General features: G+C 34.0%; 1 protein-coding gene across 2 annotated transcripts; it reads right to left on the minus strand.

The window, feature by feature from the left end:
- Positions 1 to 23,247: 23,247 nt before the first annotated feature.
- Positions 23,248 to 36,252, minus strand: LOC145689880 (uncharacterized). 2 transcript variants are annotated; one of them, XM_081764177.1, is made up of 3 exons: positions 35,537 to 36,252; positions 27,177 to 27,227; positions 23,248 to 25,550 (listed from the first exon to the last, which is right to left on the minus strand). In XM_081764177.1, the coding sequence occupies exons 1-3, from the start codon at positions 35,896 to 35,898 to the stop codon at positions 24,617 to 24,619; spliced, it is 1,347 nt and encodes a 448-aa protein (XP_081620303.1). In that variant the 5' UTR covers positions 35,899 to 36,252; the 3' UTR covers positions 23,248 to 24,616. The 2 variants fall into 2 exon arrangements, with proteins under 2 accessions (XP_081620303.1, XP_081620304.1); XM_081764178.1 differs by lacking the exon at positions 27,177 to 27,227 and having other exon boundaries at positions 23,250 to 25,550; positions 35,537 to 36,251.
- Positions 36,253 to 72,089: the final 35,837 nt, after the last annotated feature.

The raw sequence follows: 72,089 nt of genomic DNA on the forward strand, positions 1-72,089 counted from the left end.
TTAACCGAAAAATTGTTAAAATTGAAAGTCGATACATCAATCCCAGAACTACATCTAAAAACAGATTATATCATATATGTAATATTTGGAATAATAATAGCATTAATTTCGACGACGATATTGTTATTAGTATTGTATTGTAAGCTTTATAGATCAATTCGGCAGTATAAAGTTCAAAATCAATAATAATAATAATAATAATAATAATAATCATAATAATAATCATCATCAACAAATAATAATGAAGTAAGCATAGTATGTAAATCAATATTGTATGTGCCTTGGGTTGTGAAAAAAAAAGTTTTACATTTTTGGATATGAAGAAGAATGGAGTTTATTTTAAAAAAGTCTAAGTTGCAATAAAAACCTGAAAAAAAATATTGGATTAGCATATGAAACAATTGGTAACATGTAGAAATACTTACCTATAGCATGAGGTAGTTGTGAGTCGAAAAGCCTTTGTTATGTCATCCTAGACAAAACTAGGATTGGTCTATTTGATTTGGTGGAACGAATAAATTGTGGAATAAGAATGGTTACGCAGTACTAATACGGCAAAACTCTTTGCTTTGGTAGAAAAGAAGCAATAGATAATAAGCATAGTTAATAGATCATCATAGATGAAAATAGATACAAGCATGTAAATAGATAATAGCTAGGTTAGATAACAACATAATATTAGTGAAATCAGTAGCTCAAAGCTATGGAAAACAAAAGCGAAAAGAGAAGAAGTAGAAAGAATTGTCTATGAGTAAAGCTAGACAAATAGATAAATAATAGATAATGTAGATGCTAGTGATATAAACTAGTACAGTAAGCTTACGAATCAAGAATAGAAGTCGTAAAAAATATGAAAAAGAAGGAAAAAGTCGTTAAAAGAAGTAAATAGTTTGAATAGAAAAGTAAGAAAAATCATAGATAATAGATGAAAATGGTCAGAATAGAATACAGTCATAATGCATCATGTCTATAATTATCAATCAGTTGTATGTAAACACGTTATTTTTAGTCAAAACTCATTTTCTAAATTCGAGTTTTTTAAAAAAAAATGAGAGTAAAATTATTGATTCATTATTGTTATAGAATGATCAATTGGCATATGGAATATTAGTATAATAATAAGTTAAAGTATTCAGTTCATGAATAAGTTCAATATTCATGTGGATAGAAGAATCAGCTTGTAGTATTTCGGTTCACTAAAAGTTACTACTTACGGTGACTGAGATGGCTGCTCTCGCGTAAGAGAGGAATCGGTTGTTAGGGGGCGGAGCTTCTAAGCAAAATGGCAGCCACTTAGCAACAGGCCACAAATACGCATGACGAGTTACTCTCATTCACGATGATTTTGATGCTTTATGAATGATTTCTAAGTACATAGAACGTTGTAATGTTGCACAATGATAGAATAAACATCAATAAAGATATTAGCACCTACATATAACAGTAAAACTAGCAGTAAAGTGTATTTAAGAACATAAATATGCATGAAAATGTAGGACTTTACGACTTTAAAAAAATGAGAAATACGGCGTCAAACGAATTAAAATGTAACGAGGATAAGCATTTTAGTATCCGAATAGGTTACATAACTATTAGAACACTAGTCATTATTTAGAATATGCATCGATTATGCATTTTATAGAGAATAATGAACGATTTTTGAACATTGATACTAGGCCTATGGGAAAAGTACGTAATATTTTTACAGAAGAGAATCATAGACCGAGATTTAGCAATATTAGTTTTTTAAAATAAATAAAAACGGGATTTCATAACTAGTTTTTTATATTTACAGGCAATATGGAGAAGAAGTCTATGGTACTTACTATTGCATTAACAACTTTAACAGTATTAGTACTAGCGACGTCTATAGTTATAATATATGTAGTTATTAAATTACGTCGATTTAGTAGAAAGAAAGAACAGAAAGGAAATGTAGAAAATAAAAACAAGGTATATGACGATATTAGTAACATAGAGAACTACGGATCATTTCCAATATATGCAGTAGTAGATAAAAACCACACTAAAAAGCACACTAGCAACACAGAAAATAATGCAGATCACTATCAAAAGCACAGAGAGGTATCACAAAATAACTCAGACACAGTTGGTACACACGAGAGATTCCACAGCACCAAAACTAAGAGGGATGCACTAAAAATCACGGAATTATCCAATTTCGAGACGGAAAACACGGATAGACATGTATCCACGAACTCAAATAGTGAAAAACTTTGCGTAAGACCGTGTGATATTGTAATCCTGTGAACAATTTTCCAAATTTTAACGAAAAGTGCGGACACGTCTTCATAGTTAACTGTAACTATCGAAGCGACGCGGCAAATAGAATGATACGTGGAACTTTTCTTAATGTCATTGCCAAAAACTTTGCTGAGACATCAATCTACGGAAGGAAGTGACGCAGAGTTGCTAACTCTACGGATAGGAAACTTACTAATTGTGAAGTGATTAATATTTTTCGAATTTTAATTGTGTTGTAAAAATCATGCAACGAGAATAGACGTTGTTTATGAGTATATTAGTGTACTATAACAAGATAAATAGTGTATAATAAAGTGTGTTATATTCATTGAAAGCATCAGTGATGTGGACACTGATACTAGTGAAACAAGTGCAGAGATAACAAACACTGTTTTGGACTTTGCTACTAAAAGCAACGGAAAGTTTTCGAGAACGAGAGAACAAAAAGTATATGTATGTGTGTTTCAGAGCACAGGAAGTGCTAGACAGTTACATGTAGTTATGTATATAATTCAACAGATGGCAGGAGCCGATACTTTTATAAGAACTCTCGACAAGTATTTTTTTTAAAAGAACAAAAATGGATGTAAATAAATGATGTTTTACAGATTTTTTTTAAAATATGATAAATAGTTAAATGAATATACATATATATACAGGGTGTTGGATAAATATAGTCAATTATTTTTATAGTCAATTTCTGGAAAGAAATTTATTCGAGAACGTAGTTCCCTCATTTTGAAGGAGGGGCATGTAGATACATACGATTGATATTATTTAGGAACATATTATTTTGGGAAAGGAAGCATCTTAATTATTAAATGTTATATCAGAATAAAGAAACGAAATGTTGTCATATAATGTAAACACGTGTTTGTGTTTATGTGTTTACATCAATGATTTGTATAGGTGTTGAATGTTATGTTTTGCTACGGCTAGACGCTGTCGTCAGTTTGTATGCGATTGTGATTTGTAATTTGTAATGTTTTGGTTAAGGAATGAATTGTCATCAGGTTGTAATGCTGTAACATTGACACACTTTGACTGTGGCATAATCGTCAAGTTTGCAGAAATTTGTTGGTCTGAGAATTTGATCACGATGTAATTCGGGTGAAACCAATGTTTTACCAATAGCTGAGATATACAAAAAGTCAACAACGTGAATTCCAGGATGTCTGGAAACCGAGTATAAAAACTCATGGTCCTAAAGGATTTGGGTCAGAAGTGGATCATCATAAGTTGAGTATCAACATAGAGAACCACTTATACTTCTATCACAGTAGTCATTCAGCTGTGATTCCAGTCTACGATTAGATCAAGGCGATCTACTAGTATCCAGTAAAACCATTAAAGTGGATTATGGTTTAACAATAGTCAGCGACTACAGACTATTGGCAGCACGAGATATTCATCATCCAGAACTTCAACATCAGTCCAGGCGTCATCTACTCGAAGGTATGTGTATCTCAGCTATGTTCGAGTTATTCATGGTTAACTTCTTAGATGCTTAAGATATGTGATCTGACGCTTATACACAGTCTACGTTAACATCAGTAATACACGATATTTATGAAAATACAAAGATCTTATTGAAAGTTAATTTAATGTGGTTTTCTTCTGTTCCACTTCGAACCTACTCATTACAGATGGTGAGTAGTAGCGATCTTCAACCGTCAATCATTGTTTTATCCCCATGCAATTTAGGCACGGCGGTTGGAGGTTGTTAATATCTAGAAGAAGGGCGAAACGAAATTCATTAATACTATCAGCTAACACATATTTATGCTCCATTTTTTGTTCTCATAAAATAATAATTCTATCTGTCAATCTATAAATGGAACTATATTATTACTTTCATGTGTAAACCTAAAAACAATCTGACATAAAATATATCTCTTCTCTTCCTATCAATGTGTCTTTTTCTTTCCTTGTTTTATCATTCTAATAATAATAATAATAATAATAACAATAGTAGTAGTAGTAGTAGTAGTAGTAGTAAATGGACACTGTTTTCTTCAGAAACTTGCGACTTTAAGGTCTACAGTGTAGAGCTCTGCCTACGACAACACACTGGACATTGTTTATAAAAAGTCCGCAAAACATTATTCGCTAACTTATTGTCTACGGTTTGAACTGCAAGAAATGATCATATTTCTTCGCGATAATGTGATTACAAAAGTGAAATGTTGTGTTTCTACATAATTTCCTTTTTTCAAATGACGGGATTGTTTAAAAAACCTTCTATTGTTGTAAAAAACTAATAAAATATATGTCTTCAAAGGGGATCGATCTGAACTTAAGCCCACGGTGTAACCGATTACACCATCAAGTCCTGCTTGCAAGGAAAGCGCTACATTGAGTGATATGTCGAAATAGTCCAAGCACTTTACATCGCATTGTATTTTTTCCTTGTTTTGTTTTTATTGTTTTCCCTCTGTTTTTTTCGTAGAATGCACGAAAAAGCAAATACATTTGTTGCCACGATGCCCAGGAATACTGTTTTAATTGATGAGCAAATAGAAGCTACTGGCGAAATGATATGGGGGCAATGTGTAGTATTATATTTTCATAGCAGCAAGGTGCAAGATACTATCCCATAGAAATATTCATAAACTTTCGTGACAGAGAATACTTGTAGTTCGGAGATCGAAATCGAACCGAATGAAGGTCAAGGAGCAATTGGAATTTGAAGGCTGAAATCGTAGTTTCCTGAAACTAGTGTTGTGAACGGCTCTAGTGGTTCCGCTCAAGGCTGTCACCACCGAGCCGATCCAACAGCTCAGCCCTCGACTCAGTTTGGCCGAAGAGAGCCAAGCCGATGGCTCACCTAAGTCAAGCCGAACCGAGCCCATAACTCACCTGAGCCAAGCCAAACTGAGCTAATGGATCAGGTAAACAAGCCAGCTCGAACCGAGCGGAGCCGAGCCGGCTGATATCACTAAACAGTACCGCTGTAGATGTATATTTTACCAGAAGATAAAAATGAAATTGAAGATCAAATGTATTCATTTAATACGCACAAACTTAAAGAACAAAATCTTGAATTTATAGCTGAGAAGCTAGCTTTCTAATTTAAAGTCAAATATCCACGGCTTTATGTCAAGGACCTGTTCAGGGACTACAGTGCAACTGGACAAAATTTATCATCTCAAAAGGAGGACTAACATTTTCATCAAAGGAACTTCTAGACATAATGAAAATAGCCAACGAATATTTTCTTGAATGTAATGGATAATTTATTCGCAAAGAAAAGGCCATCATTAAAAATTAACAGGCATAATAGAAAATGAATTTGTTGGCAACTGTGAACCGGGGGTTTTAATATTTTATCCCATTTAGAACATACATAAGAATAAATCAACTAAACAAGCAACTGAAAAGTTCTTCCTCCAAAAGAACATTTTACAAGAAAATGAAGAAAGTGGTGAAGGGAGAGAATTAGAAGTTCAGGAAGGAAATCTGATTGACAAACGCAAGTGGATTAGGCCAACTGGGAATACAATTTAAGGAAAAAAAGAAAATGAAATCTTTGAGTTTTACGTCCTACGTTTATGCCGGTTACGCTAAAGGAGACGGTGATGATGAGTAATAAATGAAATGAAGAAAGTGGGAAGAAACGGGAGAACTCCGAGGAAACCCACGCACACGGTGTTTGTCCACCACAAAATTCACTTGGCGGGGGTGGGATTGTACTCGGGACCCTAAACACCAGAGATGAACGCTCTACCACTGAGCCACCGCGGTCTTTAAGCAAAAGAAAATAAAAGCGCAAAAAGAAATACAATATATTTCCATGACGGAATAAAATTCCACTAATACAATATACATCTAAATTAGAAATAGCAAAGACAGCTGAAAGTGAGGAGAAAACAGTAATTTCACATCAGGTTCTAAAGAGAATACAGAGCAGCAAGCGAGTAAGCAGACAACAGCGTTACTCCTCCTGTCCCGAGCGTGTGTCAAAGGTGAAGTCATTGCACGAGTAGGACGGAAACGCGTTCAGCGATGAACATACCAAGGCAGTTACTACTGTATTTACGCCACGGAGTCCGAAACTCTATATTCCTTTTAACTATACAGGATTATGCGCGATCAACATTATAACTGTTACATTTTTCATTCTCTGTTGCAAGAAAACAATTGACATAAGGATAGGACCTGTACTTAAACGCAAAATTACATAAACGGTCTGTTAGTTTTAGTTAGAACGATCCGTCAAGTGAAGGTGGGGTAAGTTCTCAAACATTTTGATTGATTTGATTTTTAGTTTAGCGTCCCGTTCAGCAGCGAGACTATATGAGACGTGGACCTACTGATTAACGTGGAAATCGCTGAACTGTAACTTTCAAGTTAGAATAGAATAATATAGACATGTGAACTACTAAATATATTTTTGGTTCACTATACGTTTTCAGAAATATCCACTATTACAATGTCAGTAAATGTTAAGTAATTTATTGTAAATCTTTGTACTTTCATTTTTCCTCCTTCTTCCCAACTAAGGTTAAAAAATGTAATAATAAGAGGTTAAGAATTCGAAATATTACGTATATTTTAGCGTAATACGAAATTATATTTAATCGATTCCGGTAGGAACACAAATAGAAACGTCAAGAAGAGGTAAAACGAAAATTGTAGTCTGGTGAGATTCGAACTACCCTTGAGTGGTGCCTCGAAAATCTACAGTCGAATGTCTTAATCCACTTCTTTTTATCTACTTATTACTTAATTTTATTCACTTTTTACTTGTTTAATTTGCTTTACCAGTAACCTAAAACGACAGGGACATGAGCACAGAAACATCGAGGAAAGTTAAAATTTCAAAGGCTCTCCCACTGGGAATCGAACCCGGGAGCCTGTACACCAAAGTGGCAATTACAAGCCACTAGATCAGCGGGGAGGGCATTCACTCGACTATTGTAAGCAGTTACGATTGTAGTAAGCGTGTTTCATGTTACACCTTTCATTACAGTATGAAATTTACTTTGTATTACCTGAAGTTTAAGCCTATTTTGGCCTGGTGCAATATGTCTATTGAAATTGTTTTGTGTTAACTGTATTCTTTACTTTGACGAATGATATGTATTGTTTATGTAGGCTCTATTACGTATTAGTTCATAAATATTAAGCAATTATCAGGATTATTTATGAGCTTTCATAAAAATTCACTGGTGCATGTGCAATAGAAACGGAAAGATACACTTTACCGACATTATTCATACAAGTCAGAATTCAAATTTCTAACAGGTTGTCAAAATGCCTCGCTCTAAGGGCTGTGGAGAACTGTCTGTTGCTCTGCGAGGAGAAATCATAGACCGAGCAACAGTGGGACAAACTCTGCCTCACATCGCTAGGAATCTGGGCTGTGACAAGAAAACAGCCAAGAAATGGATTCAGAAACATAAAGAAGGTGGTGAATGGTTCAGGTCTCGGTCAAGAAGTGAAAGGCCTAAAGCGACAACTGCAGCTCAAGAGCAAACGTTATTTACAGAACCAATCAACAAACCTCTACGCCACGCGTCGATCCTTTTGGACAAAGCCACGGAATATAATTGTTCTCACGAAACAATAAGAAGATTATTGGGGGCTGATCTCCACTGTTCAAGACCCGCTAGGAAGACTCTTCTGACTGAAACGCAAAAGACCAGACGAATGGAATGGGCACAGGTGAACACAACCCAACCGCTGTCATATTGAGACTTAGTCATCTGGACCGACGAGAAAGTTTTCAAGTCTAACCAGCAAGGCAGAGTTATATTGTATAGACCACGCGGAACCAGGGATGCTGAACAAAATATCAGTACTTCTTGTTCAGAACGAATATTAACATACTTTTGTGGATACATGATGGCTGCTGGTCCTGTAGATTTGGTTGCAGTGAACGAGAGAATGAACAGCACTGTTTACGTTAATATCTTAGAAAATACATTGTTACCGTCCTTAGAAAGAAACTTCCCCGAAAAGGAAGAATATATATTTATACATGACAACATTGTTGTTTGCACTTCCCGGCAAACACGAGAGTGGCTAAGTGAACATCCGGAGTTAATTTGTATAGAGTGGACCCCTATATCCCCAGACTTGAACCCAATTGAACATTTGTGGGCCTAGATGGTGCAAGAATGGAGAGGGAGAAGTGACGACAGAGGCAAAACGTTTCTTCAAAATCAAGTTACGAAACTGTGGCAACACTTACCTGACACACCATAATATTGCCCGAGACTTGTATCTAGTATTCCCTCCAGACTTCAAGAAGTTATTGACTCTGGAGGTGACTACAAGAAATACTAATGTGTTATTTTTGTGTAAACATTTATTTGTTATATTTTTCTCGAGAGCAAGACATTCGTTCTTCATTCATTTCTTTTGTTTGTTTACTTATTAGTTCGTTAAAACGTAAAGGAAGAGTAGTATATCTTCAATAAGTATTTGTAAATGTACTTTGAACGTAAGGTCCCAAGAGTACAGATTAATTCATTCTTGATTTTAATCTACAGAACAAATGCTTTTTATGAAAGCAAGGGGACTGCTACCCATAGATGGCTAAGTGAGGTGAATAAAATGTAAACTTCAAATGGAACTGGGGTGGCTCACCGACAATGGCTGATTTAACGCGTCTGGTAACAGCGCGGGTAATACCTGATTTATAAACGCAGTGGATAGAGCCTGTATAGGTAAGTGGGTACCGCGTGAGACTGTCATTCTAAGGGTCTGGGGTTCGAGTTTCGGCCTAGACTGAGCTAAATTTTTTTCAAGGAATTAAACACTATAAATGATGTTCGCGTTTGATACTGAAAGAGATTTATCCTATGAAGGGAGAAACCCAAGATGGGGGCAGGGGGAAAGACGGACACTGTTTATCCTTAAGTGTCAAAATTTAATTTATTCCCATGTCTTTTGCTGTTTCCTTTCCCTCTTTCCTTCTTTTCTCATTTTGTTTAGCTTTCCCTACTTTTTCGGTTTCTGCATGAAGCGTATTTTTCTTTTGTTTTCTTTGCGTTAATTCCTATCTCTTTGAACTTAATGTGAATGGAATTTCTGCAGATTTATATCGTGGTTGTTTCTCTAAATGATGCTCTCAGATAGTAATACTTTTTCCTCCAAGTGGAGAAATATCCTGGCATGTTATGTTTTCGGGCACGTATTTGCTGTCATGTTGGTTGTCCAACTATCAGACATAGAGTGAAACTATTCTGCTACTGGAAAAAGCTATCATTTCTTATGTATCCAACCTCCAGTTATTACTGTCGCTGACTGTACGTGAGCAGCGCCCTAGACATTTAGGAAGAAAAAGTTAATGAAAAGTGGGATCTCCCAAGATCCATTACTGCACATCTATGTGGAGCGGGAGAACATGAATCTGGCCATAGTACGTTTTCGTGTTCTCACTGTTTATTCTATTACTAGGGATGATCTCCTGCTATATCTGAACATCCAGACTCCGGATTCGCAAAATGTAAAGTTTCTACATAAGATAGTCAATAGAAACTTAAGGTCTGAAGCCCTATTTCAAGAATTACTTCTTCACATTCCTACCCGTGTAGCACCAAACCCACCTCTTCTACTTTTCCCCCCTTGACTGTCGATTCTGCAAAGGTCCTTTTTTACAGAGCACTAAATTTATATAATCGGATAACAACTGACGTGGACATCTTTTAAGATACTCAGGTTTTCACAGAATAATTATACAAATTAAAAATAACTAAAAGTGAATTAAGAAATTTCAGCTTTTCTTTCTCTTAATCATGTTGTTTTATATACACGATGGACATCGACATGGTTTGCATTACAATAAAACTTTAATTTTCTGTTGCCTCGTGGTTAAATTCGTAAAATTTCATTCCAAATGCCACAGCAATACAAAAAGTATTTTTTTAAAAAAAACAATATTGGCTTACAGATTACTTATTTAGACTATATAGAGAAAGGCATTGGGAGTAAGTTTTATTTTATTTAATGCTTAAACACATTGTAACAATGTAATGATGCGAAAATGTTAGGGGTGACAAGGCTCCACCTTCGTTTGCGCTTGGAGAGAAGAAAATTATGAGGGCGTAAATACGCTTTTCGCATTGGATATAAAGTATTCTAAAGCCGCCTCTGAACTCATGGCTTTATGTCAGGGAACTGACCATATACTGTAAGCGTCGGTGGACCAGCGATGGGCAACTATCGATATCTCGCCAAAAATTGGCGGCCCCGCAGCGACGCCCCTTTTCGGTTTTGAAAATTATACCACCAGCGGCACACCAGTGGCAGAAATGCGACAAAACGCCAATGAACCACAAAATTATTCCCCCAAAATATGGTAAGTCGCCTATATGTATGATTTGTTTACATTAAAGTGAGTCTAAGAACTGTGAAAAAAGTACCCCGGAGGGGGCTTGAACCACCAACCTTATGATTAATGCGCGGGTGTTCTTTCGACTTGGTCACGGAGGCGATGAAGGAAACGTCGATTGTAAAGGGATAAATCGTTGAGATCTTTTTTTTTAATTTGGTGAATCAGAGTGCTCCTTTAACCATGTATATGAGACGATAACTGTTTGCAATAAGATAAAATGCGTTCGCCATGTAATTCTATAACAAAATCAGGCGTGTCTATTTACTTTATTTCATAGTTCTCCCATACTCACTTTTTTAGTGATCGACGGCAGTTGCCATCTGAATTCTTACAATTATCGCACTTGTCTCAAGATTTTTCACTTCATAATGTTGAGGCACAGATTATTCTTGACCCCCGGAGCTCACTTTAGGGACAATTCGTCAGGAAGAAATAATATATAATAATAACCGCATACACAGGGCTAGCGTTAGTTCGTGTTAGATCGTGGCGTTAGAAACGATCCCTTCGATTCGACGAATCGAAGTAGTGCGGACCAAAACGAAGTCCTCGCTGCTACGCGGTGGTAACTTCAAAACCCCGACTCGAGATATCTGTTTCGACTCGACGAAACCCTGCCGCCAGTAAGAAACTAGCGGCAATTCTTCGACGCGTAGCTATATTGACGATCGGGCCACTAGCTGTTGGCGACGTTTACGACATGGGGATGTTAGACCTTCTGAACTCACGTAAAAGCAAATTAGATGATATATATATATATATATATATATATATATATATATATATATATATATATATATATATATATATATATACAGGGTGTCTCACCTAACTTTGCGACCTGAAATATTTCTAAATGACAAATGTGGCAAATATAGTTACTGAAGAATGTACCCATGTCAAAGGCCTATACAATTCTTTAAACAACATGTGCCCCCAGGGGTCCCATCATATGGCCCCAGGGGCCAACTTGAAAATTTCAAAAGGAAACCCCCTATTTTAATGCAGATTCTGATTATGCGATCAAAACTAACCGAGCCTTCATATTCAGCCATTGCAGTGGCGCAACTCGGTGGGGCAACTGCTTGTGAAGCATTGCTTTAAATTGCTGCGTTCGTACGAGGTAACTGCAGTTGCTTCCACTAAAACGGTTAGCGCAACCGACCGCTCTCGGGCAACTGTCTCGAGCAACTCTCAGTTTCCGCCACTAGAGGAAAAACATTGCTTTAAATTGAAGCCTTCGTACGGGGACACTGCAGTGGCGGTCACCGCACAAAGTTGCCAGTGTATCTCGATGCCAATGTATGTAAGCGTTGTAAAAAAAAAAAAAAAAAGAAAGAAAAAAGATGCTGATCAGACGAAACATGCACACTTGATCTTTCCGTGCCTGCCCTAGTCGCGGGTTTACTACCCCTCCCCGATGGAAATTTTTAACACAATAGAAAATAATAATGAAAAACTTATTTTATGCATACCTTTATTTTCTTTTAGTATAAATTTTAATGAATTTTCATTTTACATATATGAATTGTTGTGAAAAAAGACTTTAATCACTATATATTCACGATATTTTCTTGTTGTTTGAAATAGTTACAGAGAATGATGAGTTTTACAATATGATTTTACAATGAAATAAATTCGTTTTGAATTTTCGCCAGTAATAATTTAAATATTCCAACACTAAGAATTTCATAAAGGGAATTAAATAATCGGATTGTTGAACTTTATCTAGATTTATATTTTGACAAGGTGTTGAGGAGCACATGCAAAGGGTTGCGAGGGAAGTGCAGTACACCATAATTACCCACCTCTTCGCTACTGTCTACTGCAAGTAGAACGTTAAAATTCTATTTAGCTTCGACGACCAATGATTAACGCAAGTAGACTTGCTAAATCAATTATTATTTGGAGACTGTTTGACTTCTGTTATTATTATTATTATTATTATTATTATTATTATTATTATTATTATTATTATTATTAACAATAATAATAATAATAATAATAATAATAATAATAATAATAATAATAATAATAATAATAATATAATACTTTTGAACTTTTCTTCGTCTTGCTAATTAAAATTTCATTCAAAGTGCTCCCCTGATAACTGTGCGCACCTACCTCGGGCTTAGTAGTAAATATATTATGTTTTGTTATTTGGGTATTAGTCATTATATTAATCACCAGATAAGCAGCCATCCCTTATGCCAAATGAATCATTTCCGGATACGTTTATAACTATTATTATTATCACGTAACGGGACTTACAATATTGTATTCTTAGTCCGTCCGTCCGTTACTCCTACGACAACTCTTGGACAAATGCCAAATTGCTATATTCTGTTTTTGCAATTAATATGTGGAGCGATTATGGTATCTCGTTCGAGGTCGTTAATGGAGACGATTAATCAACAGGACGTGGTAAGAATCAACCATTTCCGGTTTTAACCTTGCCATTATAGAGCGAAAGCCATAATAGATAGCGAGAAGAGGTTTTCTCAAATCGTTTAAGTGATCCAAGAATATCTTCCATGACCATCCTTAATACTGTATTAAAACCGGAAGTGGTAGAAATCCAGTATGACTTCCGGTTTCAATATTAACCTATATAAAGAAAACCGATAAGAGAGCAAGTTCGATTTCCTTAGAATCGACTTAGCGTTCTAAGAATAGTTCGCATTTTCTCTTTCAACACTTTATTCAAACCGGTAGTGGCAGAAATCAATTATTTCCGCTTTCAGTGTTGATCGCCATAGAATAAAAACGATAATAAATAGCGAAAAGTGTGTTTGTAATCAATTTAGCATTTCAAATATATGTACTATCTCCCCTCTTAACCCTGTATTTATACCAGAAATGGCATAAATCAACTACTTCCGGTTTAAACGTTGATTACTATAAGGTAAAAACGGTAATAGGTAGGGAGAAGCTGTTTTCTGTAATCAATTGTGTCCCAAGAATAATATTCCATCTCGACTCTAATCTGTTTACTAAAACCAAACCTGGTACACATGTACCATTTTTGGTTTCCAGACTAATTTGAAAAAAATATATTGGCACGCTCCACTTTATTGTCTTTACAGAATTATGTATTATGTATTATTATTATTATTATTATTATTATTATTATTATTATTATTATTATTATTACTATTATTATTATTATTATTATTATTACTAAATCATTAAGGAAAGAAGTAAAGGACGGAAATATGTTGTTGACAAAACCAAATATATATATATTCAGGGGCGGATCCAGGATATGATAAAGGGAGGGGCTAAACCATATTTTGCCGTTTTATCCAGTGTAAAGCAGGACTGAAGCTCATTTTATCTAATGTATACCTCAGCGTCAAGAGGGGGGATAAAGCACCTAGAGCCCCCTTGGATCCCCCACTGTATATATTGATGGGGTTCTTTGTGGCTTAGTGCTTAGAAATTTGCTGTCCTTGCAGGAGTGGGTTCAATTTCCGGTGGCAGGTACTGTGGCTTGTAGATCTACGTCCCATGTAGCCTAGTAGCGTAGGTGTTGAAATGAAGTTGAACTATAGGTAATAAAAATGAAAAATGAAATGAAATCTTTAAGTTTTACGTCCCACGCTTATGCCGGCTAGGCTAAATAAGACGGTGATGATGAGAATGAATAAAATGGTGGAATGAAGAAAGTGGGAGGAAACGGGAAAACCGCGAGAAAACCCACGAGCACGGTGTTTGTCCACCACAAGGTCCACACAGCGCGAGCTGGGATCGAACTAGGGACCACAAGCACCGGAGTAAGTCATAAAAATATTTATACAAAAATATTGGTAAGTGGAAGAGAATTATATGCGTCTAACAAAAGAATATAAATTGAGAAATTAATTACAAAGTTTATGTTGACTTTGGAGCTGCAACACCTCAAAAAAAATGGAAATAATATGCATATGTATATAGTCCTAATGACAGGATTGTGTTCATGCAAATCCTCCTCTAAGGCAAATCTCTTAGCAGAAAGAGAGCCGTCCTGTGAATCCTCAGGAACCTCATTCAAACTAGTTCAGGCCAACTGTCATTCGCGAAACCTAAAATATCCCCCTTCATGTCAGCCAGGGAACTCACTCAATTAAAAGGATTTAATTCTAAATATCTAAAAAAAAAAAATGTTCCAGTAGTCGGAACAATCTGGCTTAATTCCCTTTAAAATGATAATAAATTAATTTGTTTTTTCTCTCTACGTTTCTTCTTTTTGAGCAGCAAAATAAGAAGTGCTTGCTTACTATTAACAGCTATTTCTCAAAGTGGAATAATTTGAGACGGTGGAAATGCTTCTACGAACTATATGAACCGGACAGTTGCTGAATGGAGAGTGAAATCTCGAACCATGAACGGTTGTATGTATGTCCTGGCAACACCACTCATAACTTGGGCAATAAAAGGGCGGGAACAGAAAATAACAAGAAGCTTGGTACCTGCTGTCGGTTGCTTGTCTTTCCACAAGCAGTGGCGCAACTCAGTGTAACCACGCAGTGGCCGCGAACGAAGGGGATCTAAGCAACTTCTACTTGAGATACGTTTTCGTTATTCTAATAGTTGGCGCTGTAATCACTAAAAAAGAAGAAATATCATCGTAAGCAGTGGCGGCAGAAGGGCGGGGCGAGCGGTGCCCCCGCCCCGGGCACCACTTTGTGGGAGCCCCCGGTACGGTAGGTAAAAATATTTACTAAAGGAACTTGTTAGCATGAGCCTTACAAGGGCCGTCAAGGTCTATAATTCACACCTTCCCTAAAAGTAAACGCAATTAATTGTCAATCAATATTATACCAAATAACATAAGTATCTGCCGAATAAAACTAATCAGTGCCGGATTTCCGTATAAACTAAATAAGCTATAGCTTAGGGCTTCATTCTCTTGGGGACCCGCAAAGAAATTAAAAGAAAAACAATGTAGATTTAAAATAAATAAAATAAAAACTTTATTTTCTTGGGAGCCCAAAGAAATTTGAAGGAAAAGGCTGAATGTAGGTGAAAAAATAATAAACGTTTCAGTTTCTTGGGGCCCCTAAAAATTAAAGAAAAAAAGCTGAATGTAGGTGAAAAATAAATGAAATAAAAGTTTCACTCCCTTGGGGCCCCAAATAATTTTAAAGGAAAAAACGTGTGTAATACAATATGAATAAAATAAAAGTTTTAGTCTGTTCAACAACCTCAGAGAAATTTAAAGGGAAAAGCTGAGCATAGATTAAAATATAATAAAAGAAAAATCGAGGTATATTTTCCTCTTTTCATTCTAAGGTCTTATGATGCAAGTAATGGGCCCCGTTTGCTAGCTGCTTCTAAAATATTACTGTTTATATATTTATTTATTTATCAGTTCAAGGGAAGGGCACAAAGATGTGATGAATGTACATAATGCTTTATTAGGGTACTAGCATTGTGTTGCTAACTAAAAGCTCTTTGATACACACGTTATAGTCCTGATTCACTTGTTTTACTTCTGTCTTGTTTCTTTTCTCCTTCACAAGTCTAATTTCCAGCGAGCGAAATCCTTTTCCTTAGCTGGTTTCCCCTTATTTGCTTTCGTTCTTTGGCAGATGAATTTGCACTTCAGCGCACAAATTTAGAGTGAAGAAAATGTGCAATATGAAAACAAATGTTCAAACATTCAAAACAAACAATATTTTACGTTAATTGTATGTTATACTACTTCCTTCTATATTTAGATGAAAATAAAATAGAACTATTCTTTTACTTTGCCAACTTTGTGCAGCAGCTACGTGTTGAGAGCGAGGAAAGGCTAAAAGCATGTTGCTCTTATTTGGCTTTGTTCTACGCAAATGACCTGGATGCTGTAGAATTATTTCAGGATTGTAAAGATATAATCCGTTCATTAAGATGTGCTCAGAAAGCTAAAGAACAACTTAACTTTTCCCCACAAGGCATACTGAAATATGCCTTCAAATGTGCTTGAAGCTTACAAAAGTTTGGCAACCGCTCTTCAGATTTTGATCACAGCCCGTATCTGTCGCATCACGTGAAAGGTCTTCCAGCAAAATAAAGCTGATACAATTATACTTGCTCTTCAAAATGAATCAAGAAAGATTCATGAATCTGGCCACTTTTTATATCGAAAATGAAATAGCATCTACTTTGGATTTTTATAATATAGTTTAAACTTTCACAGCTACTAAAGCATGAAAGGTAGTATTCTGAATGCTGGTGGAATAGGCTAATAAGGTACTGAAACTATCGTCGAAAGTAGTTTCATGTTTCAACTTAAGACAATAAAATTACAAAAGTGACAAAAGAATAATAAAAAGCCGTCAAAATTTGTCAATTGACTGGTGATGGGTGGTAATGAAAAGTAGATTCTACCCGTAGTAGAATTCTGAGCTCACATATTTAATCTATGATATATTCACAATTATTCAATATATTCATGTTTTCTTTATATAATATTTTCTAATACTAAGTCTGTTAGTAAGTGGTAATGGAAACAGTTATAAGTGACAGAATATAAATATCATTGAATTATTAAATACAAAGTAATGTAATCATAAATCAATTGTGAAATCTGGAAACAACAGTACACAAGAATTTTAGGAATTATCCCAAAAAATGCATTAAAAGATTGAGATCTTGGCCAATAATTAGTTTTTTAATTATTATTATTATTATTATTATTATTTTTTTTTTTTTTTTACGGAACAAGAAGATTTTTGATTGAATTATATATCGAATCTTTTGATCCAAAAAGACAAGCAGGAGAGGAACATTCTAATGCTTAACTGTTCATTAATATTTCGGCTAAAGCAGTGGGACTAAATAGATCGTATATTATCACTGCAGAGAAAGCTAGTAAAAGATAAATGAAAAAGACACGCAAGAGAAATATATTCTAGCCACTATTTACTAATAGTTCGGGAGGCCCTCATAGTGTTTATATATGTGTTTAAGTATCGTGCATGATCATTAGAGGGAAACTGAATTTGAAAGTGAATGGGGTTAATTGTAGGATAAAAATCTAAACCCATCAAATCTAAATCAAATTAAACCCATTTGGCATAAATTCAGACAGATGAGAAACCATGAATAAAACTTAACCATATGAGAAATTGAACAGGAAAAACACCACAGGCGAGAACCGAGCAAGAAAATTCTAGAAATCTTAAGAGCTTTCATTTAGAAATCGCATCGGTTAAATTATTTGCAATTTTTTCAATATCAGCTCATTGTTACATTTTGAGCGTAAATTTGCCTCTAAAGGTATTATTAGGAGATTACTTCTACTATTCCATCTAATTACATTACACGTTTAAACTAGGATAGTACAGGATAGGTGTAGGATAAATTCTGGATTCTTTGTTGTTACGTTTTGTTTGTTCTTAAGATTATGTTATTTCTAGCGTGTGATTTTAGGCGTGATAGTTTCCTTTTCAATTGTATCTCTAATCTTTTTTCTACTGTGTTCTTTGTTTAAAAATTAGGTCCGGTTTTGTTTTTAGATACCAGCCTACAGGCGATTCTGAACATTATAAAAACATACAGGAATGCTGAATTTCACCCCCATTTATTTAATATATATCCCATATTAAGATGGTTTAAACACACACGCCAATGGGAAAGGGGAGAGGAGGAGTAAACAGGAAGAATGATTATGCAAAAGAATGTCAAAATCATGATCTACTTCGCTGGCCCCGGGCCCCAGTTTGCCTTACGCCGCCACTGATCGTAAGCTACCTGGGATTGATAATAAACAATATCTCGAGAAATACACTTGCAATTATAAAGCACGAAATATGTGTCCGATATTTCAAAAAGGCTTAGCACAAAATAAAATGCTTTCATTTGCATTTCAATGCAACCGTGGTAGACCCTTACGATATGGAAAGGAAAGCTTTTTGTGTTTTGCAACAAGAAACATCCTTCCTATAATTGTAAAGGTCTATTAGAAAAATATGTTTGTTAAATATCACTTGACAGGGACAGATTAAGTGAAATCATTATTTCACACTAGTACGAAAAAGCAAAAATGACAAAGGAGATTTATAGGAGAACAAATTAAGAAAACCGGATAAAGCACAAAGAACCTTAGTTGGTATACAGGGCTATTGTAAATGATCTTTCCGATTTAAAAGGTTAATAACTCACGTGTGTTTAGTCACAATTATATGATGCTTATGTTAAATGACAGAAAACTCAAAATTATTTTTTGTTTATAAATACGTGCGTGTTACGTTTCGTGTCAAAGTTGCTCAAGATGAGTGCCGTTTGTAATTCAACATACATCAGTTTGATAATCTAATTCTTGGTACACTCTTTTTTTTTTACATTCCAGTTAGGAGATCCATTTGCTTCTTAAATGCATTCTCAAAGTTCAGTTTCATTGTTAGGGATGGGTGACTGATACATTTGGATTTAACATAAGCCCAACTTCGTTGAAAATTCCGTTTCACATGGAAGTAGAGAATAAAAAAATATTGTGCTTTTTTCGTTTCCTGATATCTAGATGTACTGTTACCCTAGTTACGGAATGGGTTACTACACACCACCTTTACTAGCTACGTAGTGTCTTCCCGTTCTTCTTTTTTTCTGAAGAACTTTATTATCATGAGTATCCTTGCCCCTAACTACTTGGTTGTCTAAAATTGGCAGATGAACAAAGTGTAAGTGATGTTTCAAAGCATGTAATCAAAATGCGCACCTTTCTTGGTATGACAGTGAGCAATTCGGTGGTAAAACACAAATACTGCATTCCTGATAACGTCCAGTTCAAGAAGAGCAAAATCATCAATAACCCTTTGACAAAGATTATCCAAAGTGGTTGGCATTGTTTGATATACTCTGATTTTTAGATAAACCCAGAAAAAGTAGTTTAGTGGCGATAAATCAGGGGAACAGAGAACCAGCGGGCAACCCAATTTCACCTCCTGTGCCAATCCGTTATATAGGAAATTCCATGTTAAGTAGTTGTTGCATATTTACACGGTTGTGCGGTCCTGCACATCTTGCTGAAACCATCTGTGGACGGAATTGTACTCTATAGTGTCTCTTATTGCTGGAACTACTTGATTTCGAACCATCTCCTCACACAGTTCAGAAGTCAAATTGTTGTTAATAAAAAAGTAACTTATTATTGTACATTAACACTACCGGCTAGATATTCAACTTCTCAGAATATAGAACGTGTTTGAAAGGACCAATAAGATTGCTGTCAAACCAAAACCTGCAATGACTTCTGTTGAAGTAACCGGTTAGGTGGAACGTGACTTCATCAGAGAACACATTGCTGGTGGGAAAAGCGGGATCATCATTGATTTTTTTTCATCACATCTTCACAAAATTCTACACGCCGATCAAAGACATATTCATTCAGCTGGTGTACCAGATAAACTTTGTATTGGTGGAACTTCATTTTCTTCATTATTTCCGCACAAATGTGACTAACGTCATGTTGTTAAGCACCTTTATGAATGCTAAGTTGAGTATGTTCAACAAATGACTACAACATCAAGCTGTTTGTCACCTATTTCGGTCGACCAGGACTGTTACAATCATTTATTGTTTCCGTTTCCTCAAAGTGACTTACGATGCATTCAACAGTAGATCTCTGAGTATAATATGACTTTCATCCTAGGCCAATAGACTAATTCCTCGATAGAAAGTTAATAAATTCGTATATTAAAAGGTGTAAATTTGAATCTGTTCATTTAATTCGCCCAAATGTTAGTTTATCAGTGCATCCCCAATTCCTTATTACTCTCGCATAAGACTTGTTACGATCCCAATTAAGCATGATTTAGTTTATCGTCAGCCTAAACTGGGTAACGTGATATCCATTTTTTTTGTTAATACAGCTCCATCTAGTAGAATAACGAAAAAGTGTTTCAAGTAAAAGTTGTTTACTTTCGATCACAGAATCAGAATTTGCAATAACAGTACGATGTTTCCATTTAAGACTTTCAAGTTTTCTGCCGGTGCCCTATAATAGACCCCTGGGAGAACTTGTAGTTAACAGAATTTTATAGGCCCCTGACATCGGTACATTCTTAAGTAACTTGATTTGTCACATCTTTTGTCTTTTCGGAAATATTTTAGGTCGCAAAGTTAGGAGAAGTACATACGATAATATTCATTTATTTGCGATTATAGCGCCATCTATTGGAATAACGAAAAAGTACTTAGTTTTGATCGCATAATCAGAATCTGCATTAAATATAGGGGGTTTCTATTTGAAATTTTCAAGTTAAACGTTGGGGCCCTATTATGGGACCCCTGGGGGCACTTGCTATTTACAGAATTTTATAGGCCTCTGACATGGGTATATTCTTACGTAACTATATTTGTCACATTTTTTGTGATTTCGGATATATTTGAGGTCGCAAAGTTAGGAGACGTACGTACGGTGCTATTCTTTTTTTTTTTTTTTGCGATTACAGTGGTATCTATTAGAACAACGAAAATGTGCCTCAAGTAATAGTTGCTTAGTTTTGATGTCAGAATTAGAATCTGCGGTAGAAATAGAGTGTTTTCATTTGAAATTTTCAAGTTTGCCCCTGGGGCCCAATGATGGGACCTCTGTGGGAACTTATTGTTTACAGAATTTTATAGGCCCCTGAAATTAGTACATTCTTACGTAACTAGATTTGTCACACTTTTTGTCATTTTGTAAATATTTCAGTTTGCAATGATAGGCGAGATATCCTGTATATGTATGTATTAATTTTCTTTACGCAATTTCAGGCAAAGATTTTTTCTTGAACTTTCAAATGCAAAAGGAATCATTGATCAACTAAAATCACAACATAAGCTAAAACACATATCTTTTTCTTGCAAAAAGCTCTTGACCTTTTATTATATATTTATCCACAAAGACATAGAGCTAAAATGTTCACATATCATAAGATTAAAACATCTATCAATGCCCTTTAAAGCAAAACAGCTTTTGATGATAATGACCTTAATATAATTATTAAAATTAATACCTCAAACACTGTACGCGTGGCCACAATAATTTAACTTCGCAAGGCGAGAAAAATTAAATGATTTCAATAATTATTATTTACGTTCTTTTCATATTTTAATAATGGAATTTCTGTTTAAAAGACCCAAAAGTTATCGAAGAACAAGAAATTTTATTTCATGTATTTTCAAATTTTATTTTCTCGATTTTTTCCGGGTTTTAGGGTCAGATACTTCAATGTGCGCCGAGTCGTATGTTTTTTTTTTTGACTGTACGCCGGCTACTAATAACTTGTTCAGAAATATTTCATTAATAGCGCTATCATGTGGAATTTGTCACCACACCAGAATAGGGATTAACTATAAATAGGGGTATTTTCAGACAATATTCGTAGAAACTAGTCGTGTAATTTTCATCATATTTTATAAATACATAACCGTACAGAATTTTATAACATTTCTCATTACAACTCCAGAAGGAGTAGCATATTCTTCGTGGTAAGCATTGTTCAAAAACTCCTATTAAAATTTTGTTCTTATTAGAAGTATTATACAATAAGTCAAAAAGACTTTCTTACCAGAAGTTCACCTTCGACTCTGCATAAGGTTTCAGTAAATAAGATTTTCGTAATAATTTTCTTTCACCACATAAAGAGCGTCAAAATCTGAAGTTGCCTCTACAAATTTAAGTGCGAATACACAACATCAGTAAGGAGGTGCACATTGAACATTTTCAATATATATATATATATATATATATATATATATATATACTTAGCTTCAGCTAAGCCAAACTGTTAGCGTGGCAACTTCGGTAATAAAATTTTCCTCGTTTTCTCCGAGCATCAAGCGGCAATTGAGAATCTGACTGACATAGAAAGGTTTTGAACTTAAGTCCTGAAAAAATGTCGACTACAACATTGTTGGCAACTCATAACCCAGTTATACATCTGCCAGCTGGTAGCCTGTAGTAATTCGTGAGAGTGTACTGCTACCTTCTATTAGTTTCACTAGTATATTAATAACAAGAAACTAAAGAAAACCGAAAAGAATGATGGCAAAATGGCAAATGGCAAACCAAGGTATCACGTTACTATAGTTAGAAGTGTAATAAAATATTAACAGATATTCTTGTTTTCTAATTAGGCCTATTGTCCGTAAAAATCACGGTAAATATTATTTTCTTTTTTGGAATATGAGAAAAATCGTAATGAGTATCATGATTCTGGTTATCAGCCTTAATATTTTCAATTTTAAGGCTCGCCTATATATTTTTTTTTACTGTTTATTACATAATGCCAGGATCAGCCTATAAATCAATATGAGCAAATTGTTCGAAGAAGATCCAAATTATCTGAAGTCGAGATCTGACAATTTACGCAAATACTAAATATTTTATGATATGGTAAATAACTCGATCCTCAACCATTTTAGAATCTTTAATCACCATGATTCAAGGTTTTTGTTTGATTAGATTCTAATTTTACATCACTTTTAGCACCAACGTTATGTGAGATGCGAATCTACAGTCTCGAGTGAGATCTGAATCACATGAGTTTCTGCTTTGACTCGAATCCGCGAGTACCACTGTGAAGTCGTGTACGGGAACGTAGAACATCGCGGGGCTTATATTATCCAAACAAGATCTTTTCTAAAGGAGAGCTCGTCCCTAATTCTTTCAGGTTTATTTGTTGTTTAATGAGTCATAAAAGGTTTAATGAAAAAACTATGATCTGACACTTCTTAGGGTAATAAATAAATAAATAAATAAACAGGGAATGCATGGTATTCATAAAGAAAACGAACACATAATAAGAAATAATAAAATTTTTCTCTGTTGGGTGAACACTAGGAAATTAGATAATCGGCCCAACAGCGATCAATAATGTTCATAAGATACACTTTCGTGCTAAGTTAGTACCATATTTTTGGAAGTTTGATAAGTCATAGTAAGTAACGAATTACATAAACGTTAAGACAAGTTCATATTTCAACTTATATTTCCAGTGTACAATTTGTCCTCATGCAGGCCATTGAATAATAAGGTGCAAGCGATCAAATCGTAGGAAGAAGCAGTGACGAGAGAGTTTATGTTTAGTTTTAAGACACATTAGTTACATGTATTACAATCAAAAGAACTCTATATAGTGGGAATTGGACTAATGGAAACCTATGTACAGAATTACATCTTTAGGACTACTAATTATTTCTATAAGTAGTGTTTCCTTGTGCAGCTGATAATATCTGAAAGTCTGGTCTCCTATTGACACTTTTCGATTGACCCAGTCTTTGTTTCGTATATCACACTTTTGGTATATCCACTATCTTTCGCTTTATCAACTCTTCAGCAATATCATACGTCAACAAAATCGCTTAATATCAATAGTTCTCCGAGAGACTTATAAAAAACAATAAAATCAATTAGTTTAGTACTGCAATCTTCCCAAAAACACAGAAAGTACAAATAAAAGAACACATATTTTATAAGAACTTGCATTTGTTCAAAACATTAATACTTCAGATGAAAGAATGCAATAAAAGGTTTGAAATCTATTTAAATTTTTTAATGTTAACTTTTGAATAATTCAATTACAAAAACGTTAAAGAACAGATTAAAATTAACTTGTTAAAATTTTTGAAAGACAGATACTTCAAGTTTGTAAAAAAATGTGTGGTACGAACAATTCAGTTATAATAAGTTTAAATGATTTCTATTTAAGTTGGTTTGCTATTTGCAGTCTCGTTCATTAAAATGAATTCCCCAAAGTTTAACAGCAATCGAACCAATGAGCCTTTAACTCAACACAACCTCATTTTGTTTAAAAGTTTACAATTAAATTTCAGGTGATTTCGGTTGCCCTTTACTTCAAATAGTTATTTCATCCTCTACATTACATCAATGGAATAATCCTCAATTGCATTATTGGAGTTTTATTGAGTTCTACAAAAATAAGCAAGCTGTAGAAATTCCGCGAAAGCCAAATTCATTGTAGTGTGAGGTTTTTGTGCTCTGTGGATTAACTTGTGATCTGCCAAAGCTAAAGGTACCGTAAACCATCTTCCAAACTACTGACATTTGTGGCGTTGTCCTGTGTGGGTTAACATGTGTCTAGCCAGACTCGAACGTCGACTAAATCCCTTTCCACACTCTTTGCATGTGTGAGGTTTATCTCCTGTATGGATTAACGTGTGTTTAGCCAAAGTGGAACGGTGAATAAATCCCTTTCCACACTCTAGGCATGTGTGAGATCTTTCTCCTCCGTGAATTAACATGTGACTCGACAAGTTCGAACGTTGACTAAATCGCTTTCCACACTCTCTGCATGTATAAGGTTTTTCTCCTGTATGGATTAACATGTGTTTAGCCAAATCGGAACGGGAACTAAATCCCTTTTCACACTCTCTGCATGTGTGAGGTTTTTCTCCCGTATGGATTAACGTGTGTTTAGCCAAATTTGAACGGCAACTAAATCCCTTTCCACACTTGTGGCACGTAAAAGGTTTCTCTCCTGTGTGGATTAAGATGTGTGTAGCCAAATTTGAACGTCGACTAAATCCCTTTCCACACTCTTTGCATGTGTGAGCTTTTTCTCCTGAATGGATTAACATGTGTGTAGTCAAATTTGAACGGGATCTAAATCCCTTTCCACACTCTAGGCATGTGTGAGGCCTTTCTCCTTTGTGCATTAACACGTCTGTAGCCAAACTTGAACGTACGCTGTATCCCTCACCACACTGTTCGTAACGGTGTGATTTCTCAGCTGTATGTATGGACCTATGACTTGAAGAAGTTAAAATTTGAGTATTGTGTTTTTCACTTTTTCGGTACGTATATCGCTGTTGACTTTTATGTGTTACCATATTACTTGACAAACGTGAAGGAATAATTCCTTTGCCGAACTGCTTCGTAAGATCAGATTTCTTATCTGAAGGAGAAATTGCTTCTTTTAATATAATAAACGTATTGTCTTCTCTGCGAAGGTCATATTCATTGTAGCGCCTGCAACACGTTCAATAAACAAGGAAACGTGAATTGAGTTGTTAATTTAAAAAAACAAAAAATAAATCATTCATTATATTTCAAGATAAAATTACGATTATTTTTGTTCTCTTACGGGAAATATGGAACCGAGAACTATCAACGTTTTCCAGATCTCTGTATTCTCGAAACAAAAGTGTGTAATTTGCTTTAAATGGTGTACAATTATTTATATATACGATATCAGAGTTAAGTACAAGCCGAACGTATGTATATGTTCTGCTTGTTGTGCTATGGAATAAATATTTTATTCTTATCTGTGAAAATAGATATTTATTATCACTCAAATATTTATATATTATTAATTTTTGTCACAAAATTATACAATCGCAAGAACTTGTTGCAATTACAGCTACAAGAAAATGTTATGATGACAAAGAAACAAAGGAAAGGTATAAAAAAATTATAATATTGCACAAAATATGTCATTTGAATCAGTAAAGCAATCTCTTCGTGTGTTTCTAATATAGTCTGATACTTTCATATAGTAAACTTTAATACGTAATGCAATCTTTGCGTCTACTGATAAGAAGCTACGCGGTTACATCTGATACACACTTAAGACGTCTTATTAAATAAATATTTTGAGAGGCGGCGAGTATTTAATTTCTTGTAACTTTTATCTGTTTATATGAATACGTGACGTTATGATTCCATAAGTCCACGTTAATGTAATGTGGGCAAGCATTAGCACCTTCGTCACCCTTAGATTATTACTAATGCTATTGTACGTTTCTGCTCAAGACATTGAATTGAAATTTCTAATAACCTGGTGTAATTCTATTCGGAGAAATCAAAATTCTGTACTCGGTTTGGAAACCTGCTATTACTTTTTTTTCAAACAATGCCCACGTTGTTATAGGCATTGTGAAACACTTCAGTCATTATTGTTTATTATATTAAAAGTTAAAATGGCGTTTAAAGATAAATGATACACGGTGAATAGCAAGAAATGTGTTATGCATCACACTACAGTGTTATGCATCACATTACATAAGACAAGGAGCTAAAGTGCGTGAAATAAAATAATTAATATATTTGGGTGTCTATATTTAAGTGGCATTTTATCATGTAACGTTCATACAAATGGTTATCATAAGGACGGGAAGAGGATTAAATTTTTACGTGAAAAATTATATTATGTCGGAACTCTCTTTCCCATCAGTGTTTTGGGAAATACAATATTCAAAACGGAGAAGATGAACAATCTGCATATCGTCGCATAAGAACCACAGGAATATAACTCCATTTTCGTAGGTTTAAAAGTCAGAAAGCAAAAATATTATTTTCCTAGAAAGATGTGAATTTAATACGATGGTAACTGAGCTACATTACAACAGACAATCTCGACATGAACACATGGCGAGACGTTCCGTTTAGAGCAAGTGGGGATTTCAAAATTGTGTCCAAACATGAAAAATGAAAACCTCATTTTTGAAGTTATGTTCCTCTGCTTTTCAGTCGACGATATTATGTCTCAGTAAACAAACTCGACATCTAGCTAATTTGGCATTAGCTACGGAAATGACAAAATCGATTGAAATTAGATTATACACTGCAGTTAACCAGACATGTATCCCCCCTTACCTAGAAAACTTCTTCCTTTCTTTTATCGTTCCTCTCATTAGAATGAAGATCCTACGAGTAAGAGAAAAGATTTAAATCTTAGGTGAAAAGCAATGTATATGACGAGTGGATTATGGTAGGGAGGTGAAAGTTTTCATAAAATCTCTACTCAATACCAGTGAGAAAGTGATCAACGTCTTACGACATGAAAACGGGAAATTTCCGTAGATTTCCTTATATATAAATTTAACACATGATATAAAATTAATATGTAATGTATAGAACTTCATTATATATTCTCTGATGCAGTTAAGTAATCACAATATTGCTCGCATACCAGAAATTTTAAGAAACCTACGTTTTCAGGCGGATGTTGTGAAATTACCCTGTAAATCCATGTAATTTCAAATTAACTTATAGACTTGTATATGTGTTTTAACACATGCAACCTCAAAAAAGGTATTAGTATAGGACATAAAAATAAACTGATGGGAAGCAAACCATGTTTATCATTTGTTTTTTAAATAACTCCTTTATAGTTTTCGAACGTGCTTCTTTACTTATATAGAGCATTCTACTACATGGGAAAAACTTCGAGGAATCACTACTTCTTCCTCCGGAATTCACATTAATATTACATGTTTCATTCCCGCGTTACTACAAAACAATACTCAAAGCAGAAGACTATTGGCACTCTTCACTACATATCTCTACTAAGTTTTAAGGGTCTTATACATATCTTCTTTAAACACAAACTTGACGGAATAAAAATTCTATAATACTATATGCCTAATATTATCATAAACACTGGACATTTATAAACCATTACAACATAAAAACTACAAAAGTAATTTATACTTAACCCGAGAAAGCCCATGCTAATTTTAACATTAAAAGGCCCAAGAGGTGCCTCTAAGGCATCCTGCTGCATATACAAGCTACCTGAACTAACCGCGACCATTTTCCGTCATTAACATGAAAAACTAGTCACTACTATTCTATGAAATCATTTGTCAATGGTAATAAACATGAACAGTATCAAACAATTACAAAAGCGGATACTTTAACAGGAGCTCCAGAGGCACTCCTTGGCCTTTACGTTAGTATAAAATATAACGCTATTCTTTCTGAGGTAAAGTAAAAAAAATGCTTGGGAAACGCAATCGGGGGGCGTATTTCAAGGGATAAAAGAATTCTAGAGCAGAGTACACGGGACAAGTTATCTATTAAGAATAATGGCATTAAAATTGACCAGTGTGCCACTTAGGCACCCCTTGGGTATTGATGTGCAGTGGGATTAGATTTTCTTAAAGCAGTTTACATCTTTTCTCTCATAAAACCTTGGATTCAAAGCCATCGTTGTGCTTTTGTAATTAAACCTGCATTAAGGAATGAAATGCCGCTTAGAAGGTATATTTCTCCATGCTACTATGGAACTTTTCTCGAAACGTGGGATGTACGTATTAATTTTTTATTTATGATTATATTCTTAATCTCGACCGAAGAGAGCATATAACATAGAAGTAAATAAACAAATAAATAACGCTTTCCTGGCATTTTGTGAGTATAACAGTACACCGCAATGAAAACTGACTTAACATCGCTCTGAAATCAATCTAAATAATAATGATGATGTCGGCCTAAAGGAGTTCTAATGAGAAGCCGTTAATAAAATACCCTTTTCAAGTGTACTAGGAGGATATTTTCTGAGAAAATGCTGCTGCCCTTAATAAAATTTGAGACTAACCTTGGTTTGAAATCGATTTGTAGTCATAATGACAATCTCCTTTTAAAGATAATCCAAAGTGGGAGAGAAAAAAAACGTCGGGAACTCTTTTTAAGGTATTAAGAATCTATTTTGTAAAAAAAAATTACCTTATGTACTTATTTTGTACTGATAAAAAAATAAATAAATAAATAAACACACTGCTGAACAAGACTGCACTTGTTTAATATAAAAACACATTTACACGTGACGTTTCGATTTTCTAGCCAAGATCGTCATCAGACGTACACTACTGAGGATATTGGCTAGAAGATCGAAACGTCAAGCGTAAATGTGTTTTTATATTAAATAAGTGCAGTCTTGTTCAGCAGTATGTTTATTTTTTTTTTTTATTTTATTCGCAAGACGTTGACTATGAGTGTGTGTCAGTTTGATAAATCTTTTCTTATCTTTTATTCTAAAGCAATTTTTAAATGAAAAATAAACAGTTCTGCTGGACTTGTATCTAGGGCCATTCTCGAGTCTGCCTGAAATCTAAAAGCAAAGTAACAATTTTTTTTCACTCACTTAGTAACAAAGACCTGATCTCAGATTACATCCTCGGGAGAAAAAAGCAAAATAGCTGCCATTAGCTGTTAAAATTCGAAACATGTCTCAAATAGAATGATTGGGATTTTATTATTTTTTGTACCTGGGATACTCTTACATTCCTTTATATTCTCAAATAAGATCTTAAGTCATTCCATATGCCTGAAATGAATGAATGATCTCAAAATTATACCGTCTGCAGTTAGAATTAGAGTAGGACCCGTTCTGATCAAAAAGTTTGAAACAAGTTTAATGCTGCAATCAATATTTCTTTTATTGTTTGTCAGTACGGACATTTACACTTCCTCCTTCATTCCGAAAAAGAAAAAAGTCACGATTTACTTCTCTCTTCTACTAGGAGTAGCACGATATAAAAAACATACTTCTACGATAGGCTCAGGACAACGCAAACAAATTTCGAATCGGAGAGCGATTCAAATAGAACGAAATACAACTTTCTTTGTATTTTCAGGCTAAAGATATTCTTACAAATTTCTAAATTCTAGAAAGCACAAACTCTTAATTTGTTACACTTGTCTACTAAAAATTAAAAGCAATAAATTATTCATTCTGCATTATTGGTTGTAGAGTGGTTGTAATTAAAAAGTACAAATCCGAAACATGTTATGAAAATTTCTCATTCTTGAAATATTATCGAACTTGTGGTTGATAATAGTTTTTCCGCTTCTCAACGCAAAGGATATAATTTGAAATTATCATATCCGTATTAACTGATGGAAACACATTATTTGTTGTTATCTGATACAATATAAGGGATACAAATATGATCGCAGATAACAGAAACTAAGATTATCCATTTCTTCTATTTTTTACCTATTGAAAATTTTGATATCTCATCTACGCACTCTGAGGTGAAACATTTAGCTATAGTTTTCTACAAACTAAGAAAAATAACAATATCATAGGTATGAGCTCGAAAAAAATCCAAATCGTTATATCTGTAACATGTTTTGAATCTGGATATATTAATGGCGAGCGTTCGTCTTTTACGCATAGGAATTACAATTTGAAATCACGCCATTTTGTAAGACAAGTAAAATGAGTTTAAATTTTGCAGGATCTTAAAGAAAGAACGGACCTAGATATGAGTCACAAATTATTTCCTACTTCTGTATTTATTAGAGACGTGTTTCGACACTAGGGAGCACTGATGCCTAAAAATTGTTATAAATAATTTTATACATCAGTGGAGTAATTGTGTATTGTCCTGGATTACACAATACGTTATTACTAATAATGTATTTTGAAGTTATATTTCTTGTATGCTATGTAGAAAAACTGGCTTACATATATATGTAAGTTTAGATAAAAATTCCTATTATAATACTGTACAAGCTTGTATTTTTCCATCTATCAATCGAAATAGCACAAGCTTGAGGAAAAAAGAATGTTTACACAAAATATTTTGAAATAAGGAACTGATGAGAATAAATAAGAAGAGCAGCGTTCTTGCAATTTCCATGTCCATTGCCAACACAATTGCCATTTCTAATCAAAATTATAAAAATAATTCTTATTATAAAAATTGAGCAAAATCAATACCAATGAACAAGAATTACTGCGCCTTTAAACTATGGATTCGATACTGATAGCGGCCCTATTTGATTAATTCCTCATCTCTACTTTTCGTAAAATTGTACGCTTTTTCACATTTATACTTCCCTTTTCCATATTATTGGTCATAAGTGCATGTTAACTTTCTGTTGTTAATTACGAGGAGTGTTTTTTTTTTTAAATAAAATCTGTTTTGTTGTAGACACTAGTAGTTCTTGCGCATAACACAACGAGCGTGTACATTATGTACCGACATCCCTCAGAAACAACTGTGCTTAGTTTCAGCTCCGTAGCTGACCTGGACGGTTGTGTTGTGTGCTTTCACAATGTCTAAGACTATCAAGTCGCCCGCAGCGTGTGAGGTTCGCTCAGTGATACGGATTTTGTCAGCAAGAAACCTGTCTGCTGCAGAAATTCATCGACAAATTTGCGAAGTGTACGGTGATAGGGTTATGAGTGCAAGCAAAATACGTAAGTGGGTAAGAAAATTCAAAAATGGCCGTGAGAATGTCGATGAAGAGGAGCGCTCCGGTCGCCCTTCTACGATTACAGACGATTTGGTGGCCAAAATAACAGTTCTCTGAAACGAATTTCCTGACGTTTCGAGATCAGTGCTTTACAGAATTGTTTCTGAACACCTAAAGTTTAGGAAACTGTGCTCCCGCTGGGTCCCGAATCTCCTAACAGAGGACCACAAAAACCAAAGTTTTGAGTGTGCGATGAAGTTCTTGACTCGTTATCACGAAGTAGGTGACGGCTTCTTCAGTCAGATCGTAACTGGAGACGAAACATGGGTTTCGCATATCACGCCCGAATCGAAGTTATAACCGCCATCAGGTTATAGAAGTATTTTTGTGGACACTCTGTATATTTCGTAAAGACAGTGATTATTATTTTCGATTTGTACTTTATTCTGCGACGCATATAAGTTCTTTCTTCGGTGGAAATTGCTTCTTTCCCACAAAATTGGACAAAGAAGTATTTCATCGTTTTGTCATATATATATTTAAAACATTGCTTTTAGTGAGAACATTTCAGCTAGTGACGAACCATTTCAGTGTTTCTCCCTGACTTATATATGCACAGAATATATTCTATAGTTATTGGTAACTGAATTAAGTGTTTTCTTTAATCGCTTATGGAAATATTGCAGTAGATTAGAGAAATACGGGCCGACCAGATGTTCCAGTGACCAAAGTGGCACAAACTGCGTTGTTTTCCAGCTCGTTATCTGTACTTTCTCACGCCAGGGTTAACGCCGTGTCTAGTGCATTGTAGACAGTTAACTAAAATTGACATAAATTATTTTCCGTATTCTGTCTGTATGTTTTCTGTCTGTATAGGTGAATTAACTGAGTGATTTTCGGAATGAACTGCCAACACTTTTTAGTTGAACATTGCAACCCGTACCTTGAACTTTGGTGCTCAGGGAGTTCGACTCCAGGTTTAGAAGCAGCCACCACGCACGTTGCGTCGGAAATTAAGTCTGACTTTTTGATAAGGAGCACAAGCTATTAGCCGAGGAAGGACGTTTTCTTACGGCTAGCCCCCAAATAGTAAAATCCCCGGTCCGCAGACCTTGTGCGTTTAAAATGTTATATACGCGCCCTCCAACATCAGCTTCTACTTTGGAGAATTTCTTGTTTAATTTGCTAAAGAATCACCTTTACGCTTTAGGATTGCTCGGCATAACAACTGGATTCATCGTGGGACAATCCAGACAACTTTTCCCCAGTGCTAATCCCCCAAGTGTGTCAATGGTGTGAGGGAAGAAGCCAGGTGAAATCTGAATTATATTCTCATATACATATAAAGGGCTATATTGTCCTAAAAGGGCAAAGTGTGATTTCAGTGACGAAAATTATTATACATATTCAGTGTTCAGTGTTGTGTTCATTCCTCTTCATTATTTTTTTTATAATAGTTTTCTAATAAATAAATATAGTGTTATTCAATCCAGTGTTTTTTCGTTGTTTGTATGAGTGATGTTTGTGTGCGTTATGGTCTGGATGACCATCTGATCGTCCGTGATTTTTTCGAGACGAGACACCCGAACCTCTCGGTGCCTAATGCTCATCTCATTATTGAGACCGACGAGCGATTTGGAAACAGTTTGTAATCTCTTCTTGAAGAGGTCCTTCATCGTCCTGTTCAGGTAAGTTCAAGTATCAGGAAGATACTTATTGGTAGGACCACGAACCGCGAACAGCGACCAGATTACACGCAGAGGTTACAAATAAATGTTCACCCAAATAGAGACCTCGAATCGAAATGGTTACAAATAAATGTTCGCCCGAACAGAGACCTCGAATTTGACTCGGTTATAAAGCAACAGAGCATGGAATGGACACACACACTCGCCTGTAAAGGTGAAGGACAAACAGACTCTGTCCCAGCGCAAAATCATGGCGTCAGTGTTTTGGGATAGGCATAGTGTTTTGTTGGTCGACTTCATGCAACGAGGAACCAGTATGAATGCATAAGCATACTCCCAAACCCTGTGAAAGCTACGCAGAACGATTCAAAACAAAAGACGCGACGTGCTGACAAAGGGCATTGTCTTTCTCCATGACAATGCAAGACCTCACACTGCAGGTCAGACCCGCGATTTGTTGGACAGTTGTTGCTGGAAGATTTAGATCACCCACCCTACAGTCGTGATCTTGCGCCGAGCGATTACCACCTCTTCTTCCACCTCAAACAACACCTCAGTGGGAATCGTTACATTGATGATGACAATGTCCAAACGGCAGTAAACTATTGGTTATCGGAGCAGGCGGCAAGTTTCTATGAAGAGGGTATTTTGAAATTGGTTGAGATGTATGATACGTGTTTGAACAAATTTGCCAACTATGTTGAAAAATAGAATAAAATATGTACTTTCTGAAAATACATTTCCGTTTTTGAAATAATCTTTCGTTGTGTAATTATGTTGAAACGGACCTTACTTAAAAGACACGCCTCATAGTATACAAACCGAGCTTCATCCTTCTAACGTGATGACAGATAGAGAGAGAGAGAGAGAGAGAGAGAGAGTAAATTTTAACATTTAATTAACACTTCCTTTTCCCCAGTTATGGTAAACCAAATAATGAAACATAGCCTACAGTTTATTCAAAACTCTGATGTGTTGCATAAAAGCACTTTGAAGTATACAAACTCTACAGTGTGAATGTGTATTCACTACCAACCAATATGAAAACATTAACTGGTGGAGGTTTACTATAAAACTTAGAAAACTAAATTGTAGTAATAACATTATAAATAATACCGTATTATGTATGTTATACATACATTCGTTCACAAAGTAGATACCACGCACAAGAAGCGACATGAATAACAAAATTCAATGTCCTAAATCATGACACGGAAAAAATATTTTGGAGTTAAGAAATCCACATAGGCAAGAAATTTACGTTCCTAATGTATTGTTACTTTGGATCACAATTATGCAAGCAATGAAAGCATTTCAGGATGTTACCCATAATATCTTTAGGAACGTACAAATACATATTCAACAAGTATGATATGTAGGCTTATGCTATATACAGTGTTTTGCGCTATTCTCGTTTTCGTGTATACTTATTTGAGTTGACCAAATTGATCCTAACCGGCGTATCCCTTCGCTTCCTGCCGTACCAACCACCTTCCCCTTGCTCTAATTTACATAGCAATCTTTTTGTTTTACTGACCATCTAGCACATATTGATTAGTGTTGTTTGTACAATAATTCTTGTATCGCCTACGTGCAACAGGATCCTAAAGTGATCCTGTATGGAGAAATAGATGTCCATATCCTAGAAATGATTGCTGAACATATAAAAAGTCGACTTTCTTGAAATAAATGAGTACCGGTATGAAATGAATTTACGTATGCTCATCTACAATTAATGAACATCCATTGTCGGTTAGAATACTCTTTTATCTTGATTTTGTTAATGTCTTTCGAAGCCCACCGGAAAGGTGAGGCTAGATTTATTCGAGCTAAATCCTGAATAAAATAATAAACGTCCATAGTTTTTGTTCCAGTATAACCATTCCACATTTAAATTTCTAAAATTTTAGGATAAATTTCATTCTCACGATCTGTTATTTTACCTAAGTCTCTACATAAATAAAACATTATCGTGGAGCATCTATATTATAAATATATACAAGAATAAAGAATTTAGTGAGAAATGCGTACTTAATAATGAAGAATCATTATTTTATCAAGATACAAACTACGTAAGATTTGTAACGATGGTATCGATCTCATTATTATAATTTTGTATACAGTTAGTCTATGTGTGCCATGTCATTTCCAAATGGCAGGTTAGTATTTTACGTTCGAGGTAGGCCTATAGCCAATACCTAAATAAGTCTATGAGGTGATGCTTTTAACCTACAAACTTTCCGAATACATGTACCCCTATTATTAATCTGAGTATCCATAATATTAATAATATTATTATTAATATTATTAATTACTTTATGAAAAATAGAATATTACCTTTCTGGCGAAACTGAATTTAAACCTTTTGTTGGTAATTGTTGGGATTCTTTAAAGTACGATGTGCAAGTCGCTTGAACCACTAGTTTTCTTAGCGTTTCTGTATCACTTTCAAATGCAGGATGTTCTATGGCAAATTCTGATTTCACCGTATCAACGTTTAGTTTCTCATCCAAAGAATACATAACTGCATCCTTCTTCATTGTTTGCTCTCCTTCCGTTGTAGATAATATTAATTCTTTGTTGTCAGTCATCAGTTCGTATGTCCACCCTTTCCCTTCGAGTGGATCCTCCTGAGGTAAGTCATAATCAATTTCTTCTTTGCACATCAATTCCAACTTGACAGATGCCTCACCAGCCATTATGACTTCAAATTCAATAAGAATTTGACACTGTTCTTATACTTCCCTTGTCTTTTAAGCTGCCAGTGTTAATGAAATGATTGACAAGATCGTTCACAGCAACTTTACACTTGCAGTCAAACATACGATCAGATTTCAATGAAATACAGAATAAATGCAGTTTAAAAACAATAAGTTCTTCTTCACAATTTTAATGTCACACTTAACAAAGACCATTGGGCAGTTATCACGTGTATTGGGCGTATAATAAATTATAAAAGCGGATTACTTAACAAAAGATTTAAAGTATAAAGTAGACAAGTATGCGAAGAGAGGTGTTACCAGCTACCACGCCACGCCGTGAACAGTGATGGGCAGTAGTAATATTCTCTGTGGGAAGAAAAATAAAAAATGGGAATATTCCAGTTTTTTCCCCCTGGCATATGAATTCGCAGGAATGAATTTATTTCCATTCTTTACTTTATCTTCCATATTATAAGAACCATATGACTAATTACTTTATTTTTATTCATTATGATTTACTTCAAGGTATTATATAATTTGGAGGTTAAACAAGTTAGAATTTCTTGACTGTATTTTATATAACTAATAATATGACTTTAAAGTTCCATTTCAATTTGCACTAAAATGTAGCAAACAACTAATTTACAAATAATTAAAAGGAACCAGTTTGTAAAGTAATGTAGAATTTCTGTAGAAATAGAGGTGTAGTAGCATCAATATACCCCGAACTTCCATTAATAATAGTCGTCGGTCTGTCTCCTGTCTCTGACTCGAATTTCTCAAGAGGTACTCGGACTTCTCTTTTATGTGAATTAACGCATGACATTTCGGGAAATAAGTACGAAGAAAGGTCTTAAGGTCATGTGGCAAGTTACATGCAAAGTTATAAAGATAAGTCAGTATCTTGCAAATATTGTGAACATAAAAATGTATGCGAAAATGTTGATAAAATGCTGAGATATGTGTCTTCTTGCAGTTACATAAACTAATTTGTTTATAACATTCTAAAATGTAATGAGCCTTATGCAGAGTCGTTTTGACGTCTAATTAACATCTTACTACTGGGTTAACAAAAGGAATGTTATTAAAATTGTGTTCAGAGTCTCTGATTAGGACGTAGTATTGGACGAAGTTAATCACATGTGACTAATTAATGTAGAGCAGATTCTAGTCTTTTACCCACGATTTAGCGTGCGACACAAAATTTTGTATTTCGTAATTCATGTATTTTCCTTTTTACAGACTATGTATTCGCTCATCTACTTTTCCGTAGTTGCTACATTTATTTTACTCACCGATCCATTGGGGTTCTATAAGTTAATCATTCCCAAATCACCACTTTAGTTGTGCAAAAAGTAGACTCTGAATACCAAAAAGTGCACATTTCTTAGTAAAGATTTAGTATAACTACTAACTAGTCTCACATTAACCTTCGATTAATGATTTCTCTCTCAGTACCGCGTAATATGTTTATAATATCAGTAGTAGAATCAAGTTCAGAAAATTCACTTACATATAAATTTAAACTTTTTACCGGTGTAAAAGTATGTGGACTTACTATACCATATTTCCACGTATTTACTTGCGTAGAACATATTGTAAGTAAATATACATTTATGCGTGCTCTTGAAATGGGACCGCGCCAAGATTGGACGATGACAAGCCTGGACATTTTTTGTGTCCAGGCTTGTCGTTGGCCAACCTTGTTGCCAGCGACCCAAAATGAGATATGTCAAAAGCATTCAGGGTCGATCCCGTCAAGCCTGGACACCTTCATTAATGTGTCCAGGCTTGTCGTTGGCCAACCTTGTCGTCAGTGACCCAAAATGAGATGTGTCCAGGCTTGTCGAGATCGACCACGACAAGCTTGGACACCCCAGGAATGTGTCCAGGCTTGTCGTCTTCCAACCTTGTCGTCAACGACCCAAAATGAGATGTGTCAAGGCTTGTCGGGATCGACCGCGACAAGTTTGGACACCCCAAGAATGTGTCCAGGCTTGTCGTCAACGACCCAATTTGAAATGTCTGTTGCAACAAACTCTACCAGTTAAGGTGTTTCCAGTTCATACATACATGCCCTTCAATATAGAGTTGCATGGCTCGCAATCTATATCACGGTGATATAAAAATAACACTGCAGTATAATCAGAGAGAACAGTTGCCCTTGTACATTGATAACACTAACTGCCCTTGTACACCCGTACAAGAGAATAAACAGTAGTATTTGTCAGATCATTTAACTTAGAAAACGAACATCTGGTTGTTAGTGGATTAATACCAAGGTTCTTCGAGACCTTTCGTATTCACCCACCAAGTGACCACAAATGATGGTTAGTTGTCCAATATTGAAGGATATGACGAACACAACTATATATCCATTTATTTATCAAGTGTCCAGGCTTGTCGTTGGCCAACCTTGTCGTCAGCGACCCAAAATTAGATGTGTCCAGTCTTGTCGGGTGAGCCACGACAAGCTTGGACACCTCAGGAATTCGCTCGAGTCTAGCGCAAGAAGACAAATTGAGAAGTGTCCAAGCTTGTCGTTGTCCAAGCTTGTTGTCCAACCTTATCGGAAGCGACCAAAATTAAGTGTCCAGGCTTGTCGTCGTCCAACCTTGTCTGCGTTCCGTTATGTTCTAAGTTGCACAAATATAGTCGACACTCAAATTTCGGATCACAAGGCATTACAAAAACTTATTGGCGGAAAAATTGCTATATATTCTAGTATTTGCAAGTTATTTGAGTATTATGTGCAATAAATAATTAACATTTTTGTATAAAAAACTGAGTAAGGTAGTAAAATAGACTTGAAGTAAACTTGTCTTTCCAGGGTTATCTACCAAATTTGTTTCTTCGAAATTCCATGTGTGTGTTGGAAAAATGTGTTTGATTTCTTTTTCTAAATTATCGACGAAATTGTTGATAACATCGTGGCTAACTGTGGCTTGAGCTAGCTTCATATTGTTCCTGAAACGAACAGCTAATTCTGCTCTATGATGCTCGACAAATTCCTCTGTCCAGCGTTTCCTGGGAAAGCTCTTCTTAAATCTTGTTTTAACTTTACCGCTTCAATCTAAATACGCGTTGACAACGCACCTAAAGTCGTAATTGGGAGTTATAATTGGGAATCCAAAGTTGCAAATAGCAATAACATGCTGTAAAAGAGCTTCTTCCTCTTCTGGAGAAAAAAACACATGAAGGTCCAGGAGCCGCTAAACGATTTTCTCTTCATCTTTAATACTATAGAGCTACGAGGTATTTTGTAAAAGCCTGAAGCTTGTCACTGTGTCATTCTTTCTCTTTAATCGCTTTTAAACACTCATCCATTGATTAAGACGAGTATGGCAGATATGGCCTCCCTCCTACTTTTCGTATTTTCTCTTTTCTGATACCGATGTATCGCTATCCATATTTCTATAAAGACATGGTATAAAACGTGTATGAGTGTCATGTTGGTTTGCATTGCAAACGGTACTGGTGCTCTGTTTTGGGAAGATTTAACACTGCTTTCCGCATAATAGGCTCATATTTCGAGAAATGTGTAACATTCCTGTTACTGACAAAATAGAGAACAAGAAATGCATACATCTATGGTCCATGTCGTGTTCATATACTTATATAAAATCGCATGTCATTCCCACTATGAACCAAACAACTAGTGGTACATAGTTGGGATTAAATTTAGCAGCTTTTGTTTGCGAGCCTACTATACGCAAATTTTTAGCTTGAAAAATCAGAGGCGGTATGCTTTCATCACTGAAAAACCAGACGCGGTATGGCATACCACCGCATACCGTCTCACTTCGACCACTGGTTAAGATCATTGAGTACTTATGTTTCTTGTGTTAGAATAGGGAAAATTTGTATCAACAAATGTATGTGCATCACTCCTTTAAAGTTAGAAACGTGATAGAATGGAATTATGGCTACAATATATACTAAAATATAACCCTAGTTAGATTAATTAATATAGAGGCTCCCGCTTTATAGCAGAGAACATAGGCATAATTAGGGGAGCAAATGCTCCCCCATTAGGATAGTCATCCAGTGTTATTTGTGAACTGAGTTGCAGCGAATACGATAGCGTTTTGATTTATTTTATGTTGTTGTTTCACTGTATTGAGTTCTTTAGACGACTAGCCAGGCCAAGAGAAGGGAGGGCAAGGAAGTGAAAAGACAATGACTGGTCTGCAGGGAGTAATCTACACCCCCAGCACCCCCAATTTCTTTACACACACCCCTAGATGGAAAAGGAATACTCCCCCAAATCCAATTGTATCAATCAGTATCATGTAGGTTATTTTTATCACATCAAGTTAAAAAAGGTTTAGCGTTTAGGAAAAAAGCAATATTCTTATTTATTTCACTTCAAAATACGAAGCGACCTCTTTCTCATGTGCGGCTTCGACAACCACTTGACCTCATTGTTTCGGGTGGTGTTTCGATCAAAACAATTGACAAAACAGACCCACTCATACCTACCCTCCTGGGCTCCGCGCAGTGAAGCCATATCTAGCATCTTGGGGCTAAATCTAGCATAATTCATACCCATTTAGGATCTAGCATCTTGACTTGAGCATCCTGGCCAAATCTAGTAGAATTTCATTCTTCGCTCTGGAGAACTGAAGCAAAACGAAAATTTGGATGGTTCAACGACCGGAATCCCTTTTAGTTGTAGCGATGGTTAGAGCAATAAAACCAGTTAGTATTTCCGCTGTTGTATTGTTGAATTCACAGAAATATTCAAAAATTAGCAAAACATGACTCTGCACAAGATAATTACTACCCATAGTTTTACTTCTGTCAACTGCAGTGGCGAAGGGTGGTAAGGGGTTTTGAGGCCCAGTCTACCCACTTACTTTCAGAAATTATAATTTATAATTAATCCATTTTTCTTGCACAGAATGTATGATAATTTTCTTAGTTGAAAAAAAAATTATTGTTCGATAAAGAAATCGTAATTAGCAACATTGCTGGGAGGCTCATCGAGCAGTATCTCAAACAGCAGAACAACTACCGCCAAGCTACTCAGAAAACCCAGCGAGAGAACGTGTTGTTAATAACCTGCGAATGAGACCGGCCTGGATATTTGCGGATCCCAAACGTTTCAGATATTCTCTGATCTGATTGGCCGATACAGATACGATATCACGAGTCATGATCTACATATAGCACAAAGTAAACAAAAAATGTTGTCGGCTCTGGTAGCCGAGTGGGCTAGCACTACATGCTAGCAAAGAAAACCTTTTTGGCGTGGCTACCTTTAAAAAATGTTATAACACTTCTTTCGTTAAAATAAGATTAAAAATAATATTCAAAAACTGATTTACGATTATTTTTTTTTTTTGATTTCCATTAAACTTCTTTCATTACAATAAGTTTGCTCTTATACTATATAGATCCACAACAAATTTAGTAGTAGTAGGCCTAAGTTTGCCCTTGTACTATATAGATCCACAGCTAATGTAGTAGTAGGAACGGGTTAGAAGCCCCGCAGGGGTTGTTTGGGTTCTGTTCTCGACATCAAATTGGCAAGAATGCTGAAACCTTTGGGATCGGCATAAATGCGACCGGCATCAGCGCTTATTGACTTTCGTTTCTATACAAAGCGTTTCTCTCGAGACCTTCGATTTCGATTCGATATGTCAAACAAAATAAAGAGCAAGAGAACGTGGACCCCATTCCGTACCAACTTTGCTTGATTTTGTGGACTTTAACGCAGCGCAAATGCTAAAGGAAACAAAGGTATTACTGGTGTTGGAGCAAGCCAATTATTGCAAACTAATTCCTCTTTTACGCAAACCCATACGAAATCAGACTCGTTGTGTTCATTAGAATTGAGGAGAATGTGTATTTTTAAGATATTGTGACATTTTTTACATTTGCAAAAGTGAATGAGAAAAATGCCAGTACAAAATATAATTCCTTTTAAAGAATTATTTGTGTCAGTGGTCTTCTGAAAATTAATGTGTTATTAAGGAACCAACACCAACGTCTTTGTTGAAAATAGAACAAACAGAAGGCAAGAGAGTTCTGCATGCATTGGTACAATAATATTTGGGACTTGCTGACATATAAAGAGCAGCGTACGAAAAAATATTTAAATATAATTCTGTTTATAAGGAAATTCAAGGTACATACAAAATAACTTGATTGAATATTTAAGACTAAATTTTACAAGCAAAGTTTGTTTCAGTACAAGTAGACGAAATAGCATACGTATGTTTCTTGTGAAGCGCAGATAATGTGATAGTCCATCTTCCCAACCCGATCAAGCTCAATTGAAACAATTAAATTGCATTACGGCGCATTACGATCAACTATAACTCACATACGTGAATTTCCTTAATTATCCTTTTTGGAATCTGTAGAACTATCTACTGTGAACAGTTTCAGGATTACAATAGTGATTTTCTTAGGAGAAAAAACTAGAGAATATCTTTAAACTGTATCCTACTTTCAACGGTAATCAACTGCGGAATAAACTGACAATCATCTTTTACTACGAAAATCAGTATCTTAGACCTATTAATTTACTTCAATACATCTCATCATACGGCCTGAGAGAAGTATAACTAGGATGTCTTCGTTTGTTACATGTGTGCTTAAGTATTGCAGATATTACTGCACCATATGAGATAAGCGCATGGGTGTGTAGCGCCCCAGAGGATGGCCCGGAACTTCTGAGTGCTACAGAGCGGAAGGCGTCTAACGCACTTAGAACGCAGACTAAAGAAAATCCAGAAAACTGAGTATCAAGGGGTCGCCAGTCTGTGGAAGATGAAATGGCAATGAAATATAGGGCGCACAGACAACGTCCGACAACACGAGGCTTGCCCACACCAGCTCTACGAGAAGGCATGAACAAAACCCCCTTCCTCTTCTTGCTCCTGCGTATACCATAATTTAGAAATAGCTAACCTTAAATTAAACTTATCTAGCTACTAGGGACTTGCACTTGAACAGCAACACTTAAAAATGGAAAAGATTATTTATTATTTGATCAAAAGTTGGTATTAGGGCCATGGAAGCTCGATATAGAACCGGTACTTTATAACAGGTACATATACTATCATGCACAAGAACATATATTAGTATATTTATAAAAACAATAAAAAAGTCATGCGTGAAAATATTCAGTTACTGATGCATAATTACATCAAAATTCTTGCAGCTATAAACAATTGAGGAGGGACAACCATCTTCACCTCCCTTGTATAATGATTGAAAGAATAACACACTTCATAATAATATGCAAGTTAGATTCTCACCAAATTCCAGAAGAATTGTCACTTCTGAAGATGATGAAAGAAATAGTTTAAATTTATTATGCAAAAGATAATATCGTATCATAATTGTTAATTGTTGTACACTGCAACTAGACTTAAAGGATAATAATATAGCTATAAGGTACTAGCCAGCGTATACCCACCATCGGGTGCGCGCCTACCTGTGCACTATCTATACATAAGTGCAAAACTCAGTATTAAAATTGTTACCACTAAGAAAAGGTATGCAATAAAATTATACACATTCATCTAATAACCCATTGAGACTGATTAGCTGTTACTATGAGATTTACATTCCGCATATGGGCATTCTGTGCCCTTTTCTTGATTGAACTGGCAACATTATGCTCCACCCCGGTGAGAGTGAAGCTGCCATGAACACATGTAGCGTTAAGCTTGTTTATTCAACATTCTGATTCTTACCTGAGAATATGCACAAAGCATACTTACTAATGAATGATGCATGTATTCAGGATTGATGCTCAATAAGATAAGATAAGATAAAGACACTTTTGTGTAAACAACACAACTGCACTAAAATGCGAGTGGCCAACATTATATGGAGATTATAAGGGACACCTAGCACCAGTGAGAACACAAAACAGCTATTCCTGAATTAGCACTGACAAATAGTAGAGGGTACAGCTTTCTGCAGCTATGAAGCAACATAAAAACAAGATAATTATGTAGTGCACTACACTTGTAAACACAGTTCTTCAAAGAACACCATTGAAATGAGCTTGGAGAGATAGCTGGAGGATTCACTATTATTATGAGAAAGCACTGGCTACTATGCCACTTTCACTCAACTCAGAGAGCACTGAACATTATAAACACTAAAGAGGGCTTAGAAAAAGTAAGCTTTCGAAGAGCTTAACTGGGCCTGATAAATGAACAGGCTATATCAAAGATGAGCTTTAATACGCACAAACATGCTCAAACATAATTGAACATAACTAAAAACAACATACTCATCAAAATTGACGAATGTGGTTGCTACGAAGGCAACCTTTATCAGGAAAACACCTTTAAACTGCCCATCTTCATATAAGAAACACTAACACAACAGCATCTCATCTCACTACCAGTTGATCCTAAGCCAAGGCTGGGCGGAGCTAAACCAAAGGGGGCTCCAAGGTAACTCCTTAATAATGAAAAAGTATGAAAAACTCCAGGGAAATGTATTGTGGTGTAAAATAACATGTCCCAGAACTGCATTGTCGCTCGACTAAACACTGAGCGAGCGGCGGCGAAAATAACGGGTGGATTCTTCATGCTGCTCATTCACCTGGGCTATGGGCCACTGAAATGCCTCTAAATTATTCCAACTGAATATGCGTTTGGCATAAATCCTGCACCACTCTACAAGCTGCTTGTTAATAGACTAATACTGCTCACTTAAAAAACTGCACTGGTTCACAACAACACATATGAAAGGATATTGGTTTGGAATAAACATGCTACTTGCTACTAAAATGCCATAAGTAGCTATAGAATCCAATACTTGGTACAGTAACAAGTACACTATAATGTAAAGAAGCCACATTTTGTTGAAGTACATGTTTAAGTTCAAGGAAGTAGTGCTATAACAAATATATGAATGGGAATCAGCATTTAAGTCGTTTGTACGTGAAAACCAAGTTACTTCCTGGGAAGGTACATTGCTGATTCGTTACAATCCTTGTAAAGATCTGGACTCTTGATGATTCTGTGCTAGAGGTTGAATACATTGCTTCCTTCACTGATATGGTACCGGACAGAGCGTGCATGGGGCGGGTTCCCACAGAAGTTTTAGTGCTTCATTATGATTTCCTACATTATCATAACTAAGAAAAACTTCACGAAAATTGCCATTATCGTATTAAATGGAGAATGTCACTAGGACGAACACAGAAACTTGAAATATAATTAATGGAGAGGCACACACTGACAGACAAAAACTTGTAACTGTAACAAAACACGTGGGAGACCACTTGCTCTTCTGTATAAATTCCTCTTGGAAATTGCACACCAAAATTATGATGAAAAAGTAACCGTAAAGCTTCACTTACACTCAATGTTGCTCTGTCAAAACTGTTGATTACTAATAAAAGGAGGATGGCTACGAGAGACCTAGATTAACTATAATTTTAGGCTTCATTTTTACAGATATCGAGAAGCCATGCGGTACACACACTCTTTCTTCGTAGTACAGCGGAAGTCACCCGCTCGTCTTCCCTCCACAGAAGCGGAAGTATCAATGTTGCCAGATCTTACAAAAGAGAATTAACAATACTACTTAAAAATATTACCATTATAAGATAACACAATTACTAAGGGCACTACAGGTGACCTGAAGAAAACTAAAACATTCCGGAGAATTATAATAAGTAACGACAGACTTAGTGCGTTAGCTTCAATCGCTACAGAAATGAACTCCGAAAGGATATTAGCCAAGGATACAGCTTTCAAGAAGAAAATAATAGACATATTAATGGGAAGAAAAACTGACATTTCGAATTAGTATAAAAGATTATATAAGTAATTCAGGTATTATTATTATCATTATTATTAACATTGGGCCTACCCTCTTAAAACTATCACCCTTCGCCACTGGTCAACTGAAACCTGAGTGTGTAGTTATCCGGGATGTTTCTGTCCCTTCTCACTTTACAATTTGTGTGGGAAGGGGGTATGAGCGTCAGGGGACCACTAATAATAAACCACTTTAAGAAATGCTTCCGTGCTGTGTCGGAAGCGTCATGTTTTGTATATATTTCTTAAAATGTTATCCATTCATAAAATATAAATTCTCCCTTCCGCCCCTGATTCTCTTTCCAATACAGAGAACCGATTCTTTAAATGAAGAAAGAACCCTGAAACCTCCCCGAAAATGCTAAAAGCAATGAAGCATGCAGATGACAAATCTGTAGATGAATCAAATAATGCATATACATGGGAAGATGATAACGAAGTTTGTTTGAGAATAGCAGTGCTTGATGCAGCGAAAGTCCACCAGATGTAAACAGATTTGAAGGGTTCATATTTGTGTACGTATACGTGTGTATGTGCTCGTTTCTGAGTATTTATACGTGTGCCTTGTAATTGTTATATTAATATCCAAAAGATTAAGTGAAAATATAAAATGGATTTGATGGCTGCCATTTCAGGTTATCTCGGTAAGTCATTATTTTTTAATATTTAGTGATATTAAATTAGATAATAGTGTAGCGTCGCTTTCAGGAGCAAAGCTCTACAAGGCGCAAACTTACAGCTTAACGTCGGATTTGAAGCACATGCGCTCCTACCGGGAATTAAACTCCGTTCGCAAAAGACGTATACTCTAACCACATAGCAGCAGGGAGCTCAACATTTAGTAATGTGTATATTAAGTTGTAAAATTGCATTTGTGTAACTTTCACGAATATCATCTTCACAATGTGAAGCCTTTGATAGGCACGTTACGATGTTTAAAAATACTGCTTTACACTGGATAAAATCGCAAACTATGATTAGCTCCTTCCTTAATCATATCCTGGATCCGCCATTATATATATATATATATATATATATATATATACAGTGGCGGATCTAAGGGGGGATATAGGGGCTAGGGTCAGTTCTTGAAAATTAGTAAGGAAAGATATTTTGAAAATCTGGCATAATTTGCAAAAATCTACCATAATTCAGGCCCTATTTGACATCATCCCGAGTCTCGAGTGTGGCCACCCTGGCTCTGCACCGCGGTCGTTTCCGAGAAAAGAGATTGATGGACAGATGCGGATGACTGAAATTGGCTACGTCTTCAGCGGTCATTCAATTACCTCCTCCTCAATAAGGAAAAATGTGACCATATAGTAATAAGCCTATACCAGATTCAGTTGGTAAATGCTAGGAGAGAAAGTCAAAACGTGTTTAGAAATGAAGATATCGATCGAGGTAAGAATTATATATATATTAGATTAAGTCTTGTGTTATGCAGAAACGCATTTGTCGCTAGCCTAATTTTTTGTAAAGTATACTTTTATTCACGTAAATTCATTGAGCGGATTATTAAAATTGCATTTAAAAAGACAAATCAGAAAGATACAAAATATTTGTAAATTGAAAAACTGGATTTCTGGAAAACAATAAAATCAATGAATAATTTTCTTATGAAAGACATTCAGAGTTAATAAGGTAGGCAGGAAGGGGCAGGAGCAGAGATTAAGAGATCAAATAATATTACAACAATTAACGTTAACAGCAAGGATAGAAAACTAAAATAATGAAATTGCAACTATGCACAGTATTTCCTGCTAAATGAATGTGATTTCAGCATGGGACGATGGAATTTTTTCCCAATTAATGTTTTTAAAAAAAATCACCCACTGAAACTTGCTGGGGTGAATAAATTGAAATAATGGTAGCATTTTGGAAAAGAATTACAATAATTCGTATGTAATCAATTCATATGAAATTACTGGGTAAAATAGTGGTGGTTAATTCTTAATACAGTGAAGCCTTTCTTAACGAGCATCTGTTAATAGTGGACTTCATAAGGACATTTTTTTAAATTTTTTCTACGCATTAAATATGTGTGGTGTGGTGTTATGAGAGAGAACCCTTCCTTTTAAGGGCATCTCTCATTTACAGACAAACAATCGTGTTCCACCGATGTCCGTTTTGAGAAGCACTGAGTTACTTAGCTTAATAATAATAATAAATGCTCAAATGTGTGAACTTCCTGTATTGAATCTACCACTGCGAGAAGCTGATAATTTTATTATTATTATTATTATTATTATTATTATTATTATTATTATTAGTAGTAGTAGTAGTAGTAGTAGTAGTAGTAGTAGTAGTAGTATTTTCTCTTCTTTCTCCTCCCGCTTCCTTGTCATTATTTCGCACCCTGGAACCACTTTCCCCCAAAGTATTTTGAATTACAGTATTATTTAGGGCCTATGTTTAGCAGAAGGGGTCCAGCTATTTTCTCTAAAAAGTGTTACAATTTTGATAAGTTCTGTTTACATTCGCTTAGTTTAGGGTAGGCTAGGTTAGTTTAGGTTAGGTTAGATTAGTTTAGTTTATGTTATATTAGCGTAGGGGTCCCGCATAATTTTCCAAAAAATTATAGTATTTCGCTTATTTCTACCAATATTAGGTTAGTTTAGGTTAGTTCAGATTAGCTTAGGTTAGTTTATGTTAGGATAGGTTAGATTTGGTTACGTTATGTTACATCTAAGTACTTGCATCATTCATTTCTCCTGTAAATTTTGTGTTTTTTCGTGCTTCTGGACCCCTTCTACTAAACATACTCCTTATTTAGTATTTTAATTCCGAATCATTTCTTTACTAACGCCATCTTCCTCAGAATAATATACAGCTGTACAATAGGGTCTATCGAGAATTTTTTTAAATCGAAATCATGTTATCCTTAATGTCCTTTTTTCGCCGAGTATAAGGAATATCAAATCGACGCTTCAATTTTTAAAGTTGCGAAATTTTAAAAGTGAAAAAAAAATCGAAGATTTTTTAAAAGTTAAATACTGATCTTATTACCTTACACGGTGTCATCCTTAGTAATATAATTTTTTCCCAATAGTTCAAATTTAATGTAGAAAAACAACTAAAAGTATACCTCAAGTTTTCAGATACCACAGAAAGGAGAAAATCGATAAACTTTATAATATTTTGTACGAAGTGTGTTAACGACCTACCGCTATGGAGAAACTTCAACACAACAGAAAAGACAAGGGACTCTTTTTTCGTATTTTCGTAAGAGCACATCCAAAGTAGATCTAAAAGAAGAATCTGATGGACTTTCTTCAAAGACTGTGATATAATCTTCACTAACTGAAGACAGTGTTCTTAAACCATTTCCCCCACCCCCACCTGCACCTGCCAAGAACGTTGAAAATCAGTGCGTTAAGGCGGGCAATATTGTGCTGTCCACTCCTTCAACATCGGGACAAACTGTGAGGAATCATTCACGTTACGACAAATTTCCTTGGCTAAAGAGAACATCCGACGGTTATATGTGTAAAATTTGTAGCAAATATAGTGTGTTAAGATCTGGTCCCTGGATTACAGAACAAAATATCGTTGTCAGCAAGCAAAAAAAATTGAGAGCAGGCGCAGAAACAAGCTAACAGCAGAAATCATATGGCTGCTGTCTCAGCTTCAAGGTGCATGAAGCCTGGAACGAACAAGGAAGTAAATGTAGCGGAGCATATTGTAATCCACGCGAATCGATAGGATGAAACAAGTCAATTAGTAACAAGGACCAGTTTATATTTGCTTATTTCATTTTCCCATCTGAAATACCACACACACATAACTGGAGACCTCTAGTTTCAGCTGCTGCACAAACTGATCATAGCGGTTTCATTCAACAGTTCATACAGGCATCACCTCAAAATGTACACCATTTGTCTCGAGTTGCTATCACAGATATACTTGAAGCATTTGCTGATGCTATAACTTCCATCCAGAAAGATCATTTCTTTAGTACGAAAGAGTTTTCTGTTATGGCACATGAATGTACAGATTTCAATGGACGAGCTGTTCTTAGCACATGTATTCGCCATATAAAGGATAATGACATAGTAGAAACATTTATTTCAGTTGTCCATATAAAATCAACACTCGCCGCTGATATAAGTGAAACTTTGATTTCACAAGTAAAAAGGGTAGGATTAAATCCGAAAAATATGGTAGCAGCATCTTTTGATGGAGCAGCCAATTTTAGTGGTAAACATTGTGGGGTGCAAGCATTGTTAAAGAAAGAATCCCCAAATTTACTCTTCGTACTATGTCGTGCGTACCTGCTACAACTGTGTCTAATAAATGCATGTGAGGGAATGCCTGAAATTAAAAGAAGTATTTCTTCTCTGAACGAACTTTTTAGCCTTTTCAACAAGAGTCATGTACGGCTTCAAGTGCTCTGCTTTGGGAACTATGACTCAAAAATTGGCACGGCCGCCCCGACTCGGTGGCTATCATATGAAGGAAGCATAGAGGTTGTTTGCAAGCATTTCTCAGCAATATGCATTGCTCTGGAGCACATTTATATGGACGATGGCGACTTATCGTCTAGCTGGTGGTCTTTTACTACGCTTTAAAATGCTATCTAGCACATTCCTTTTACACCTACTTTCTGCAATGTTGAAACCCCTTGCTTGTTTGAACAAGGTATTGCAGCAGGGATTATCAACATTAGGCGACACATTGAACCATGTTGAAGCTGTTCGTGAACACACAAATGCAATCAGAATAAAGGATATTGTAGACTCAGCGAACAGTGAAATCCGTTCAGCGGAACAGGCTGGCTTTAGGTTCAAGGATAACGAAAATATGCTTCGTGACAAATTGGAGGCTACATATGAGAAATATAAGAAAAAAGTTGATGGAAACATGATAACTCGATTTTCAGATAACTTCATGCAAAATTTCACAAAGCGCTAAAACAAAATGAATTGAAACCCGATTTCAGAGATATTTGTACAGCGACGGACACTCTAAATGGTACAGCCATATGGAGGTTTACGGCTAAAGTGCTCCACCAGTTGAGTCCGAAGCATTTGCCGGGAAGTATTGCAACCGAGTTAACTTTAAAAGAAGGCGGGTGGCATAAACGCCAGGCACTGAAAATTCCCGTACACTTGGGCGAAATTCCCACTATCGTCTACAGCATCATTTCTCCAAATGAAATGAATCTACTTCTTATGGCAAACATATTACTTGATATTTGTTCTATTTGTGGAGATAAATTGAAACAAAAAATTGAAGTCCAATCCTGTTGCTGTTCGAATGAACACTCTTTCTGTCGTTTGTTCTGAAATGACTTTGCAGAGTCTGAATAAATATTCTGTCACTTCAGGAGGGTAGGAAGAGCGGATATCCCCCCTCCATCAGTGTGAAAACACATACATTTAATCAAATGCTTAGTGAGAGTGGGTCCATTGGTATAGCACTTTTATGATTTCAATCTTTGCTCCCAAGCCATCTTAAGTCATAGCTGATGACACTTGGAAAACAAGAGATGCAAATATGATGAAAGAGAGATACAGTCACATGCGCAAATTTAGAATTTGAGACAAAATGATCGGATAACATCCATATTTTGTCAAAAATTTTGATTTGCTAGGTAGACAAGTAAAAGCTGACCCAAACCTGAGAGCATCCCACTACCAATTGTTGAATTCAAGTGGAGAACTCAGTTGAGAGCATCAGATGATTACGGAGGGGGAGAAACATATTCAGATATGGGAAAGAAATAATGAAAAAATTGGACTGCTCTGAGCAGGACTCGAACCAGGAACCTTCCCATTACTAAGCAACGACTCTACTTACTTATCCACGGAGCCACAATGAACGCTAGGCAGTCATACGTCAGACACAGAACGTTTGTTACTTACAAAACGTTTTTGTAAGGGGAAAAGCGCGAGGGTGAATCAGTGGTCGCGATGATAAAAAACCGAGTTTGTTGTTCGAAGTCCGAAAAAGTGAGCCTAGATCCGTCAAAATTCCCGAGGATCTATACACACGAAATTGCATGTTCCCGCCGTTCTTTATATAGACACTAGCTAAAAATCGTACTGTCATCCGAGCGATGCGAAAATGTAACAACAAAATCAAACTACTTTTTTTTTAGATTATAATTAATTGATTGCACACCTCATGCACATTTCCAATATGCAAAATCAACCAGGGATGTAATAGAGGGTATACGCAGGTATAGCGCTTATACCCACCTCTAATTTTTGGAAACTATCGTATAGCCATCTAACATTTAGGAAGTACGCGGGTATACGCTACATTTGATCCAAAGTATAGTCACTTCATTGGAACAAGCAACAATTGCTTTTCATGTACTGCATTTCAAAACAAAAAAAAATCTCACTAAACAGCTGGTCGTCAGGTTGTTGCTGCGAATTATGTCTAAATTCTTTTAAAATGTTTTCGTTTTCGGGGATGTAGGAATCGAATTTTCCGAGAATGCCTTTATAATTGAAAACAACATTTTGATGTGCAATGCTTTTAACTCGAAATGTTACATTGTGTTGTCCCACTTTCTGAAAGCTGACCTCTGGTATTATATTCAAATGTTTGTATTGGGAACTCTTTTGTTTCTAAAGATCAGCGACAGATAAAGTTAAGGCCTATTTCACATTATCCGGCGATTTGCCAGATCTGTTTCCGGCTGTTTGCCGGATCCGGTTTCGACCCCTTTCATATTATCCAGCGTTTTGCCGTGGATGAAAAATATGCGAGCAGGATTGCTGTGCAACTGAAGAAACAAAACTCTGTGACTTTTGTCGTGTTATGGTGGTTGTAATGGACAGACGCCAAATGTGTTTTCTATTCGCCTTGTTAAGACACAGACAGAAAAAGAACGTCAGAGACACATATGGTTCCCACTTTTTTTTAGAGAAACGGTATCTTGAAGGAGATTTTTCTATACTGTTTCCACAATTAAGGGAAGACGAAGGAAAATTCTTTAATTACTTTCGTATGTCTATCGTATCTTTTGATGAGTTGTTGGATCGCGTACGGACCCAAGTAGTATCATTGATACCAATCCTAACGCACTTTTCTCCTCAACCCCTAACTGCCAAAAATTACAAATCCACCACTAGCCATAGTACTTTAACAAAGAAGAATAGCATAAATTAGATTGGGTAATTGCACTGCATATAGGCTTTTATGACATTTAAAATCATAAAAACTTACATCTAATATATTACAATGGAATCCTACACAAAATATATTTACTGCATCTTAATCTTCAGTTTCTAAGCTTTCATTTGACACTTGAATCATTAAAATCCGTCAAAAATTAACTTTAAAAAGCCAATGAGAAGGAATGTATAATAATAGCATTTACTGGAATAGGTGATATGTCACTGATTCATTTGAACGATTCCAGTACCAGCACAGAACCGTCCAATCCGATTCTCTTTCCTTCTCCTCATGCCAACATACATATATCTATTAGCCTCTTCCTTAAACACAACTTTTAACTAGCAATGGCGAGATGGCGCTGTACAATGACGTAGTCTCCATCGGGGAGAAAACGTAATACATGACGTCATTGAATCCGTGACGAAATATCTCTCGAGTTTGTTTCTCTCTCCTTCCCATCAGCAACCAATGATATGCAACACCATATATTGAATAAGTGAGTAACTGTTTAAATATGGTCACCTAACCGGGCAAATTTAGTTAAAACATCAATGTTCAAAAAAAGAAAAGTCAGTGTTGCCAACTCAATATTTTTTCGGAACGTTCCAGGATTTTAATTTTTCAAGATATCGCTTTAAAACATAGGGATGAATTCACCCCATTACTAATAAATATGATAATTGTTAAAAGTGAGTTGGCAACACTGGCATCCTTACCCACAAATAATGTTAAAATTCAATAGCTCGGTCCCTAATTAACTGATTTCAAAAATTCAAACGGCAAATGAATACTAATAACATAACCAATTTTATAAAATGCATAATTGGTTGCATAACTCTCAGGATATGTTTCGGTTTTTTTATTATTTTTACAAAATTTCACTAAATCGTAAAAATAAAAATACTACCATAATTTAAATAAAATTTTAGGACTTTTTTAAAGAATAACATTTTCCCAAAAGCCTAAAACTAAACCCGTAAAAAATTCCCGAAATTTCGAATTTGCTGTAACTTCATCAAATATTAACCGATTTTCAAAATTCAAACGGCAATCAATAGACAAATAAATTTCCTATCTATCGAATGTCTTATAAATTGCATAACTCAAAGGATATAATTATAAAAAACTCAAATAAATCCCTTATTTATACATGTATCTTTAAAATTTAAATGACATTATGTTCTTTATATCCAAAGGTCTTAGTTTTTTATAGTCTTGATACTATAAAAAAATTATACACTTAAAACATACTTAAAATTACAAGTTCGGATATTGATAATGAAACCATAAAAACACTTATACACTTAAAACATACTTAAAATTACAAGTTTAATTTTTGTTATTTTTTGGATTCATTTCTAAAGTAAAACTGATGTATTTTATAACCATTATCTAAATCTTTCAAACCCTCATACTTAACAAACAGCTTATACTTTTTCAAATCTTTCAATACTTGCTCAGTTTCATCATTATATCTTTGTGGTAATAACGTCTTATATTTCTCATCTAAATGTACTAAAACTCTTTGAACATAACGCTGTGTTTGAATCAATTTCCATAATGTTATCTCGTACGCTTTACCTTTTTCTAACTCATCTATGCGAAGGAATCTCAATGCTTTAACGTCATTTTTATTCAAATAATTAGCCATAGTTTATTTATTATAAGGAAAATGTTCGTTTTATGAGATTCATAAAACCGATTCTCATTTACATACAGAAAAATTTACATAAAATCTACATACAAAACTCAACAGTTGGATAATTATCTTTTAAATCAGTGTATTTGATTTTTATTCCATCTTTAACGATCTCATCAATCATTTTATCTGTTAAGTGTTTTGTAAATCTAGGTGGAAGAAAGACCTTAAACTCCTCACACTCAACTAAAATGCTCTTCCCAAACTTAGTTTTAATCTTATCCATTTTCACAATCTTATATTCTGCATTTAATTCTAATTCTCTTAATCCAATAACTTGTTTTTGTTCAAGACTTCCAAGTTTATTTAAAAGCTCAATATGACTCGACATCGTATTTATTATATAGAAAATCAATGAACACTCTTCAATTTTTATCTTCACCAAAAATATTGAAATCATTTTTGTCAATTTCGTTTATGGAAAAACTTTAATAAAACAATACAAACATACATTTAACTATCTAAAACTCTTCTACTACTTTCTCATTCTTAGGGACATATGTAAAGTTCTTTTGTCCAATTAAAATCGCATAACATATAGTATTAGCAGCCACAGCTTCTGCAGTCTACTGCAATCTTTGTTTGTTCTCTCATTTGCCGATACATTCTTCCTCTTACTACAATTAATCACATACAATGGTCTGTTATCTATAAACTCTTTAGGATCATAGTACATTTCCGCATTGCCACATGTTATTCTTTTAAATGCAGTATAATCTTCATACATCTTAAAATAATCCCTGTTAGCAATATCTAAGTTTCTTGATTCTTTTGGAAATACCTCATTCCTTCCATTCTTAAGATAGATATTCTTTACCTTACAATGATCAAACTTACTTGCATCTGCTGTTTGTTTACCACTTCTATCAGTTTGGAACATTACAACTACGAAATCAGGCATATCAAATTGTCTAGAATTAAATTGAGTAGTAACATCAAACTCCAAGAAAGAACCTACAACAGTCTCCTGAACACATTGATAAGTATGGAATGAAAACATGATTTTAGGTTCTTTAAGAATATTCAACTTTAACTTGTTTTCATAATTAGATTCGTATTCAACAATAGGCATTCTTATCTCCATACTTTTTATTGTTATTTTTCCATCATGAGGAGCTGCTACACCTGCTCCTGATCCAATCCATTTGTACAAGACATCGTTATTGTTGTTAGCTTTTGTAAATGTTATTCTCAATCCACCTTTCCACATAACCTCTTTATAATCACTTAAAAAGCCTGGAATTAATCTTAATGGGTACAAAACACTAAAGTCCTTTCTTAGACCAAGTTTATCATCTGTTTCAAATTCTGCTTGTTTTAGATATTCAACTTCTGGTTTGGAAATCTTTAATGTTCCAATAGCTGTAGATGTTATTCCAGGTAGTTCAATCTTATCTATAACAACACCAGGCTTTCTAACTTCAATTTGAGAAAAGAAGAAGGGTAAGAAGTTATCTACAAGTTTTATAGTATCATTTGCACCAAATGTTCCTCCAACGGATGCACCAACAACTTCAAAAGTCATATGACAATCTGCTTTGTGTGGATGTATAAAGCCATCCCCCACATCGAAATCAAACTCAATATCTTTGTTAGCTTCATTCAAATTATTAAATGTTCCAGTGTTAGCTTTAAAACTCTGTAACTCGTAACTCTCAACAGTATCCATTTATTATAAAGAAAATCTTGAAACAACGCTTTTATGAGATATACCCATAAAAGAATCATACATAATAACAATTAAAAACTTATAATCCCCGTCCTAACTTAACCTTAGCATTCATAGCAGTACCAACCCCAAAAGCAGCTAATCGTTCACCAATTGACGCATTACTACTAAATGCTCTTTTCCATGCTTTAGTTTGTAGTTCCTTATCTGCAATATGTCTTGACTCTGTATCTTTATTGTCTCTGTAGTATATATCGTGTTCTTTACAAACCTCATCTACTGGGTTAATACCTTCATCACCTCTCTCTAACCTTTCTTGAAGCTTAGTCCCAGGCCCGCAAAATCTAAAACTTGGAATATGTAACTCAAATGGGAGCTTATTAATCAAAACATTTACTAATACTTTTCCAAGCTTCTCATCATTCCAGAATCGTGGTGGTAGTGTATTTAAGATCTTAATCAAATACCCTATACTTTTTGGATCATTAGGAATAAATTGTGAAAGCTTATTATTAATCATACTCACTATACCTACTTTCTCATTATAAAAGTTATTATTACCAGCCTTTTCTTCTCCATCTATAACTATTAACCGATCAATTAACTTTCTCACATCATCCATCCATATATATTCTTTAGGTATCTCTGTATATTGTTTAATTCCTTCACCAGTCCTTTTAGGAGTTGGAGGTAAAGATGGTTTAATATAATTATCCCAAAAAGGCTTGATAATATTAATGTACTTAGAACCTCTATTAGATGCTACTTTTTTTATCTCGATTATATTTTTGGAAGGCAGCATCTGATTCTATTATTATTTCCTTGTACTGTTCAAAATCATCATCATCATAATCTTCAATGGTTTTATTAGTATTCATCGTTAACAATTCCCATAGACCTTCTGTTCCTTTATAAGTTTTACCCTTAATTATCAAATCATCACCATTCACTTTAACTTCAGAATTTCCTATCTTATTTATTATTTTTCCATCTTCTTCTACAGTTCTTATTCCAAACACACTATCATTTCTTTTACTATAATATTTCGTTGCAATCTTACCAAATGATTGTGCTGTTGTTAAAGGCTCCACTCCTTCAACTTTATCTTTAATTTGTTTTCTCATTTGTTTTATTTCTCCTGTTATAGGCGTATCACTACTACTTGGGGAACTACCATAAGTTATCTTTTTAGGTGTTTCTAGTAGACTAGGATCTATTGAAGCCATCTTATGTACAACTGGAACAAGTTCAGTTATTAGATTTTTATTTTGTTCTGCTACTTCTTTGATCTCACTTCCCAAGTTTGGAATACCATCAATTACAGGTTGTTCTTGTGTTTTAAATTTATCATATATACCTGCTCTTTCTTTCTTCCAAGATTTGAAGCCCTTTATCAAGAACTCCTTTAACTTGATATTCTTATTAATATCTTTCTCATCCATTTATTATATAGAAAACGAACAAACATCCATAAACGTCAAAGAACATCAATAAACGTGAAAAAAGTCAAACATTTATAAAGTGTTTTATCTTGTTCCTGTACTTACCATTGTTTACCTTCCTTGTCATATCAATAACTATAAAACATTAATCTTAATGCCAACATTTTGAACATATCTCTTTAAATTTATCATAAGACATATCTCCTCCAACAAACTCATTATACACATGTTTAAGATTAGTATCATCTTGTCTAAATATGCATAGGAAGTTAACGTTATCTCTTATAAGCTGTTTAGGTACTTTTGAATATGTTTGTGCAAGATAGAAACAGTCTTAATTTCTATGCCTACCTCTTGTAAAGTAATTTCTAACAGTATCTTGATTCTCTAAAATGTAATCGTCAAACACAACTATAGAGTATTTTTCACATTCATCAAAAGGTACAATAGAATCATTACCGCTTAAAAACGTTGCTATCTGCTTCTTAAACTTTAGTTCTGCTTTTTCAAATCGATCTTTTAATTGTTCATACTTTGGCTGATTCATGCTTTTAGAATATATATAGAAGTAATTATTGTTTAACCAACCTGGCTGTAATAAAAAATTAAATAACAAGAACGTCTTACCACACCCAGATGGACCCACGATAAGGCATCGAATATCATCAGGTATAAGCTCTCCATTTCTTTTCTTAACTGTTGTTTCTTTTATCATCTCTTTTACATCCCAATTAATAGTTTTCTTATTCATTTATTATAGAAAAAATCGACTTTTATGATCTTATATCTTTAAGTTGTTCTCTGATCTTAAGCAACGTATCTTTTATATATTCGTTATGCATTTCACCATTTAATGTTATTATCATCTCTAACTGTTCTTTAAATGAGTTAATACAAGTGACAATGGTTTTATATTCATCTTTTCTTTTGCTTATGTTTAACTTAGAAGACAAACCTGTTATTATAGCACTTCCAGTTGCAAGAGATGTTGTTAATATTGAATAAATTGTTACAGGTATAAAAATATTAATAAATCCAGTTGTTGCAGAAAGTATAACCGACAACGTGATCAAGGTGTACTATGCATATTTAACAATTCGTAGTTTTCTCTTTTTCTTCTTTAAACTGTATTCTAACTTTTGAATGACATCTTCTATTAACTTGATTACTTTCTCTCTTGGAATATCTGTAGGTAAATCAAACTCATTCATTTATTATATAATAAATGGCTAAGGTATTTAAGTTAACGAGTGATACTTCTGTTTTAAAGAAGAAACTCCATTACAAATTAGACAACAGTAGCAGCTATTTTAGTATAGGACTATTTGGGTTTTACAGTACATATCTAACTCCAACCATAACAACAGAAAAAAACCGTTTCTCATATGGTGATAGACAAGTTTTGATACCAGAAGGGCAATATAATTTAAAATCACTTAATGAGTATTTAAAATCTCAATCCATCAACATAACATTATCAGAAGATCATTTAAGAAATAGAGTTAAAATAGAAACTGATAGTAATGATGTTACAATTGGAGGTATAGGTACTGTCCTCGGGTTTAATATTCTTGAAGTTTTAGAAAAAAACAAAACACATATTGGAAGTAAGTTGCCAAAGTTTCACCCATTCGATACAATTAATGTTCATTGTAATATAGCAGATGGTATGTTTGTTAAAGATACAGAATATACACATAGGGAAACAGGAATTATAGCATCATTTAAAACAGATGCCGAGTTTAAACATAGTATTATTTATGAGCCTACTTATCCACTATTTTTCCCTATATCCAAAGACAAGGTTGACAATTTTGAGATAAGGAAAACAGATGAGAATGATTCCTTAATTAATTTTGGTGGTGCTACAACAACTGTACTTTTACAAACTAAGATTTTCTCTTAAATAAATAGGAAAATGTGTTCTATTAAAGGTTGTATGTTTAGTGTTCCTTATAACGAACTAAAGGATTTAAATATTGATCATGTATTAACAAAGAAACAACTTAGTGATAAATCTAAGAAAATTAAAGAAGGTAAAGGAATGGATTTAACTTTAACTACTGCGCAAATGAAAATATTAAGAAAGAGCATATGGGTGGTTTTATCTTTACAATTCCGGCAATTTTAGCAGCTTTAGGAGCAGTTGGCTCATTAGCAGGTGGTGCAGCAGCGATTACTAAAACTTTATTGGATGCTAAGAAGAATAAACAAGAACTTGAAGAACAAAAAAGGCACAATATGGCAATGGAAGAAAAGCAAACCAAAGAAGTCAAAAAACTAAAACCATTGACCAACTTCGATATAAAGAGGTTGGTTAAAGAATTAAAGATAAAACGATTTAGAGGTGTATTTATGAGTGACGAACTTCCACAAAAACCCTATGTAAATGAGTGTTGTGTAGTTAACCTTGATATATCAGAAAACATTGGTACTCATTGGATATGCTATTGGAAAGATAACAACATAAAGTACGTGTTCGATTCTTATGGTGGTGTTCCTCCTAAACAACTAGTACAATATCTTGGTACCAAAAACTTATTTTACAATGACGAACGAATACAAGACTTTAGTTCAGTTATATGTGGTCATCTTTGTGTTAAGGTTTTAAATCTTCTAAATCAAGGGTATTCTTTTACTGATGTTATGTATATGATTAAAAATGATTAAATATTATTAAGTTTAAGTATTTTTATGGTTTATATTCATAAAAGTGTTGTTTCAAGATAAATTTGGAAGCTATACACAATAGATTTTTAGATTATTATGAGATGCATGAACTAGATGGACTAGTTAGTTGTAATTTTTATCGGTATTTTCAGTATGTTAGTAAGATAGACTTAAAAGATAAAAACAACGTATATTATGTTATTCAATTATGGAAAATGTTTATACCTAAATTTTTGTATACGGAAGAAGAGTTGGTAAAGTTATATCCAATAATTACCTTAAAGGATATGCTATCAAAATATAGCACCGCACCATTAAAATGCAGTAATTGTGGTTGTAAGTCATTAACAAAAGGTAGGAGTAGTTACATTTGTGATTATTGTTCTGTAGCGAATGGTTGTATTTTTAGTACTAATGAAGGAATGAGAGCTGGTTATGCAAGAAAACCATGGTATGATACTACAAAACGATTTAAGTTACAGTTATCTCGTTTGCAAGCTTCACAGGATAGAATTATTCCTGAAGAGGTGTTTAAGGTGTTAAAAGATGAATTTAGAGATATATCAAAAGATTAATATCAACAAAAGATGTTTTAGAAGTACTAAAGAAAAACAAATACACAAAATATTATGATGATGTTTATTTAATACACTATCACCTTACTGATCAAAAACCATTAAACTTACTACATATGGAAGAAACACTTATAAACGACTTCGAAAACTTATACGAAACCTTTAAAGAACTGTATCCGAAAAGAGTATTGTTTATTAACTTAAAATGTGTATTCTATCATCTGTTGAAAAAGCACGATGTTCATGTTGATATTGATTTTAAACACTCATCTAAACAAATAGAGATGTTAAAGAAATGTTTTGAAAAATTAGGATGGACATTTTCTGTATAATAAATGAGTATGGATATATTTGGTAATGTTAAAGATAGAAAAGATAATGTTGATACTAGTGAAGAAAAATTAAAATTGTTGGAGAATTTAAATGATGTTGTTAGCGTAAGTCAACTTAGGTCAATAGAAACCCAATTAGAGAACGATAGAAAACTATTTGAAGATGCATTAGAAACGTTACAAGACACATACATCAAGAAAGAAGATTTTCAAAAGGTTAGGATGGATACTACTAAATTGATTATGCAGAAAGAAACTATACCTTTATTATATCGATTGAAAACTAAGAATGTTAAGGAGCCAATCTTTAAAATATTTAATGTCACTAATGGTTATACATTTCTCTATAATGGGAAAATAATGCACATGGAATTAAGTTTGGATAAATACTTTTTAGACATATATTTAGGTGGTACTTTGATTGAAAATATACCTTTTACCTTTAACAAGAATGATATAATTACAATTAAACCAACTAAAAATTCAGCTATGGAAGGAGGACAATTTTTATTTGTTATATTGTACATAGAAAGAGAGCTTTCCTAAAGACGTTTGCTATATAATAAATATGGATATTTTTGGTAATGTATCTAATCCTATCGATAAACAAGATGTTGTAACATTAGAATAGCTTGAATCAGTGAGAGAAGAGTTTAATGAAGTTCCATGTCGATTGGCAGAAGATGATCTTGGGAAACCAGCCTTTTTTGTATATAATTTAGCTGCTGCCTACAAATTTCTTTATAGAGGTAGGTTGATGGATATAGAATCAAGTTAAAAACATCTTATAGACTTATTTTTAAATGACGTTTTAGTTGAAAGTTTCCCATTACACTTTAATATAAATGATCATTTAACAATTAGACCATCCAAAGATTCTGAATTGAAAGAAGGTAAATTATTATTGATTATTATGTATGTAGAAATAGAAGATGAAAACGAATCAAGTGATGATGATGATAATGTTAAAAGTATAGTATTAGGTAGTGATAAATTTTAATTTTTTTGTTGGTTTTCTATACAATAAATAATGATGATGTATTGTGTTAAGTGTAAGAAATTGACAGATACGGAGAAAGATACCATTAGAATTGAAAAAACAAAGAATGGAAGATATCTAAAGAAAGGTATTTGTTCTGTATGTGGTGTTACTAAAACTCAATTCGTTAAAAAGCCCGATTGACTAGAAGAAGGTAAAGGTATTACAGAAGACATTATAGAAGAAATTCACAAACCATCTAGAAAAAACTTCGACAGATTAAGTGTAGTTATAAAAGGTATCGATGATCTTTGGCAAGCTGATCTTGTTGAAATGGATAGTGGAGTATTAAAAGGTGTTTCCAAATTAAATAAAGGTTATAAGTATCTGCTAACGACTATAGATGCGTTCTCAAAATATGCATTTACTGTTCCTGTTAAAGATAAGAGTGGGAAGAATGTTACAGATGCATTTGAATTCATATTAAGAACGAGAAAACCTATTAACTTACAAACTGATCATGTTAAAGAGTTTTACAATAAAGAGTTTAAGAAGTTAATGGAGGAAAACAAGATTAATCATTACTCAACCTATAGTGGTAAGAAAGCTTCTGTTGTTGAGAGATTTAATAGAACACTTAAACAAAACATGTAAAAGAAATTTACAACACAAGGGAATTAAAAATGGATAGAGATATTACCAACTTTGGTTAGTGAGTATAATAATAGAGTACATAGAACAATTGGTTTAAAACCTATAGAAGTTAATAAGAAGAATGAGCGAACAATATTGGAGAAAGTGTATAAGAAAGAATATAGGCGTGTTAAACCCAAATAAAAATTAGGTGATCATGTTCGTATAAGTAAATCGAAAGGGTTATTTGAGAAAGGATATACACCTAATTGGTCAACAGAAGTATTTGTTATTAGTGAAGTTATTCCATCTAATCCACCTACATATAGAATTAAAGATTTAGAAGAAGAGACTGTACAAGGTAGATCTTACGAACCAGAACTATTAAAGACGAAACATAAAGATGAATACTTGATGGAAAAGGTGCTAAGAAAGAAAGGTGATAAAGTATATGTTAAATGGCTAGGTTTTGATGATTCGCATAATAGCTGGATAGATAAGAGTAATGTTGTAGTGTAAATATAAATGTTGTCTTTTATGTAATAAGAAACCATAAAAGATATTTAAGTTAAAACTTTATCGATAGCTAAAATCATGGTGATAAGAATCTATTTGTATGGGTAAAAACTCTGAAAATGATTAAATTAACATTTTCTATATAATAAATATAAGTACTATGGATAACTCGTATAGTTTAAATGATATTTGCTATGAACAGATTAAAGATGATTACTGGTACGGTCTGTTTGGTGATTTTAAGTTGATTATACATAAAAAAACTGGTTACTTCAATGCTACTAAACTATGTACTATTGGTGGAAAAAGATTTGATAACTGGTTGAGAAATAAAGAATCAAAAGAACTAATTGAATATTATGATAGAAAAAGCACTTCCTCTAAACATACGAGGTGCTCTACGTATTTAATAACTGGAGGAGACAAAGAAGCAGTCTCAATTATATCTGGAACGTATGTGTACAGAAAAATATTTCTTGCTATTGCTTTTTGGATTTCACAAGACTTTTATGATAAGTGTTATGATATTATTGAAGACTATTTCTCTAAAGACTTTAAACAATATAAGGATAACAACGATCAACTTCAAACAAGACTACAAGAAATAGAACAACAAATGAATGAATTACGTATAAACAATGAGAAACAAGAAAAGGAAATAAATCATCTTAAAACAATCGCAGCACCATATACAGATTATAATTCAAAAGATAATTATCTAATCATATATAAGAAGAACAAACCTAATGATCCTTTCCCTTATTATGCTATCAGATGCCAAAAGAGAAGCCTATATAAGCCTCTTAATGAAGCAGAAGAAAAATATCCGAATCATGTAATAATATATGAAAAGTTTAGAGATCCTAACAGTATCAAGCTATTCAATCTAATGCAGCAAGAACTAGATATTCGTAAAGGTAAGGGTAATGAGTTTTGGACGTCTTTATCAGAAGAAGAATTGGCTAAAGAAATTGATTGTTTATATGATCGGTTATTATCTGATAATTAAGATTAATATTGATAATTAAAGTTACAACTTTTATGATATAATAATCATAAAAGATAATTAAGGTTACGACTTTTATGATATAATAATAATAAAAGTTAATTATTTAAACATTAAACAAACCATCTGTTGTAACATCGAATGCTAAATTCAATATACCACCTAAATCAGGATTATAACGGTATTTTCTTATAACTCTCCAATCTACGTAATGTCTAAATATATATATAAACTCTACAGATAGGTCTTGATAAATTGAAATGTTATGCCAATGAACTTTGTCTTTGAACTCTGCAATAAATCCTTCTTTTAAATTTTGAAACAATGAAATTATTTCCCAATCTACTTTGTCAGCGTAATCTCTTATAAGGTTTTCTAATAATTGTTGAGTTCCAGATAAGCGCCCCCAAGAAACTTTATTTCCATGTTCTCGTATAAAGGCTTCAGAGAGTTTGTTTCCATAAGATATAGCATCAAAATCAACTTTATCTATAAACTCGTTAATAAATTCTTCAGATAGGTTTCGATTATACGATACTTCTTTCCAATCAACTCTATCTGCAAATTCTCTTATAAAGTCTTCTGATAAGTCTTGGCTTCCTGAAATAATCTCCCAATCAACTTTATCAGCTAATTCTCTTATAAACTCTTCTGATAATTTTTTCCATGAACATATTTCGCTCAAATTAACTTTCTCCTGATATTTGCGTATAAAGTCTTCTGTAATGTGATCATAGTTATATTCCTCCTCATAATCATCATAACCTATAGATAACCATTGTTCATTAGTTAGTGAATCTAATATCTCATCTGACAAGTTCATAACGTTTGTATAGAGAATGTTTTGTATAAGAAATGAGTTGTTTTCTTTAATGGCTTACTTGAACAAATGATCTAACATACCTATGGATACGCTAAAATTTATTTTGTCTTCATCATTATAACCACCAATATCTAAATGTTTACATACACAATCAAATATAGGTTTGTAAGATAATATTTCCTTAGCACTAGTCATGTTCGGTTTTATTCTTAGATTTTTTTAAATTTATCTCATTTTTACTGGTTTTCTATATAATAAATATGGAGAAAGAATTTGATTTATTACATGATAGACTTAAACTAATTCATCATGATCTTAAACTCTTAGCAGCACTACTAGAGAAGCAAATACTGTTAAAGGAAAAAGAATTATTAATAATGCAACAAAAACATCTGATTAGAGTAGTGATGATGAATATAAATATGGTAGTGATGATTATGATGATGATGAGTAAGTTTACAAAAATGATTTAATTTTAATATGTGTATATGTGACTTTGATGGGTTATTCTCATCAAAGTCGTGTTCTAATACAACGCGTAATATGTAGAGAATGGTAGGAGTGTACAATGTTAAGCGTTGTATTAGGATAAATGGAAGTAAAAATAGTACAAAAAAGAACACAAATAATCCGGCGAAGATAAAAATTGAGTAGTAAGATATTCTATATGATAAATAAGATGAGTAATTATAGAAAATTTACTGTAATAGAGTTAAGACGACAATGTAAAGAAAAGGGAATCAAAAGATATTCCCGATTAAGAAAAGCAGAACTTATTGACAAACTTAAACAACATGAAGATGATCAAAACAGGTTGAACTTTCACCAAACATTCCTATTTCAAGAAGACATTTTTGAAAAACCAAAGCCTAAAAGAGTGAATATAAATGTTGAATTAGAAGAAACTTCATTTAAATATAGATTACATACTTTCAAAATAAAAAACACAGCTGAATATAAATCCTTCCAAATTCCTACGTTCAATTAGCAAACCAGTTAAAAGTATGATTAAAAATGGATTTAAATATTTTAACGCACTTAAGGTAAATATGTCATTCACATGTGACTTCATAAAAGATAAGCAGATTCGAGAACATAATTTTAAAACTTCAAATGAAATTAAACTTCAATTCTCCGATCTAAATGAGTATTATTAAAATGCAACTAGAAAAATTAGAGCAGAGATGGAAGAGTTTCAAGGAAAGGGTTCAGGTTAGGCCTTGCATTCTGTTAACTATCTTGAGTTAAGAATTAACAAATACGTAGCAATGAATGGGTCATCATATATAGAACTTCCAGAAATAATTAAAAGAAGAAAAGCATGCATTAATATTAAAAACAAAGATCAAAAATGTTTCTTATGGTCTGTTCTAAGAGCATTACGTCCTGTTAATAAAGATCCACAAAGAGTTCCTAGACAATATGAGTATGAATTAGATAAATATTTTAAAGATATCCCCTTTCCTGTGCAAATTACAGATATACCAAAATTTGAAAATAGAGCTAATATATCTATCAGTGTCTTCACTATAGATGATAATGAAAAGATATGCCCACTTAGAATACCTAAAGAAAGAAAACAAAATCATTTTCGTCTTTTATATTTAAAGAAAAGAGATAAAACACATTACTGCTTGATTAAAGATTTATGGAAGCTTGTTGGAAGTCAAATAACAAAAGATGGACATAAGAGATTTTTATGTGAGGGATGTTTAGCTAAGCATTTTGAATCAGAAGAATTATTAAAACAACATGAAGAATACTGTGGTTTACATTCTGCTGCTAAGATCATTTTGCCTAGAGAGTGGAATAAGATATTGGAATTTGTAAATGATAAGCGCTCTTTAAGAATACCATTCACAATAATAGCAGACTTAGAATCAATACTAAGAAGAATAAGTTCATGTCAACCTGATCCTGAAAGATCCTACTGAAATGCTTATCAACTACATGAGCCTAGTTTTTTTACTTACTATGTAAAGGGCAGTTTGGATTCCTATAAAAGTGAGCTACTAGAATACATAGGAGATAATGTAGCAGATGAGCTTATAAAAAGGTTAACGGAAGAAGCAATCAAAATAGCAAAAATATATGATACTTATACACCTATGACTTCATTATCTAAGGAAGAAGAAGAGATATATGAATCAGCTACAATATGTCATATTTGTGAAGGAAGTCTTGAAGATCTACCAGGTTTATTAGTGAAGAAAATAGAAAGCTTAAGGATTAAAATTGAGTATTTAAAGAAAAAATAAAAGAAGGAGCTATACACTTGGAAGAAGAACACCATCTCAAAATAGAAGACGAGGAGGATGGCAACATAACAGAGATAAAAGAGCAGAGAAAAGAGATAAAAGAAGTTCTAGTAGAATGTAAGAAAGAATATAAGAAGCTTAAAAATAGTAGAGAGTCATGTAAAACAAAAGTGCACGATCATGATCATTTAACAGGTAAATTTAGAGGTGCCACTCATTCTTATTGCAATATAAAATATACAAATCCAAGATTTATTCCTGTATATTTCCACAATCTCTCTAGGTATGATGCACATTTATTTATAAAAAGTTTAGGAGGTGGAAATGAGAAAGAGAAAATAGATGTAATAGCTAACACTGAAGAAAACTACATTACATTCTCAAAGACTATTCGGTATAAGGATGCAAAAGGGAAAGATAGATCTATCAAGTTAAGATTCATTGATTCATTCAGATTTTTACTAAAAGGTTTAACAGAGTTAACGAAGAATTTAAAGCTAGAACAATTTCGAGAAACATCAAAGTTTTTTCCAAATAAGAACCAGCTTGAATTAATTCGTACTAGAGGTGATTATCCATATGATTCTGTTGATTCTAAGGAAAAGTTAAAAGAACCTGTTCCATTATCTCCAGACAAATTTACAAACAGATTAACAGGAGAAAAAATAAGTCCTGAACGTCATAAGCATCATGCACGAGTTTGTGAAGAATTTGATTTAAAAACAATACTTGAACTAACTCATTTTTATAATAAGATAGATGTTCTTCAACTAGCAGATATTATTGAAAATTTCAGAGATACAGCTCTTAAAACATATAAATTAGATCCAGCGTGGTATCTTACTAGTCCTGGGTTTTTCTGGGACGCAATGTTAAAGATGACGAAACAAAAATTAGAATTATTGACTGACTATGACAAATTACTATTTATAGAGAAAGGTATAAGAGGTGGAATCTCTCAATGTTCAAATCGATATGCAGTTGCTAATAATAAATACTTAGATAACTTTGATAAGAAGAAGAAGAGTTCTTATATAACTTACATGGATGCAAATAATGAGTATGGTTGGGCGATGAATCATCACATGCCGTATGGTGGTTTTCAATGGATATATGTTAATAAGTATAATGAGAAACTTAGCGAAAACAATACTAGAAACAAAAGATGATTCTGAAGATGGTTATATTTTAGAAGTCAACTTAGAATATCCAAAGGAGCTTCATAATAAACATTCAGATTTTCCCTTAGCTCCAGAAAACTACATTAATAACAAAAAGCTTCCAAAGTTATTGACAATATATGATAAAGAGCATTATATACTACACTATCAAAACCTTAAATTCTATTTATCACAAGGAATGAAGCTTAAGAAAATACATAAAGTAATAACTTTTAAACAATCAGCCTGGTTAAAGAAATATATAGATCAAAATACTAATATACGGTCACAAGCAAAGAATGAATTTGAGAAGGATTTTTACAAGTTGGCTAATAATGCCGTTTTTGGTAAAACTATGGAAAATATAAGAAAAAGAATAAATGTAAGATTAGTACATAATGAAAATTTGTTAGACGATTTAGTAGCTAAACCTAACTTTAAAGGTAGAACGATATTCTCTGAAAATTTAGCTGCTATTCATATGTATAAAACTAAAATTGTATTTAACAAACCTATCTATGTAGGAATGACAGTACTAGATATCTCTAAAATATGTTTGTATGATTTTTACTACAATGTTTTGAAAAAGAGATATGGAGACAATGTAAAGTTGTTAATGACTGATACTGATTCTGTTATAGCATATATAGAAACAGAAGACCTTTACGAAGATATGAAAGATATGTATGAATATTTAGATACCTCTGATTATAAAGAAAACAATGAGTATGGAGTGAAATTAGTTAATAAAAAGGTATTAGGAAAATTTAAAGATAAATTAAAAGGTGTTGTAATAGAGAGGTTTGTCGGTCTAAAATCAAAAATGTATGCTATTAAAAACAAAGGAGATCAGGATAAACCGATTAGAAAAGCAAAGGGCATAAAAAAAGTGTAGTTATAAAAGATATAACATTTGAGGATTATGAGAACTGTGTTTTAGAAAAGAAAGAGTTATATAGAATACAAAATCTTATTCGTAGTAAAAAGCATAATGTATACTCAGTTGAAGAAAACAAGTTAGCTTTAAGTGCTTATGACGACAAGAGATATATATTAAATGATGGTATAGATACTCTAGCTTGGGATCATTATAAGATAGAATTAAAGAAAGAAGATTTAATTCTCAAGTTAAAAGAGTTATATGATCAATATGCTAAGAGTAGACAAAAAAGAGAAACACATTGAATAAAAGAGCTAAATTAGATGTAGGAGTTTTATGATTTTAAATATCATAAAACAGATGTTTATTTAGCTTTACTTCCAATTTGAATAAGGCATCATCCTTACCCTCCATTTTAAAAATGCATTTATATAATCAATCCACTTCTTATTATTAATATGATTGATAAAGATATGATGGTTCTTAAAACTGAAATAGTAGTCTAAATTCTTATAGGGTAATGCATTATTCCACAGCTCGTGTATTTTATTAAGATGATATTTTGCTCTTTCATCAAGTTGAGCTTTTCCATTCTTATAGTCGATGTAAAATTCTAAAAACATTAGTTTGATATCATTCAATTCGTTTTGTAAGTCTCTAAATTCTTTTTCAGATAATTGTTCAGGATTTACAGCATGATAAGCAAACGCACCCATTTTTTCTGTTTCATCATTGTGTTTGCTCATTTTATTCCGACATGCTTTACACTCATCTCGTCTTGTATTTCCATTTCGAGCAAATTCTTGATATTGTTTTAATTCTCCACAAATTATACAATTTTTCATGATTTATTAAATATAAAATATTCAAAATACTTAGTTCATTTTTATTTGATTTTAAATGTCATAAAAGCCTATATGCAGTACAATTACCCAATCTACTTTATGCTATTATTCTTTGTTAAAGTACTATGGCTAGCGGTGGATTTGTAATTTTTGGCAGTTAGGGGTTGAGGGGAAAAGTGCGTTAGGATTGGTATCAATGATACTACTGACCCAGCTGCAGAGGCAGCATTCAAAATTTAGGAACTTTATTCAACCTCCAGAAATGTAACATTAAGGTAAGATAATTTGTACTTTTTATACACATAGATAACGTTAAATTTAATGTAATTGAATAGATGGTTGAAGAAAGGATCTGAGTCAATTTCGTGTAGTCATAAGATATTGAAGAAAAACATGTTAAACATTTCACTACAATATACGAGACGAAACACTCAACACAAGATGTTAATTCCTTTATCAATAGTACCTTACATATATTCGCAGCTGAATTTCCAAGGTGACGGATCCATGTCCCTTCTGCAATCAATAGAATAATGTAGCCAGTGGCGGATCTAGCCTGGGGCCAGGGGGCCTAGGCCACTCAGTTTCTTGAGTGAAAAAAATAATTTAACATATTATTTATATATTTTCGTAAGTTTATAGTAAACTCATGATATATCTATGATAGCCTGGGTTATGGCAGCCCCCCATGTTTTCCCTTCTAGATCCGCCATTGAATTTAGCCTAAATTAGTAATAAAAATAATAATGTATGGCTAGGCAGAGTATAAGATTTCTATAACATTTTTCTCGGGGCCCCTGTATCCTTGTGATAATTTCGAATTCTAAGGGGGAGGGGAATAATTTCACGCCAAAAGGTTTTATTTTTCAAAGACCATTAAAAAGGGGACTTTTTTCTTGTCTTACAGCCGTAAATTGACCTTGAATATACTAATTCAAAACTTCGGAACCAATACATCCAATTTGTTTTAATTCTAAATAATAATTTTTTCCCCAATTCGTATTTTTGAGTTAGAAATGTTAGGCTCGGCCATTTTGAATGACTGCTGAGGGCAAAATAAGTTTCCAATCGAAAAAAAGTCCAAACTTGTTGAAAGTAAGCAAATACTACAGGATCCTCAGATTCGACCGTAAATTGACCTGCAAAAGGCAGATTGGAAAGACGGGAAGCAACCTATTTTTTTTTTTAATTTTTGAATATTTTCTTAGAAAGACCTTTTAACAAATTTTTGGTCATATTTTCCCACCTACAATTCGTATTTTTGAGTCAGGACCGATTATCGCGACTAAGTTACGATTTTGGTAACTTTCGGTCCACTCGTATGGTCCCGAAGTGTTGCGGAGGGAGGAGTAGGTGTAGGGTCTATATTCAAGTGGTAACATTGAACTTGTTTTGTTTTGACATAACGATGACACACTTTTCACTCCCTCTTTGATCCAAATTCAAAGTTTGCCAACTGGATACTCTTTGAGTAAGGCAATACGGGATCGAGCCAGTTCCTTTCTAATCGCGGAAGGATTTTCCGCAACAACAAAAGTAACAAAACACGTGACCTATCGTCGGTTTAATTTGAAGCATTCACCATCGTTCCCAATACCATCAATTACAACAGCGAACCTCGGATTAGTACTGCTCATTTGTAGCCGCAATTGACATCAAAGAAAGCGACGATTGATTTCGATAAATACTCTGCAGCTAGTATTAATAGTAGTTTTTCCGCAACCTACTGGGAAAAAAGGGAGAGGGTAACAGTAAACACATTCC

Source organism: Thermobia domestica, chromosome 7, assembly GCF_964235325.1.
Source record: "Thermobia domestica chromosome 7, izTheDome1.hap1.1, whole genome shotgun sequence".
NCBI lineage: Eukaryota > Metazoa > Arthropoda > Insecta > Zygentoma > Lepismatidae > Thermobia > Thermobia domestica.

Excerpts from the sequence above, each read along its gene's own strand:
- LOC145689880 (XM_081764177.1), bottom strand. The coding sequence starts at position 35,898 with ATGGCTGGTGAGGCATCTGTCAAGTTGGAATTGATGTGCAAAGAAGAA. Across the intron at positions 27,228-35,536 it reads AATTCAGTTTCGCCAGAAAG|GATCTTCATTCTAATGAGAG; the intron begins GTAATATTCTAT and ends TCTTACTCGTAG. Across the intron at positions 25,551-27,176 it reads GAAAGGAAGAAGTTTTCTAG|GCGCTACAATGAATATGACC; the intron begins GTAAGGGGGGAT and ends AACGTGTTGCAG.